The sequence below is a fragment of the Archocentrus centrarchus genome, chromosome 16 (genome assembly GCF_007364275.1).
Source record: "Archocentrus centrarchus isolate MPI-CPG fArcCen1 chromosome 16, fArcCen1, whole genome shotgun sequence".
In the NCBI taxonomy this organism is placed as follows: domain Eukaryota; kingdom Metazoa; phylum Chordata; class Actinopteri; order Cichliformes; family Cichlidae; genus Archocentrus; species Archocentrus centrarchus.
Window position 1 is genome coordinate 21,647,534 of NC_044361.1, and position 72,089 is coordinate 21,719,622.

Consider the following 72,089-nt stretch of genomic DNA (forward strand, 5'->3'; position numbering starts at 1 on the left):
CAAATCTGTCATCTTCTAATTGATTTATAGAAGTGACAGGTATAATAAATGCATATCTAAATGCATTTAATCTACAGAAAAGGAAAGAATGCTTGAATGAAATCTGTAGTTTCAGTTCTTGAATATCTATTAGTATTCAGCAGGATTCATGTGCACTGCTCAGCTTTCATGATCTGTTTAAATTATGACTCATAATATATTTCCTGCCATCCCAGCAGGGGTATTGGCGCAAAATGCTGGCCCTTCAGTCCCACCGCCAGGAACCTTCAGCCCACCGACAGAGGAGCCAACCGGTCAGATGATCAAGAAAATGACATCAAGCGCAGCAGAGAGATAGCAACAAAGAACAGTTGTATGTGTTACTAATAGAGAGTGTGGGATGTACTTCCCTGATTCCCTGTACTGCAATTATAATGTATTATGCTGAGCAACTACTCTCTAACAAAATGTTGATTCAGGTGTTCTGAAGCCACTGTCATGAGGTTATTTTCACTGACTGTGTTGCTGATTGCACAGGCTGCTTAAAATATGTAAGTTGTTTTTAAATAGTATTAAAAGTATTTAAAAAGGTCATTTTTAAATGCATGCAACATGAATACTTCCATGATTCGACCAAGTCTGAACTGTAGATTATATAACAGATTATTGTATCTGTGGAGTGTTACTGCAGGAAACCCCATTAAGAAATCACTGATGATCTCGGTGTAAGACAACATAAACCTCATCTTATCTCCTCTGTCTCCCTGTCATCAGGGGCCTGGGCACGTCCTCCGCGTGAGATGACCGGCTGTTTTTGACCTTAGTGCTAAATCAAGTTCAAAGAGGACCACTGGTGTTTGGCAGATAGTTTTACATGAGGGCAAAGGGAGGACCATTTGTTTGGTCAACCTCTGGCTCCCCCTTTGATTCGCAGCTATCTTTGACCCCTGCCACAGTGACACCACTTAAGGCTCTTCATTCAGTCACAGTGGCCAGTCTGATGAAATATGGGATATAACTGACTTTGCTTTCTGTACAACTTGAGGAAATTGTTTTTTATAACTTAGCATTTCAACACAAATATTAAATCCTTTTTTTTAAAAAAAATATATGATTGCATATTTATAGTAAAAGAGCAGTCCAGTCCAGTTCGATTAGATAAAAGGTTGTATGAAAATCTGTTTCTGAGTGGTTGGAGTCATAAGGAATGAGTTCATGGTGGAAAATTAACTCTTTGGGGTGTAATCAATATAATATTATATAATAATATCAAATTTTATGTTTCTGATTTCAGTGCTTGGCTTAGGATTCATATTAAGAGGGAAAACTACTGCTGGAAAAAAAAATGCAGTGAATCAAATTTGTTTGCCTGCGGTAAGATTTTACACTTTTAAAATATACGAACAAGATGTCATAACTGCATCTGTCGGGTCAAAGCAGCAGTTTGGTCTGGGTTATGTTCTGCTGTCCTGGATCCAAATAGTCTGGTACAAGTGAACATTATCCAAGAGCAAAGAAATACATGTGGCACGCTAACTTTCCACGGACAACGTCTGAACACAACTGGAAACCCATCAGGAAAAACAGCGCTGTGTTTATTTTGCATTACAACTGTATTATCGCATTATAAGAATGAATAATGTATCATGATCAGGCAGCTGTTATTTCAGGAGAAAAATCAAAGCATTAATAAAATAAGATTTTGAACCGGCTGATTTTTTTGTTTCACGACATTTTGTTTCTGTGCTTTTTTAATGAACTAAAGAAAATGTAGCCTTTAAAAGGAAGCGAATTGTAATGTTTGAAGAGAAGAAGTACAAAGCGCAGCACTAGTAAGCCATTCAGACAATGTAACTTCTAAAAGTACGAAGGTTTTTTTTTTTACTATAACCTTGAAAATACGATTCAGAAAGCTGGAGCTTCATCTGTCCTTGGGACCATGTGTTTCAGTGAGTAACTCAAGAGATGTTTAACAAAAAGAAATGCCTGCCAAAGTATCCGATGTGTTGCAGTGAGTCACCTTTTCTCACACACGCACAAGTTTTCTCAGTTGTATTCTTATTTTGGTTCATTTCCCTGACCTTTAACACTTGCCCCAGAGAGATGCAAATGCCCAAAGAACATAATGGCTCCCTTCCTGTGTAAAAACTAGCCCGTAAAGAAAGATAATTAGGGTTGTCATGACAACAGAGTCCAGCAGGCTGATGGAGCAGGGTTCGCTTGCAGAACTTCAAACGCTATCAAAGCTCCACGGGCTGGTACATGAGCTCTGGTTTGAATTAGGGCCTGACTTCCACAGTCTCTTTTCAAATTCAAAATCTATATGGAACAGGGAGAAAAGGGAGAAAAGGGCCCAGCTAGTCCCGGTCCAGACAGACCAAGAGATCTGGATTTCATTAGAGACAATTATCTTATCTGTTTCATCTCAACGCTGCCCCAGGGGTTGGCAGGCAGACCGGTGGGTTCTTTGCAGTTTGAGGAAGCCTGCAGCCAGCCAGAGGCCTGTGGATCAGGTCATTAAAACACTCCTGCCCCTGCTGCTAGTGATAAAATATTTTCATGCTTTTGTAAATAGATTTTCTTCTTTTAACCCCACAGGACACAAAAAAACACAAAGTTTCTTCTCAGGCTCAGGATAAAGTTGTCGTCAATTTTAAGAGGAGTCGGATGAAATACTGTTAGTTTTGCTCTCAGGTGAAGCTGAGCTAGTTTGCCTATACTTCTCTTTCCAGCAAAACTGCTGTTCATTATTACTATGATGAACCGCCTGGCTCCTCCAGTCAACCTGTTAAGATCTGTGCCACAGCATATACCATACACACCTGTCAATGCAGCATGTAAAGTATAAATGTCCTGGTGTTATTCTTCACTGAAAGCTCACTCTAGAAATAAAGTCAGCTGAGAATTAGTTTACACTTCCACGTGCCTCTATTTGATGTAACTCTAAAGCAAGGACACAATTAGTTTAGCACAAGAGAATGAAAATAAAATAAAAAAGGTGCCTTGGCTCTGTCAAAACTACCTTTCTTTCCTAATCAACAGCAAACATGTTTGTGATGTAGTCTACATTTTGTTTTCTACTAAGACAGTGAGTAAATATCATTGATGTAATAAAGAAAAATCCAGTGATGTGAGACCTTAACCAGAGGCTCAGGTGAACACAAAGCTCAGATGTCTGGCACAAGCTACCAATTTACAGCTCCACTGACTGCACTCATAATTATTGTCCTTCCATAGTAAATTGTCTCAGAATATAATAGAGGCCCATAAAATGTGTTTTCTAGGACACATAAAACAAACCAAAACAAACAAACAAAAAAAAAACAGCACCTTAAGCACATGTTTAAAAGCAGCATACGCTGCATAACTGCTTATTTGTGCCATTGACTGAGAATTGGTTTATAGCAGCTAAAGAACTATTGGATTATTTTTTTGGTGATGCTTTTTTTACAAGCTTGTGCCCCACCTCTTAAAATGACTTAAGCGGTGACACAGCATGTCTGCTTTGTTGATAAAACTACTTCAACTGAGACCACAATCTGTGTAAAATGACACATCATGGTTTAACGCAGGATAATATCCCGGATTAACTGGTCACAGAGTGCATCATTCTGGGGGGGACTTTGATGGTTGCCTGAAAAACCTAATGTCATTCTTACATTTCTATAAAAGCTAAACTAGCAATTTATAGTATGTTGATTACTGAATTTTGCAAAGAAGTGGTGATGGGTGCAACTGCTTACCTTTGCCTACCAAGCAAGTTTAGCTGGTTCCTCCTAGATCAGCTAACTTGCTTAAATTTAATGTATGTGATGGTGACCTTCTCTAACTCTAAGCTACAAAGTAAAAAAAAATAAATAAATAAATCCCATGTCTTCAAACAAAATGTCAGTCATGTTTCAGGTTCTGAGATTCTGCACTTGTTCTCTTAGGGAGTGCACAAGGGACAAATCTGGGTAATCTTGTACAGTTTGGCTCAGAAAATAGCTGCTTATTTTTGGACAGGATGCCTCTGGTGGGGGTGGGACGGTGGTGGCAAAGGAGCAGAGAGGGATGTGAGGCCCTTGTAGAACCTGGAACTGTAATTGAGAACCTTCCTCATCAGGGGTTAGGGATCATGGGCAGAGACTTTCCTTCATCACAGCCAAGCCGGGAAATGCAGAGGACAGCATGGGTCAGCTCAACCAACCAGTTGTGTGCTGTTACCATGGCAAACATCCCAAGGGCCAAAGAAAATAGATGACAAGTGCAATAAAATAAGGTGCAATCACAAAGGTCAGTTGCCTCCAATGCTTCTCAAGGCCCCCATGTTCTCCAAAAGTGAAAGAAAAGCCGAGGTACTTAATTACTCAGTAATGTGGTCATTTTCCCTGCTTCCATCTCGAAATCAGGAAACCTCGAGGGACTTGCTCCAGAGACTCCCCGTGAGCGACCACTGAGAGATTCCAGTCCACTTCGACTGCGAGATATTTACTTTCCTGTTCTTTGTACTGGGTGCCCTGCAGATGGAATCTAGCATCCTCTTCAAGGGGAAATTTTATGAGTTATTAACTGTCAACAGTTCATAACCCCCAAGGAGCTATTAAACTTTCTCCCGTGGTCACAGCAGAAATGCCAGTGTTTGATTTGGACTGGAAAGATATTTGAATGTTTTTGCTCTTCTCCACCCTGCGTGCAAGTGCAGCAAAATACTCAAATCAGCTTCAACATCAGATCATTGTGTCAAGATAAAGATAATAATGTGTTTGCTTTGTTTTGAAAGTACAGAAGGCATAATGTGGATTTATTGCCCGTGAGCGCAGTTTATCACAACAGTGAAAACACACTATGGAGACAAATCAAGCCACAACCACTGGAAACAACCCAAATATTTCCTGAGTTGAATCATATTTGATAAATAACAGTATACTAATTAGATTTTCAGAATTTCATTGTCCGTACAGCTGCAGGTGAATAACTCCAGTATTCTCCTCATCTAAGGGCTGGGATTGCTTTTCTATTCTGTTTTTTTTTTTTTTTCTTTTGGTACATTGAGCTATATAATAGTTATATTTGTACTCAAGAAATGGTGTCAGCGGTGTGACTAAATCATTTATCACCAGCCAAAAACAACGAGGATGAATAATTGAGTCCAGATGTAGCTGATTCAAGCTAGATACCAGGGTTCATTTCCTGTCTGTGCTTTGTAAGACAACCTATTACACCTCCCAGGCAGCTGCTGGGTACGCTGGCCCAGCCTGAATGTCAACACTCCTCAGGTGTCAGTGTAAGAATCACACAACACGCAAGAATGCAAGTCTCCTCCGTTTAGATCTTATACTTTAACTCTGTCGTGTGGTTAGGCAGAGGTGGGATGAGTACGTGTACTTAAGTTTACCTGAGTGGTTCCATTTAATGTTACTTGTACTCAGTCACATTTACATTTACACAGTACAATATAATGCACAGAAGCATAAAGAGCTGATGGTGGATTGGTGACGATTAAACTACTCGGTGGCAGATATAGCAACCAAAATCAGTTCCACCCTCTAACTGGTGCTGCCAGATTTATGCACAAGTAACAATAAATTCAGAACACCAACATGAGCCATTCTGTTGTTTAATGATGGCACTTTTGCACCTCTTCTTGTGTGAAAATATAATGCAGGACTTGAACATGTTGCAGTGTTTGTACATTTTTCTAAAGTAACAGATCGCCGCCGCTGTTCTAATTAAAGTCTGTATGAACAAACGTAACGGACACGTGAACATGTGACATGTGAACAAAGACTGTGTGCTTTTCAGACAACAGTATGCTTAGGTGTGCTTCCAGTTACTGTAAAGTGAAAATACAAAGGGTACAAACAGTAACACACACACATACACATAAACTAGCCTGCAGTAGCAGTTCCCCTGTTTATTTTATATGCTAAAAGATCTGGGAGGCCATAATTCTCAGCCTGCCTTAAAAGCATTCTCTTCCGGCCCTTTGGGCCCATGTGGTAATAATTACGTTCTCTGGCTCGGCCATGCAGGTGACTGACACTGAGTGACCACTCCTCAGCACCCATGCATGTGCTAATGAAGCACAGTTTCCTGGTTGTCCTTTTAAATAAGGAGTAAGGTATTCGATTTGCACTTTGTTGCTGTCACTTTGACAGTCACCGGTTATATAATGAGCAATTTTAACAGCATTATTTTCTCCTCCTTTTTTCATAGAAAATCTGGTCGTTCTCAGCTGTACAGTGAAACGAGGTTGCATTTTGCAGGTGGGACCAAACGTGCTGTCTTATTCATGTTCTCACTGAAATCTGTATCCATCCATTTCAGCATGAATTGCGTGCCAGTTTCAAAACAAATAAACACCAGCAGAGGAGGTTTCTATGGACAAAATCAATCTGCGGGGGGGATGTCAGGATTGTTTGGAAGAAAAGGTAAATAGTGAAGTGGAGTGGCCTACAGACTTTAATGCAGTGTTTACACTGTAATTAGTCTTTGCAGAATGAGATTCCTGACGGAGGGCCTGAGACGGCGTGGCATGATAAAATAAACTCTAAACAGTGCTGTTTCAAGACATCCTCCGTGGACCATAAACCAAGACAGTCTTTACAGACTGGGCTACAACCACCACTCTCTAATTTTCAAAATGGGTGGTCTGATTTTTTTTTCTCCATCTGACCATCATCTTCTGTGCTCCCTCCTTTAATACAATGTATCCTCCTCATTTCTTTGCATTTTCCCCTTATTTTTTGCTTCTTCTTTTTTTTTTTTTTTCCTCACTGTTTACCCCTCAACTTCCTGCTTCCCCCCATCCAGAGTGAACTTCACATGGAGCTTCAACTTCCAGCTCTCTGCAGGCCCCTCCGGACTCTGAGCCGATGACACAGTCTTTAGCCATGCATGCAGAAGGGGGTACGACTGGGTCTCATTCAGAACTGTGTCACTGTCCACCTGAGAAAACAGAGAGAGAGATGGAGAGAGAGAGAAAGGGGGAAGCTAGTGAGGACACCAGGAACCAATAGTTGAGGGAGGGCTGGCAGAGTGACAGCCAATGTACAATAACATTAGTCTTCCGCTCTAGCCCAAGTGAGCGCTCCTTCTAGACACATCTATGCCTCCTCTTATTTTTTTTCATTTTTTATTTATTTATTTATTTTTGAAAGAAGCTCCTTCCAATGGAAACAAATTCCTGTCATGCCTCAGTGCTGTTCCCTGTTTAGATTTCTCATTACAAACAGCATTACACGCATGGGCTGGAGCTGGCCAGAGCACAAACCAGGGAGAAGCCGGGGACTTTGGTCCTCAAAAGCATCCAGTGGAGTGGTGAAGGAGCAGTCACATATTGGCCACAAAACCCAGAATCCCAGATTTTGAGTGTAAGGAAAAGAGAAAAGATTTATGATACGCCTCCATCACCAATTGTTACAAACACATCTTGTGTTGACCTCCAAATGCTCTGTAGCTACCTTCCCTTGTTGCAAATCTTCACATAAAATCAAATGCAAATCTTGGGAAATCTCAAAAATTTTCCTTTGATATTAAACTGTCACGAGAGACGCCAGGCCGTCGTTTGATTTTGAAACTTCCCTGTTATGTGGGGATACGATGAACCCCCCAATTTCCATCTAGACGATTTATGATTATGAAGCGAAGCTGCCTCACAGGATACCAGAACTTTATGGAAAGCAGGCCTCCTTCTTTCTCCCCATGCGCTCTCATCTTAATCCAAGCACAGCACCAGAGGACTGGAGCTGCCATGATTCCCCGGGCTGCCTGGGAATTGTTGACTGACACCTGACTGTGTCCATTAGTGTGAAAGACCAGGGATACACCATATACTAAGTACTGCCTGTGCAGAAGTGATGCTGAAAGGGTACACTGTATGACGCTTGTTTTTCACGCTTGTTACTTTTTTGCATTTCTGAAAATTTCTCTCATTTAAGTTTTTATCAAAATATAATGGGTTTTGGCTAAATAATATATAAGTAGAAATGTTTATACCTAAAATTTATATTATCACAGACTGGGGGCGGGGGGGGGGGGGGGGGGGGTGTCCACCACTTTGTAGAGAAAACACACAGTTTCAATGCCTCATGAAATATCCTTTCATGCTAGAGATAGACTTGCAGACAATCTGCTATCAATTTCTTCAGATGCATGAAATTACGCTCTGTGCTGCAGCCAAGATATAAGTGATAACAGTGAACACAGTCTTTTGAAGATATGATGGATGTTCAAAACAGACAGCCTGTTTTCTTTCATGTATATATGGAATAATTTATATGCAGTAATATTTATGTTCTCTTTTTATCTCAGGTATAACACTATATACTATTTTATTTATAGAGCTGTTGAAAATGTGTTGAGTTGGTGCATCTTTTTCTCTTAAGGAGCTGCAATAATCAGTACAGTAGACAGGCAGCTTAATGCTGCTACAAAACAAAGTGGAAAGCATTCTCTCACAATAGCATGAAGAGTTTCTCAGTTAAAACTTTAGGAAACACAGTCTGCTTGAGCCCAAAGAAACACTTACTGTTGGAAAGGTGTTTATTAAATTAGAGAATTGTTTCCAATCAATTTAAATAGGAAGCTTAAAACAAAGGCTGGAAGTACGGAGAAATGGCAAACCTGATTCTGTCTCAAGTTAACAAACTTCACTCACAAGCACGTCTATACAGATGTAATTAACTATGGTGTGTTAATTATTGAGTTTAAGCGCCTTTCTTACTTCAAGACATGGAAGTTGTTTCCCTTTACTGTTGCTCTGAGGCGTTTGTTCTTTTTAAATTTTTGGCAAGTACTGGGTCCTGAGCTCTAAATATACTGCTTTAAGTATGATATATTTTTAGGCCATACCTGTGTTCTCTTTGATCCTAAATATACCTTTTCGAGGGGAATATTTGAAAACCTGTTTTTGCCACTAAGTCAGCAATTGTTTTAAAAATTTTTATTTCTTTTTTTTTTTTTAATCAGATTGGTCTCGTGATTCAGTACGTGCAGTTTTCATGTCCTGGTGACTACTGAAATCAAAGTTAGTTTAGACAAATACACAAATCAATGCACAGAGGCGGTCCAAGACGGCTGCTTCTAAAAGAACATGTGTATTATAATATGCAGGTGAATGCTCTAAGCAGGCAGTAACCTCTAGAGCTGAAAAATGAACAGCCAAAAATTGCAGTTCCTCTAACAGCCACTTGTGGCTGATGAGTGAATTTATTATACTACTAATACTATTGTATTAGTCTTTTATATAGCACTAATTAAATAATTGCCTCTGTGCATTTCACCCATGCAGTTTATAGATGCATAGATAAGGTTGCTAGTGTTAGCTAATAACTTGCAGTCTAACCTGTCCTCTAAATATGGTCCCTACTGGCTCCAAGAAAACAACACAGCAGTGGCTAAAAACATGCTTTAAAATGTGGAGTCGAAAATCCAATGCATGATGTCACAGTGGCTACGTCCATCTTTTATATGCAGTCTTTAGCTCTGAGAAACAAGTACACACAGCTACACTAAGACCAGAGGGGAAACATAGCTGTCAGTAAATACACTGCATAAAGCAAGTTAAACTCAATCAAATAGTACTTTTTAAGACTATGAGAGATTAAATGTACACACACCCATTTCTACAGATGGCTGTTAGTTTGGTAAAATGTAAAAATCAAACCAAGCAGGAAAGCTACTGTGCTTGATTCAGAGCTCATGACTATTCCCTGTGCTTTGTTTCAAAGCAGGAGAAACTCCTTGGTCATTGCGGGTCTGCACTAATTGGCTGTAAATTACAATTGCACAGCTCCATATGAGACTGGTTTTCATTTTCTCATCTAACTCTCAACAAGAAAGCAAATAAACTTATTTCCCAAAATGTCAAACAGTTCCCTTCATCCAAGTCACTGAAAATGAAAATTCATGAATTGCACAAATGCACATGTGTAAACATTTGTGTAATATCTGAGGTTTATGTTCACTTACTAATAAAGTGTCTTGGGAGGAAATTCCCTAAAAGACTACAAGCTGTCCAACTTCATGTCCAGAAGCCTGTCTCAGATCAGGAATGAGAGAAAGTCGAGGCCACCTGTTTCCCCACTCACTTCCACTACACTTCTGGCATAATGCAGGCTTGTTCATGGCGAATTAACACCAGACCATATGAGGTGGCAGTGCCAGCTGAACTTCAAAACATGATCAAGCTTTAGTGTACCATAATTTGTGGCATCCTATGCATCTAAATCACATGATCCCATCGTGTCAAAGGCAATTTCCCACTTTGTCAAAAGAAATGCTCTGTCACGACTTTGACGACCAGCGTGGGCACAGATTCCCGTCTGGTTGGATAACACGTTCTTATATTGCATTAGGAGCGTGTTATGTTCGCTCAACAACATCCCTACGCTGTGCTGTTCTGCTGAAACTGTGATGTAGCACTGTTGATGTGTCACAGTGCTATTTCACCGTCTGGCCTCTACCCAAAACAGTCAAACAACATGAAAATGTGTATTTCATTCCTCATTATGAGTTATGTGTATACAGTGACTCTCCTGGGCACGTTAAGAGCACACTGACTTCTAAAACTTTTTGGAGCTCATATATTGTCCAGAAATGCTTACTTCAAACTGCTCGTGGTCCCTCAGGATACCACAGAGGTTTCACACAGCGAAGATAAACAACTTGTGCCAGACAGAAGCATAATTTAAATGCAAGGCTGCCTCAGTTTGATTTTTCTTCAAGAAGAACAGAGCCCGAATGAATTCCATGCATCAATCTATGCTTTCAGTAACAAACTCTAAAACAACAATGAGGTCATAAACAACATAAATAAGATTGAAAGACTTGTTCAATTTTTTTTTTTTTTTTTTTTGGAAAATCTAAACACTACATTCAACTTGCTTTTTCTGCAGTTTTCACCCACATCATGCAGCCTTTGAGGATTTGTTATCACTGAAGAAAGACGTTTAAATGTGACTGAAAACAAGGAAATCAGATCTTCTGTTACCTTCCACAGTTCATTTCTATAACCACAGACTCTGCTGTGACAACGTGTATGCCAATATTTTTTTAATTGCTTCCTCTGCAGCAATTTTTTCTGTTATAAATGTTTTGGGGTTTTTTTTGAATTAACAAAAAAAAGTATACTAAGAAAAAAGAAAACAAATAAAAGTCAAAGTATAACACATAACAGCAATAAATCCACAGGGCAGCACATAGCAGGTATCGGGCACGTCTTTTTATTTTTAGTGCGTTTGAGGGATGACATTATTTGGAAATTGCACAGATGAGCGAATATGGCAGCAGTAACATTAATGGACCTTGAGGCCCTGCTTTTCCCACTTTCTCCAAAGTGCTACTCAGTTGCACCAACACGTGTCTCGATCCATGCGCAGATGTTTCCCTTGGAGATTAGCCTGTGATATAGTGTGTAGCATGAAGGACAATCAACTCCCTCACACGCAGATGCCCCGGGGACCTTTCCAGGGGCCCTCATTTTTACTCTTTCTGTGTATGGTGATAATGAGAGAGCCCTTAAACCCTACTCGAAAGAATATCTTTAGCCAGAGTAGTTCTCCTTTGGCCTACATTCCTCATGCAATTCAATTGTTATGAATCTACTGGAATGTAATGAAATACAGAAACAAACCCAGGATTGGTAATGCTCTTCAAGTGTTAAATGCATATTTGCTGAATGATTTATTAAATAATTATGTATTTACTATTTAGAAGCTACAAATTGAAGAGCAATTTTTAAAATTCTAACGTAATTTGTGTTGTGTTTCACCCAGTCCATTATTACTCTCTTTCTGTTTCCCTGACTGTGTCTCTAATTAATACATGCATTTGCCACACTGTATGGATCCCAGCGATCACAAGCCACAAATAGCAATATTTTAGAAGATCTGGGCTGGAACTGAAAGGGGTCTCTTGGCATTTGCTTCAAGAAGAAATCTCAAGTTTACAAGCCCTCGGGGTGTCATTTTGCCTGGCGGCACATTCAGGCAACACTTACAAACACGTTCTGTCCAACTAGCTGGAGAGTGGCAGACTTGCTTTACGGTCTCTGGGTTGTACGATGTGAGGGAGGAAGGCACGTAAAAGTGCCTGGTCACAGAAATCAAAGAGAAGAGACGGCATCCCAGGGACACCGAGCCCCACTGATGGGATTCCAACAGACAAGAGAGCCCAGATTTGAGAGTCGCCATCCTCTCAGTGGAGAGGCCACTTCCTTTGGCCACTGTGGTTCCTCAGTATCACCTATCAGAAAGGTCAATCAGTGGCTGAGATAAAGCAGTTACTAAAGCCGGATGGTCTTTGAACACAGCAGGGGGGGAACTCCCTCAGGTCTCTTATCTCATTAAACTTGAAAAGGATATTAATCCTTGAAAGGCTATGATAACAGTATGGATGACACCAGTCACAGAGACTGACAGTAATATATGTGTGCTATCTGTGTTGGGATATCAATGTTTCAACTCAGTGGACTAAGAGAATAAGTTGTGTGGGACGTTTTTGGAAAATGCTGCTTGCAAAAATATGATCTGATGAAAAAAATATATACTTTTATCAAGATACACTGAATACAGATGCTCAGTGAACAAATTAAGCTTCATTTACCTTTTGAAATGCAGTTTAAATGTTTATGATTTAATGCTAAATGACAGCGCACATGCCACCAGAGAAAGAAATGTAGGCCTTACAGACATCACAAACCACAGAGGATCCAGCAGAAATGAGTGTACTGGCCACAATTCTGACATCTCACTTTTTTCTTTTCTTTTTTTCGTCCTTTGTTTTCGAGGTGCACTTTTTTTTTCATGCCAGCACACTTTAACAGCCTCCTCATTTGCTGCCAAACTGCGCTGCCCTGCACCTCGAACATGGTTAGCAGCACATGGAAAGGAAAACACCACTACTGGATGGCAGACTCGTGCAAATCTTGACAGGCACAAAGGAAAGCTGGAAATTTCCCCTTTTTGTGTTGTTTTAGCTCCCTTTCATCCTCGACTTTGGTGGGCGAGGCTTAAAGAATTACACATTTGTCCCACAAATGACTTCCTCATTTATCTCAACTTAGGAGGCAAATGTCACATCAAACTCTAACATAAGCAAATTGGTCACAATTTAAACCAAATCAATTTGTTAGCATCAAACAAATCATTCATTATAGGTTTGTTGTTTTTTTGAATAAAGTAGCCACGTCCACATGAATCCAGACATGCAGGAACTGGCATATTAAATGTCTTATTGCACTCTACAAATACATATTGAAATAAATTATGTGTGTTCTTTGAGATTTGATTCTCAACGGAATCTAAAAGCACATATAATGATGCCAAGTATACTTCACTGTGAGTTAGGTGATCCCTACAAAGATGCCTTAAAATTTTGGTTTTCCATGCACATCTGCTAATGCTAAAAATAAACCCTAACAGCGCACTTCAACTAAGTGTAAAATTACAAATGATTCTTTAACTTGTAAGGTGCTCAAAAAAAAAAAAAAAGGTCCAGTCTTTGGTCAAACTATCAGCAGGTTTTAATGCCTTTTACCTTCCAGCAACATTGGATTTTCACAGAAATCCTGCTGTGGACCCAGATTTTTAAAGCACTTCATTTTAAGATTTGTGACCTGATGAAAAGGCTCTAAAACAACTGGCTGGAGAAAACACAAATGCATGTTTCTCTTTCTTACTCTAGCTGAGCAACACCACCCACAGAATCTGTTCAATCCTGATTGAATGAAGCCACAAAAAGTTTCCACAGCTGTTCTATGTTAAGTGGGAAACTTTGGTTTCGCTGGGTCAGAATGACCAAGCCTGGCAGGTGAATTTAGGGTCATTGCTGAAGCAGTTTAACTCCACTGTCATTTCTGTTTTCCTCTAAAGGTTCTCTGTGCATGTGAGGTAGACTTTAACCTAAATCTCTATTGCAGGAAAATTTGAGTGTATCTCCACCAAAGTAAAGCAGTTACTTGAGAACACGAGTGGGATGTCATGTCATCCGCCTGGCTTTCTTAACAGGCTTTGGCAAGCTCACTCCTGAAAGTACTGACAGTCATATTTTTTTTTCTCATCAGTACTGCTAAAGCAGGCATTGAGTGGGCTCATTATATTCTTTATAATGCCATTATGTGTTTTTCAACATAGCTCTCTGACACCTAGAGCTGAGCCCCGATTAGCAGGTCCATCTCTGTGAGTGTCCCTTTGAGCACCTCAACAAGATTACAGACATCCTGAAGTATGGCCATGTTTCTGGGCAGCACTGCTTGTTAGGTGAGCTTTGATTACACTGTGGAGTATCATCAGAGTATTCTTATATAGTCATTATATATTCTTATATAGTCTTCACGGTGCTCTTGGATTTTTTTCACAGAAATAAACCATCCCGTTCTTTTTGGTACATATAGGCTATGGCTGCCCTTGTTTCACAGCCTCCCTCTCTTATCTTATTTTAGATCCTGACCTTTCAAGTTTGTATGATGAAAAGTGAATGTCACAATCTTTGCATGCTGGGAAATGCATTGCCTTCTGTGCCACATCATCAGGTCTGAATGTAGAGAATCACTCATCAGTATTCACCCCAACATATCATGAGACTCAGTTTGAATTCTAGAGATGACCTACAAATGTTATTCTTAAATGACATTCCAGGGTCTCCTCTCAGCAAGTACAGAGGTGCTGTGAGGGAACATATGGTTATAAAGAAGAAATATTTGGTTATTTTCTGGATAAGGCAGCTTTTTGGAAAAAAACATCAGGATCATTATGTAAGTGATGAGTCAGAGGGCTCAGAGATGAATCAGAAAATATCAAAGATTTGTCATTTGCAAGTGGCAGAGGTTTTGTCTTGTGGCGCTTACTTTTCTTTTTCAACCAAACTGTGCAATGCTCAACACTCCATCTCTGCTGCTATTAAAAAAAAAACAAGAATTGTGTGCACAAGTTTGAATTTATTTTGGATTTTCTCTAATCCACACAGGGTCAAAAGTATACATACAGGCTCAATCTTTAAGTGGTGATGAATGTCCTAAAATTCTAAAATTGACAAATCAACAAAAATCCATTTATTCACAGCATTCAAAATTTGTTTCGGAATGATAAAGCATGTTGACATTAAGCTTCTGGAAAGCCTTCCCAAAGCCCCGACCTCAACCCTATTGAAAATTTGTACACTACGCTTAAAAGCCGGGTCCTTGCCAGGAAATCAACCAATTTAAATGAACTCCACAAATTTTGCCAAGAAGAGTGGTCAAATATCCCGCAAGATTTCTGCCAGAAGCTTGTTGATGGCTACCAAAAGAATCTGGTTGAGGTTCAATTTGCTAAGGAATATTTAAATAAATATTAGTGAGGGTGTTTGTACTGTATATATTAGAACCTATCTATCTATCTATCTATCTATCTATCTATCTATCTATCTATCTATCTATCTATCTATCTATCTATCTATCTATCTATCTATCTATCTATCTATCTATCTATCTATCTATCTATCTGTCTGTCTGTCTGTCTGTCTGTCTATCGATCTATCTATCTGGATTTTACAGGTTCACAGGTTAATCTATCCAGATTGTGTTTATGGGTCACAGTTTTGTTTTTTAGTTTTTTATTAGTCTGCTTTCATTTTTTTCTGCGGCACCTAATCCACTTTTAACATGTTTCACTTGTAAGAAGACACTTTTTATTTTCTCAATAAGGACATTTTTCTTGTACAAAAAAAACATCCTGATTAATGTGGCTCTAGTTGTGGCTTGTATATAAACCCTGGTTTTTGAGGCTTCTCGGCAGTTGAGTGTTTAGAGTGCGTTTTACTCCATGCCATTTTTACTCAAGTGCCTCTGAACATTATTTCATGATTTGGCTGACTTTCTGGAGCTAAATGTGTTTTTGTGTTGCTTTTCAGCCTTAAAATTTATGACTCCACAAAGTCATCATTACCACCACTATCACACATTCTTGTATGTATGTGCACACTCTATCCAAATATATTTATATATATATATTTTTTAATAGCACAGTCGGTGATTAAATACAGGGCTAACTTAGATTTTATTCCATTTAGAGAGAATAGGTAGGCTTTTGTCTTTCTTACTTTCTTACACCTTTAAAAATGCTTGTTTGCTTTTACAACTGGCCCCGTGTGCAGCCGGGGAGGGGCAGCGCAGATGGATTTGGGGTTCGTTATTTTTTCTCCCTTTGTAACAGCTCATTTAAAATCACAAGAGCCTGAAGCCCAAGACAGATGGAATCTACTTAAGAAAGAGTCAGTGTCTAATTTAACTCAAATGCTTCCTAATTTGAAGTAACTCTACACCTTTGTGAAATTGCTCCAGGAGCTCTTATGAAAGTTTCATTTAAAAAAAAAAAAAAAAAGATGTTTGGGTAAAATTTGCTGTTCAGTATCATTAAGGCCGTAGTTCTTAACCTTTTGTCTAGCTGAAGCCACCAAAAACAGGCCTTCCAGCTTGGCCACCGTGTGTCACTTTAAAGTTCCCAGAGTGGCATTTTGCAAAGAGCAACATTAGACTACGAGTGAACTTCTCTGCTCTCATCATTGCGTGTATAGCATATCAGGTCAGCCCCCGTGAACTAAGCTTGCTGTGAAATTGCTTAAGCTTAGTTTGAAAAGTATTCACACAAGTCATATATCACCTGCTCAGAGCTCACCTTATCTTGACTGTTCTAATACTGGAACAAGAAGCCTTTCTTGCTCACATCAAAGAAATGTTTTGAAAGTCCCTTAAGCTCCCTTTTAAAGGTAGATCTCCTGGCAATATAACGCTGGGCTATACTGTAGGACCTACTGTGGGAAAGCAAGCCTGGATAATGATTTAGGAAGCGCATTTGTGATGTTAATTTCAAAATGATGAAGAATCTAAGTGTTTGTTTGTTTTGGGAAAAAAAAAAAAAAAAGATGTGTTTTACTTTCACTTTGTGCAAAAATAATAAGCTGGGAAATAATCAAAAATACAGCAAAGTCAGAGGTAAAGTAACTTTATTTAAAAAAAAAAAGAAAAGAAAAGAAAGGTTTATCACGCAAGGCAACAAAGAGAAGAAATGCAAACTGCTATAAACAGACCACAGGACCCCCACCCACCCACCCACGCACCCCTCCACCTCCACGCCCACTGGCAGCAAAGGAGTTCTCATTACAACCAAATCAAAGGAGCAAGAGAACAAGACTCACATTGTTCTGATTGTGTTTACTTACACTAAAAACATTAAAACTGGACAATTTGAATGTACAGTATAAGACAGACAGTTTTGATTTCACATGAATCCAAACACAGAACCTTTCACTAGTTTTATTTTTAAAAATTTTTTTTTACATTTAGCTGACAGTATAAATGAAACAGGAAGGTTTACTATGCAATACATTTGATTGACCACTTTAAGACAGACTATACATGTCGCAATGGGCACTTCGGGGGAAAATGGGTTCACAAAAAATAACGGAGAAGCACGGTCCCGTCCAGTATTTTTATTTATTTTTTTATTGACATAACATCAAACCTGCATGTTGAGGTAAGCATGCCACAGGGGAATACAGAGGAAGCGATTCCCTTTAAAAAGGACTCCCTTAACCATATCCCCACTCACTTTGTAATTCGCTTTGACAGTAAATCAATTCTCAAGCCTGGCCCCTTGGACTCCTCCAACCCTAGGTCCTCCTCTCTCAACATTCCTGCACACATGAATCACTCCAACTCCTGGCTTCTAGAAGGCATTTCCTGCCCGGCCCTCTCTCTCTCTTTCTCTCTGTCTGACTCCTCTGCTGAAAGCTGGGCAGGAACTCCGCCGAGCTTTGATTTGGACCCAGAGGAGAGAGAGAGGGAGGAGAGCTCAGCTTAACGCAGCACCCTGGCTCTGGGACTGCTCCGAGAGTAAGAGGCATGGAGGCTTGGGATATGTCTGCACACCCAATAAGGGATCTAGTGCTTTATCCTTCAAATTGCAATGTGAGCAGTGGCAAAATCACTTCCAGCACAATCTACCCAAGGGAGTGTCCTCCTTAGGATTTAAGTGTACATTCTTTCTAAGACAGATGTATTATTATTTCAGGTCTGAGACCATTTAACATGGAACATCATCACAGAGTTTCCAGAACAATGCAGTATGTACTGTGAGGACTTACTGACTTACACAATGATGAAGTGGATAGCAGAGAAGTCAAATATTTTATGCAAAAAAAGAAAAATTATACATTGGGAACATAAGGTGGCTCTTTAAAGCTGTACACCTGCTCATGTTTCCCTCTAGAAATCATCTTTTGATGCCAAATCCACAGGATATGTACACACGTTTTGCCAGCTGAGCAGACTCGAAATGACCAAAGCAGCTCTTAAAAACAACAATCTAAATTTTTTTCATATTTACACAAGTGAAACGTACATATTTTACAGAGATCACTGCACAAAGATCACAAATGGAGAGTTTTAAGAGTGTAGGACGAGTGAGGCTGCAGCTGAGTGAAAAGGGGTCATATGTCATGACAGGGAGAGCTGGCCTACTGTGCAATAGCTGCTATATGCACACGTGCACGCGTGTGTGTGTGTGTGTGTATGTGCATGTGTGTATATGTGTTGACTGCAGATGTGCATCTTTGTAAAGACTTCTTTATTTGCGAATGTTGCAAGTGTGTGATCTCATCTTCTTCCCTTCTCAGATCATGGCTCTTATCACCAGTCTCCCTTTGACCTGGTGGAGATAGGTGTTCTGCTCTGACTCTAAGCTCTGATTGGTCAGAGCCTCATCCTCACTATCAACCGGCTCCTCTTTGACCTTGATGACCCCGCAGTGAGTGTCTGGGAGCTCGCTGCTTGAACCACTGCTGCTACTGCTGAGCGTGTGCTTCCGGATAACTCCTCCAGGGGGCAGCCTGTCCTCCTGCATGCTCTCTGCTTCCTCTCTGTGCTGCTCCTCCAGCTCTTCCTCTGATTCCTGCAGGTGCTGGGCTGCGTTGGGCTGACGTAACTGCTCAATGGACTTGGACAACAGCTGCAAAACATATTGCCTCAACATTAATGATGCTATCCTGCAGTCACCGACCTCCAAAAGCAAATCTTTAATTAGAGCAAAGCAAAAATAACTTGAATTTGATGTTTCTGGCATTATAACCAGAATTTTACTTTTTAAAAAGCAAAGGTATCATCCTCACATGCCTATTTGTTGCCATGATAATAATAATAATAAGAAGACATTCAAAAATGTAAGCACAAAAACAAACTCAATTCTCATTTGCAAATCAAACAAATAAAGCAAATTCTTCACAGTCCCCTTAACTGCATAAATAATCTACAAATGAATCATATTAACTTGACTCATATTTGACAGTTAGTCAAGATGCTGTTGATAAATCCCAATTTTAAAATTACAAAAACTGAAATAAAACTTATGATGTGTATTGATCCGGAACTGGAAAAATTCTCAGCATGCGCATTATGCAGGATATTAGAAAACCGAATGCTACATTTGTATTGACAGCAACCACCAGCACGCGTTTAACATAAGGCCAGTTGTTAATGAAATGTTTCTGACTGATGGGTTTAGGAGGGTTGGAGTCAATTAGCCATTATTCCTACCTCTTTATGTGCATAAATAAATATTTTGTAATGGTGATTGGACCATTTAAGTGGATTAGTGTCACTCAGTTGCATCATAAAATAAAGATTAGCATATAAAAGGTCCTGCCAACTGTAAATCATGTTTCTTTTCTTTAAAAAATAGATTATATTCTGCACAATTCTGCTGAAAATCTCCCATTCTCCTCCAGCATCCTCTCTACTGGCATCTGTGAGCACATCATATTACAGGCTCAACCCAGCTGATTTTTTATTTTGTTTAATTTTATTTTATTTTTGCTACCTCTGTTTCATACTCCCATCACAAATTTTCTTTTATCAATCAGAGCAACAATTCTCCATACTTGTGTCTTGCAGCTTTGCTAAACGACAGCTAACAGTGCCATAATATGATTATTTGACCACAGGGGGGCTCCAAAAACAGACAGAAAAGTGTCTCCCGGCTGGTAACAAACAGTACAGCCTACAGAATCCTTATATAAATATCCTTTCCGCTACAAGAATTAGCCTCCTTAGCTTGGCACTAGTAAACAGAGATCCTACCTCTTCCTAAAATCCCTAAGCTCTTCTAAATTTCCATTAGTGCCCCCTACTGTTGCTGGCACTAAAGGACGTTTCAAAGCAACCATAGACAAGCCTCTGCTAGGAAATTAATTAGGGCAATGTTTCAGAGATCCCTCTCAACAAACACAGAGGGCTCATCCCTGATTAGAGGCCATTTATAACCTCCACTTAAAGAGGCTTTATTTGTGATCTCATTGGCCTGAGTGATCAGAGCCAAACCTGTTCATGTGTTTTTAGACAATATGCCACTATTCTTCTACAGCTTTTTTTTTTTTTTCAAACTTAATCATCTTCACAGAGTTATTCATAAAAATCTATAGTAATAAGAAAATAATAATATTTTAAAATGAATTTTGGGTTTCTGGGCGTGTGTTTTTTTTTTTTTTTTTTTCCTGTTACAGAAACTGTTAAACTTGCGCATCTGTACTGTATAACTCAAATCCTTCTTGTAGAGCTCTGTGCTCTTTATTATTTCTAGGTTTAAGCTGTTCTGTGGTTCCCATGGTTCTTGCAGGGCCGAGTGTTGGGACACACCAGTATGAAAGTTCACACAATGCAGCCTTTCACAGTGTCTGCCACCTCGCACACGTCCCTCAGCAGCATAATTAGAGTCAGTGTATTGGGAGGTCACCACAGCCAGCTCACAGAAACATAAATATTGCCACAGAGGAACAAAATGCATTCTGGGCACTTTTTTTTTTTTTCATTTGAACTTAGATGAATTGAATTTCACAGCGTTAGCATGTGAACACCACTGATGCCTTCAGTTATGATAACAGAATTAGTGCAGGGGAAGGATTTCTTCCCCATTTGAAGTCAAGCAGAAGGTCTTGGCCTTGCAGAAATAACACCAGGACTTCAGGGGAGAACAGACTACGGCCCAGGACTGTAGACTTGAGCAGCCACAAATGCTTTTACAAAGGGCTAAAAATAGACCAGGATTTGTGTGCTTAAAATGATTAAATCAGACTCCCTGCAGTAAAACAAGACCCTGTGAGGCCCAAACAGGAATACAAAATGCTGTGAAAAGATATCTGAAAGTCAAAATCCTCCCTTGTGAATATTGATGACTAGCACTATACCTTATTTATATGGACCTGCTGCTGGTATTGTTTCTGTTTCTCCAGGAAGTGCTGGTGTTGCTGCTGGATGACAAGTTGAGCCAGTGTGTTCTGAGGCAGTGGTGCCGACTGGGTTCTGTTCAAGGGTCGATGTTTTGGTAGTTTGGGCCGAGTGCTGGAGGGACGATCCTTCATGGCCAATGGGGACTGAGAATGGGATGACATGGTGCCTTGGCCTTGTCAAAAAAAGAAAAAAAAAAAGAAAAAAGCCTTATTAATGTATCCCAAATTACATTTGAATGAAGTAATAAAATTGTTCAATGTGAAATAACATAATGCTTTTTGAAATCAACTGGCACAATCTTACCAGAGGAGAGGATCTTCTGCTGCCTCATTTGCTCTTTCTGGAGAAGGTGTTGGAGCAGAGCCTGGTGACTGGGGCTCACCTTAGACTCCAGGCCTGTCTGAAGGGGCACGGGGCCCAGCAGGTGTCCGGGCAGCCCATGCTTGATTTCTGTTGATCTGTCTTTCAACCCCATAGCAGCCTGATAGAGCAGAAAAGTTAAAAAGTTGTAAAGTAATAATTAATCTTAGGAGAAAATAAAACAGAAGTGAATCTCTAGAAATTGTTATTATGACCATTTCTTTAACATGTCCACCTCAATAATAAAAAATTTTTTATTCATGAAAATTGTTCCTGTTGCAAATGTAAGAAAAGACAACAGTGAAATTGAACCATTGACGGTTAGAAGCTGGTGTACAGACCTCTGTGGAATGTGCCAGAGAACTAAAAGATGATATATCATCTGTTATGTTATCAGGAGCTGCACTTGAGTGGACTTGGGCTTTTAAAAAGCTGTGATAAATGAGGTAATAGGGAAGGATAAGAGCACGCCTGACACAAGACACTGCAGAACAATATTTATCTAAGGTCGATAAAATCATTTGGGGCCGCAGGTCAGGGACCTGTGAACCCAGGCGGTCACTGATGGCAGGTTTTACAACCTACAGAGCAAGTTGAAAAGCTTACACTGACTAAATGACTACACTGGTGTATGCAGAAAGAGTTCATGTACAAATATGTGCAAAATTTATACTCACACTAATTGGCGAGGATGCAGTTGAAAGTCCCAAGGAAATGTTGGGTAAGGAGGGAGATGTGTATAAGCTCAGCATGGGCACAGAGCCCTCAGGCCGGAACAATCTTGGCTGGGAAGGCCATCTCTACATCAAACATGCAGAAGAAAGCAAGAGAGAGAGACAACATCTAAGAGGAGGCTGCAGATTTAAGAATCCAACTATGCACAATTTCACAAGCCAAACATGAGCACAGGCATGACCGTAATGAACTATGACAAATAATAGCCCTCTTCACTGCAAACAAAAGAGTTTCAGCTTTTATGTGTGGCAGGTAGGAAACAATGATACCAGTCAGGATGGTATGCTGTAATAAAGCCATGCAAACTTCTAAATCTACCACTTTATCCTCAATCCCTCATTCCCCAGTCAGCCCTCTGCCTGTTTCTACTCCCCGGTCCCCACCCTCAAGCTACTCTCTCAGAGAACATCAGCAATGGGGCATACTTCCTGTACCCAGCTGAGCAGCGGACCAGCATGTGGTTTTGGAACAGCCATGTTTATCCTTCCAACCCCTACCAGTACTCAGTGACCTGTATGTGGATATCCGGCCCGTATTTGACCCGAGGGACCCGTTCCCTCTGAAAAAGGATACCTAATGTAACGGTGCACAAACACGCCTTGCTTTTGCAACAGGCATGAGGTCCACGAGCAGCCCCACAATCCACGAGTGACTCACATGAGAGCCTCAGCTAGGGCTGATACAATAGCAATCCTGTGTGTTTATGTTGTTAGCATGTGGGTGTCTTTGGCTACCAGTGCCTGGGATATCAATTAAAATCCACAGTTTGACTGTCTCCCTAAGCCCCAACCTTCAGCCCGATGTCAGGGCGTCTCTCCCTTCTCTGTGTCACTGGAGGTCCCTGGGAGAGTAAACAGTGATGGTTAAGCAAAACACAGCTGCTCTGTTAAGATTGTTCAGAGATGTGTCATATCTGCCACACTTTATAATGGCCTGCTTTGTGAGCTCAGTCTGAGGGGAGCTCCGGTCAGCAACTCAGCCATGAATCTATTGGGAAACGCCTCAGAACAACTCGGTACGGGAAAGTAGCCAGGCCAGTGACAGAAATACAATGACAAGCCAACTGCAGCCTTAAACTACAGATTTGCTTGCTTTGCAAAGCATAAAAGTAATTGTACAGCACATCTGGAAGAAAAAAAAACATTTGATAAAAAAAAAAAAAAAAAACATTTCAATTTCTGCTTTTACACTTGGCATTTTGAGACAGATTGAATTTATTTTCCTACACAGTGCCATCTTTATGAAAGAAAACACAGGCAATCAGCATGTGGGTCAAGCTGTGCCCATTTAATGTCAGTGTAGGAAGCCATTTTCACTGAAGTGTAACAGACAGAAGGACAACTGGCTGTTTTTATAGCTGCAAGCAGACGGGCAGAGAGCCATTTAGTGCCCTGACTTTAAATTATTATTTTGCTATTCAAATGATATGCGTGCAGAAAAGCTTAAGAATTTACCCCGTTGCTTTATTTTTTTGGCACAACAGTTGCAGTGCGCATTATTTATAAACCTACCTCAGTTTTTGTGGTAGTAGGCAGAGAGGAGGGTCCATTTTCAGCCCCCAAGGCACTGGAAGCCCCTATGGGAGAGCTGGGGCCAGAGCCAGGGGCACTATTAGTGGGCGTAGAATCTACAAAACATCAAGGAGTCAGACACAGTATGCATGCTCACACTCTACACACAACACACATGCACCGAGGCTTAGCAAAACAGCTGTAAGCCTCACAACACTTTAATGTGTACGGTCACGGCATGATTACAGTGGGATTTTTTTTTTACATCAAAGTGCAATGACCACCATGTTATCATAATACTGACACATATGCTTTTGTTGATTTTAGATAATATTTTAAGAGCTGATAATAAGCTATAGAAAATTTTCTGCACATGCTTTAACAGAAACAAAGGAATTCAACACGTAGTCAGCTCCGTTACACACCCATTAGCTCCAAAGCCCTCTTTTTGTAAGGAGTCATGATGTTTCCATCTCTCCTCTTTAGCATCGGACTGCTTCTCCTCTCCGCCACCTTCTGCTTCAGTCTGGATCGCACCTTTAGGTTCGGTTCAGAGGCTAAAAATAAAAGACATTTTTCAGTAAGTCTACATCATATGGAGATAAGTTATGTGAGTTTATTAAAACAGGATGCATTTATAAAGCCTTACAGTAAAGAACTGTATCAATGAAAGCAATAAATAACCATAATAGGAACATAAAATTGACCATAAATATTTCCAAAAAAAGCAATGTTGTCATGCACTGACATGTTACAACTTCAGTTTCATAGAATTTCTGAGGAGGTTTCAGATAAATTAAATGAGTCAGGATTGGGCCCATTTCCACCTCATCTGGACTAAATTAGGTTGAGCAACACACAGGCTCTAAGTGAAATAGTCCGCTACCTGCCGCCCTGGTGACCACAGTCTGATACAGTAGCAACAGTTAAACTAACACAAAAACACGGCAGATGTTTGAGGCTCTCCCCACACTCCCCTCTTCCTAATGCAAACCAGAGATACCCAAATACACAATCAGAACACACTACTCAAAAGTCTCACTCACACATAGTCTGGCCTCAAATGACTCAGACTTATTATTAATGCAGTCCACCCCCCCCCCACCCCCCCTCAGCACTGACCACCAGGATCCATTGTGATAGACAATGCTTTCAAACCAGAAAGTTTATAGATTAAAGATGTTGATCAAATGTCGAAATTTTGGCTCCTTTTACGTTATCTGAACACTTTTTAAGTGGGTCAAATTTACTCAGCAGCAACGATCCAGTCCAAGACTGCTATTCTAACAATGCAAATGTAATCTAAACATATAAAAAATAATCACCAAATTTTTAGGGATAAACAGAAAGAATTGGATGTGGTCACAGGTTTCAGATCCCAGAGATTACTTCTTCTTAAAATTTGTGACAAAATTTGGCAACTGAGAATAAATTCTTGCTATGTAAATCAATACCCATAGATAAATAGATTGGAGCTGAACCAAAAAAAAAACAAAAAACAAATAGAGCATTTAAATAAGTACTGAAGGCATGATCAGTGATTGCTTTTGCCAACCCTTGATAAAAAAGTGAAACACTGACCACTAAATTAGAAGAACTATAACTGTGGCACATTTGGCAATGGAAAAAATATGATGCAAACCAGGGCAGGAGGCTGATTCATAGGAATGAATTCATTTTGAATGATGTAACCATCACTTGTATGGATGCAAGCAACACTTTTACGGCCGGTGAACTATGACCCTGTCAGTTATGTCTTATGAAAAACTGCTAACTTCACACACAGATAAATAAACAGGATGGATAAGCAGATTTTTTTTTTTTTTTTTAACTGAAAGCCAGAGTACAAAGAGGTACTGAAGTTATGTAAACCCTCTGTTACACAATAGCCAACCTGTTTCAATTATTTAGCTGTGATCAATAATTAAACAGGACTTTCAAAATGTACATAATACAACTATACATGACATAGGGAACACTGCGGGGAGGAGGAGAGGGAGAAGCGATGGGGGCACAGCTAGGAGAGTGGGCCAAACGCTGCTATTTCTGGCTTTTGTCAAAAGCAGCAAAACCCTCTTCCCTAATACGTGGCACAGACCTCTAATCCTGTGGGTGTGAGGTAGAATGAAAGAGAGCGAGGGAGGAAGAAAGGAGGCAGGAGAGATAAATGGAGAGAAAACGCTGTTGGGAGTCTTATGAATTTGCTTCACGCCCTGCTGCCTTGATTGCTTTCTATTTTTACACGCTGCTGCCACCAAGCTACGCATCCCAATTGGTCGCCACGGGAACGCCAGACAGCAGCTTGTGAACAAACACTTTCTCACTGGTCTCCATGGAAAAAAAAAAAAAAAAATGCCCCGATGCGCAGTGCAACAGGAGGCAATGATGGCAGTGGAAAAGCAGCTCTGAGCACCTGGGTCACTTCTGTTCCAGTGTCTCAGTTAATGAAAACATACATTAATGCCTGCAATATAGCGCAGTCATTAATCAATCTCCTTATGTTATCGTCACTTAATCAGAATTTTACCTCTGCTGTCACTGTGAGCGCTTGCATCCATTTGAGTCTGGAGGTGGACAGATGGCTGTGTGGAAAGCTGAGGTGTGTGTTCTGTACATAAGGAGGCCAACTAGGCATTTTTCTGACATTCTTGTTTTAATTAATGCGGAACAGAAAATAAACAAATAACGCTCATTATATCAGAAACAAACTTTTCAACCAAACTGCAGTCCTTTCCACCTGAGACATTCAGTCTTTTCAGATCAGCAACCTTAATTTCTTTCATGAATGTTTCTGATCCAAAAATCTGATTATATTCTTAACACAGAGAGGTTCCACACAAACTTCACTTTGTTTTTGCTTTGGGCTTTACAGTTTTACCTTTGCAGGATTATTTTTGAAAATCTTTCCTGCACCTGCTGAATGCACACATTTAGTAACTGGGTCAAGACTAGGGAGGGTGTTGCACTTCTTACCGCTAAGCTGCAACTATTCTTGCCACAGACTATCGCGTGCCCTCGGCCTATTCCAGTACCAGGAATTGAAACAAAGAGGATATATACCAAGTAAACAAGTTAATCACGTGAAATTCTTTAAACTACAAAGACTCTAACACTGCTGTCTACTTTTAGGGAAGATTTACCTATTACCAGGACACCTAATGGTAGAGCTCAAAGCACAGCCTTCTTCTCTAACTAATGGTAAGTATATTAAAAGACAATAACCTAACAGGCTTGTACTCATTTACAGTTAAAACATTTCTCTCTAGATTTCGTGCAGACTGCCAGGTGGTATTGTACCTGTGTATAGCAAAGCGTGTGCTTATAACTGACTACATTTCGCCTGGAGTTCATTTCAGGAGTTGGTTCCTTTTTCTAGTGGTGAGGAATTAAATGCAGAAGGCTTACTTGAATGAGAGTAAATACAGCTACTGATCACCAAGTTATGAGCTTGTGAAGCATGTCCATCGCAGACCTCATTGTTAACCTCAGAGCCAAAGAGTAAAAGGTGATGCTGAGCCGCCTGGCCGATTGAAGCCGTGGGGAGTCTAACATCGAGCATTCGAGTCATCTCCACTTTGTTTTGAGAGAGCTATCTTTGCTTAAACAAACAGTCCTGTCGAGGTTCATCCTGCTAGTGCCAGTTCTAAGTCTGCAACACCTGCCAATCAGCTATCAGTGACAGCTGGAGGTTCAGGGAACAACACTACCTTTGTGCATCCCCCTCGCGTGCCAAGCTCTCAGAGGACTTTAATGAAGACAGACAGGAAGTGGGGGAGGAAAGGCCTGAGCAGGAAATGACCACATATAGATCCAGGAATCCAAAGAGTTAGAAGTAGTTTTATCAGTGCAATATAAAGCACCTTGAGGCAACTGTTGGTGTGATTTGGCGCTATACAAACAAAACTGAATTGAAGAGACTCAGACACAGAAACATGGAGACGACTGAACCATAAATGGATGCGTGAATGTGTTTGAGAAGCAGGGAGAATGAAATGTTATTCTTTCCCTTTTATTTGTTTAAATGTGCCTTTTTTTGTACTGACACTAAAATGCAAACGATGCCATAAACAGTCTCTCTGTTATTTTAGATAAATGGTTTTCCACCTAATGCATTCCTTAGTTTGTGTTTTTGTCTAAAGGTATGTCTCAAAAATGTAAATACCTATTTGGAGAAGATATTCCTCCTCGTGTTCACAAAACCATATGACACAGATCACGAAACAAAACAAACAAAATCTCCTCCAGCTTTCATTTACCTTTCTAATATTTGCTTTTGATGTGCATTTGCTTTATTTAAGATATAATTCTTCTTCCTCATCTCCAAATTGTGTACACACACAACATGACAGGCCTGTAGTTACATAACTCAACAAGTATAAGTGTTTTTCAGCGTAATTAAAAGAGAAACAGAAGGGAAAAGAAGAGAATATAATTTGGTGACCTCACTGCCAAACTATGAAGCTTTTAACTTGGCAAGCTCTGCGCAAACCGAGAGCAGCAGGAACTCCTCATATTTTAAACCAACAAACCTGAGCTGCTTTTTTGGTGACAACCTGTGTTTTTTCAAAACACATTTTAAAGCCCATAATTCAGAAGAAATTAATCTGCCATAATTCTTTCATTTACCACCAATCAGCTTCAAAGAGGCCTTTGAACTTGATTTATTATTATAACATATGAATAAATGTGGACCTTATTAAATAATGCAAAAAAAAACAAAAAAAATTTATACTTGTGAAGTGAAACGTGAAAACTGCACTGTCGCCTGTGCTCATCTGTTTCATTTTAAAATAATCCAAAAAGGAATAAAGAAGGTTCAAGTTAACGTTGCCTCACAGCTAAGTTCTGTGTTGAGCCCTGGAAGAATATTGAGGGGGGTGGGTGCAATGAGTCTAATCTTTAGTAAATAGAAAATTACTAGTAGAAGGAAACACTGAAATAGTTCAAACCAGATGTGTATATTTACATATGTATGTACAGCATGCATATTTATTTGTATTTCTATTTCCATGGTGTCTGCATGCGCGAAATAGCAAACCTGTCTTCCTCAAGGGGAAGTCGTCCTTGCTCTCTATAGGTGACGGCAGAGCATACTGGCAAGTGGGCGATGCGCCACCCAGAGGTGGAGAGCTTTGGTCCAGTGATGTGTGGTGAGAGGACCTGTTAATAAAAGAATAAATCAGACTTTAAGAAACCCGATATGATTTCATACTGTAATATATGTTTCTGTGTGATCCAAACATAGTATTTTATCAAGCTCAAAAGCAACGGAAAGAACTTACGTATACCAGAGTTTTGGGTGCTGAATGAAAGAATGATTAGTGCCATTACTGGCAGAGTCTTTTGCTGATTTGTTCAGCAGAAACTCTTGGAGTTTCTGCTTCACTTCTGTACTAGCCACTGCACCTGTGAGACCAACACACAGAACGAAAGGGATTGGGGTTACCCTAGGGCTATGATTCACAACATATAATTGCACACTTGTTACTTTCAGATTTCTGTTTCTGTATCACATTTACTTTAAAACTGCGATTCAGATCTGCTCTCAATCCATTCTCCTCTCTATAACCCTTTTTGACTGGATTTACATGACTCTCCTGCAAAACTATGTAGGAAGATCTCCCCCTAGTGGTCTAAGAACACTACATTAGTCTTGCTGTGATACTGCACAGAGATGTTCTTTCAAATCAAGTGGCTACAGTTGCAGGGTACAGTTTCAAATTGCCTGTCCTGACAAAGTCATAAATCTCATCTATTATTAGGTATAAGGTAAAAACAGAAATGAAACAGTATATCTGGTTCTATTTTCATTGTGCTATTCAAAGACATTTTCTCCTAAACGTTCAGCCTAAATGTCACCTGCCAACTTTATGTCATCAGCTGCATTTACTGGATAAGTACCATCACTATCATTGTTTTATTGTTTTATTGTTCTATTTATCTGATGTTTAAAGCACATTTGAGCTGTGTTGATTTACCTTGTTGCCAGACATCATCCAACAGTTTGAGCAAACACTGAAAAATGCAATAGCCAGAGGGCAATTTATCCACTTTATGAGCAGCGCTTACAGTCAGAATATACTCTGTATGATTTTTTTTTTCTTTTTACATTACCACTTTTGTACCAAATATGACTGAGAGTGCCATTAGTAAATACAAAAAAATTGTCTTGAAGGGACAAGAAAAAGAAAAGTTTGGAGTATCTGCATCTGTTGTCCCTCCAAAATAAAAAAAAAACTTTTACCTCAGCTGCTCACAGCTGATTATCTCCAAACTAACTTTTAGCACAAAAAACACTAAAACATCACCCTGGTTAATGATAACAAGTAAAATGTGTTTATATTAACTTATCTTTGGTGTTTTGTACAGTAAATCCATTAGTGTGGCTGCGCAGTTATTATAACTGATATTAGAAAAGACTGCATCCTAAAAGCATTTACGGAATATACAGTTAAAAGTGTTTATTACAATAAACATTTAGGTTCAGAGCTAATCCTTGCAAAGGCAATTTCTTCCACATTTATAAAAGTTTTTATCCTAGGAATATTGATGGCAACAGAATGGGCGCATAGCCCAAAGGGAATACTGTATTGTTTTATTTTTCAGCAAGTGTAATGCTTTCCTATCGAGCTGTTATATGCATGTTCTGCTTCAGCTGTTCGGTTAAGCTAATGTGTTAAAAAAGAATTGATGGGTGAAAATGTTTCTGAGCCCTTTATTTAAAAAAAAAATGGTAATAGTGACGGTGTCGAGCTCTTACTCTCTCGGGAGCGCTCCTTGCCTCTGAGGCTCAGGCTGGAAATGTGGTGGTCTCGTCGATGCTTCTCCTGCTCCTTCTCCTGCTGGTTCTGCTGCTGCTGCTGCTGCTCCAAACGACGCTCCTTCTCTGCAAGTTCCTGCTGTTGTTTCATGGCCTGGAGCTCCTGCTGAAGCTGAGAAACATGTCGGCATCACATCAGCATGAACACAGCAGTTTTTTTTTTAAATGACAGCGGCTTTGGCTAAATTTTGCATGTTCTATTTTGCAGTGATGGCTAACTTTGTTTTTGACTGTAAAAAACAAAAGTCATGCTGAGCTGTAATGTATTGCTCAACAGTACGCCCTGCTGTGCTGAGTTGTTTCCCCTTTTCTGCACTTTTTTAATGTTGTCCTTAGTTACACAGTTTTCTAGTGATCTGTTATCTGCCACGCTGTGCTGCGTTCTGTTGTTCTGTGTTGTGTTGTGCTGTGCTGTGCTGCGTTCTGTTGTTCTGTGTTGTGTTGTGCTGTGCTGTGCTGTGCTGTGCTGTGCTGTGCTGTGCCACTGTGCCTCCATACAACTGTTCAATGCAAAGCTAACCTTGAGATGCTCCTGGAGCTGAGCCTGGTGCTGACGGGTCAACTTTTCATGCTGCTTCTGGAACTCGCTGATTAGCAACTGCTTCTGGATTTGCTGCTGTTTCTGAATGAGGAGTAGCTCCTGCTGCAGCTGCCTCTCCCACAGTCCTGGGTCCGAGCCTGGCCCCAGCATCCTCAGATCTGTGCGAAGGTCCAAAGGGGATAGGGGCTCCACAGCCAATGGCACGTCTGACTTAATATCCACTGTTGCATAGAAACGAGAGAGCGGAGAGCACAAAAAGAGATTTGTGAGTCCTAATTGCACCCTTACCAACTCAAGTCATACAACCATAGGTGGCCTTGTGCAATTTGTAAAGGATTTTAAAAGTTAAAGAAACATGTTAAGGAAGACAGAAGCAGACTAAACTGAAGACTTAAAGGGAAAGGAAGACAAGGTTCAGAAAGAAGAAGCAAATCTTTCTCTCCCATGATCCTCAGAAACCTGCAATTATAATAGTTTCTATAAACAAACATGGGATCACATCCGTCAGCACAGAGTCTACTGGGAGTAGCTGCATATGGACATTTGGCACAAAATCTTGAAGTGGTCATGTAGAGTGTTTATATAAACCCTGTCTTCCCATTTGATAAATAAATGAAGGGATTCTGTCAGGCAGATATCCCTTCTTAACATAAATAATTTAAGGTGAAGTAGATTGGGAATCTGCATGTTTGCAGATCCATGCTTCTGTGATCTTTCCTTCTCTGGTCTTGAGTGCAGATGCTGCAATGTGCGCATCAGTAAGAGCTGCCTCTATTATAAGTAATTGCCAGATACAAAGTGAGAGGGCATCCCTTTGGTCTCCAAGCTCTATATATAGCCTGTTCCACAGAGAAAATCGATTGCCGGTTAAGAACATAGGAGACAGGGCTACTTCATCTCTCTTTTCCATAGAGGATGTTTAGTGATTGTACAACATTTTCCTTATCATTGCTTTGCTTTTGCTTTAATCCACATTACTGTATCCAGCTTAAGAATGACTTTTTCTTAGGCTCACATCTCTGAACCAATTTTAGATATTAAAAAAAGGTATTCATGTGTGTACTTGGCTTGTGATAAAATAAAAATGTCCAATCGCTAGGAAAGTAGACATGTTAGTCATGCTGATCATGCTGTGACATTCAAGGGAAGATACGCATTGTCCAGACTGTATAATGCCTCTTCCATTTTTAAACCAGAGAAATATTCAAAGCTACTTAAAATTCCAGTGGAGCTGGAGGGAGAGTTATTGAGTGCATTCATTGCCTTAATCTTCTCAAGGGTCACATCTGAGAGAACAAATACCACACCACCTGTTCTTTGAAAGCTGAGAGAAAACTGGCACTTCAAATAAATAATCTTCTGTTGTTTCCTATTATGCAATAATACTTTTTACACTAAAATGTCAGTAAAAAGAAGTTTAAACCTGCCATAAAGAGCCAGTAGCCCTCAATTAGGAAGCAGTAAACCCCCTGTTCACTGATGCCGTGAAGCTCACTGGCGTCCATTTGTTTTGCCGTGTAGCCTGTTTTTCATTGCCACCATTCCATGTGTATGCGGCGGTGATGATTATAAATAGAAACATAAAAGCAAGTGGCGCAATCCTGGTCTGTGACAAACCCCACACCCTAGTATCCACCACCGTAACTTGCCGCTGCCATGGCAACGCTGGCGACGTAATTATGTCTCCCCATTCTGCAGTGATCGAGTCTCACTGCATGTCATCTTCTGCCTACATTGGCAATGTGACATGTTGACTATTATATCAGCTTTTCGGCTCTTATATAAGAAAGGAGTCCCCAGTAGAGAGAGAGAGAGAGAGAGAGAGAGAGAGAGAGAGAAAGCATTACAAAAGCCTCCAACACACAAAAAAAAAAAAACACATGCACACAAATACACACACACACACAAATTTGGAAGAGAATCGTTGGTTAAGTGATAAGTTGTCTTAAAACATTTTCAAAAACAGAAGAGAGCCAGAGGGGACTCCCGTGCTGTAAATTTCCTCGTCTGTGTTCTAAAAACAGCTCCAATCAAAAGACAGAAGAGGGCAACAGCTCAGCAGGCGCAGAGAACAGGCACCTGTAGAACAAACCCTTCCCGCCTGACAGGGAATATTAATCTTGGCTTGTAAGCACTTTACAAAGGACTCTTTTGTAGCGGACACTGTTCCAGGAGCAGCCGTGAACCTGTGAACCATCGAAGGGCTCGGAGAGTCAGACAACATTAGTGCTACTTTTTTCCAAATGGACCTAAATATAGCAACAAAAAACACCTGCTGCCTGGGAGAATTCACCACTGTGATACCTAATTAATCTCATATTTCATTCTGTACCCGTACTGCGACTGGCATTAAGGACCTCCACTTTGATCTACACGTCAAGCTGAGCCTCCATCACAAAATCTCAGACAGTGGTTTAACATGATGGGAGGGGGGGGGGGGGGGGGGGGGGGGGGGGACTTAAGCCACCTTTGATAACCAAGACTGTATGCAATGGCCCTTGAGGAAACCTCAACAGCCTCATGTGCCTGTTCTATTCTTGTCTGGTTTCTGTTCACTGCGTTGGCAAGAATAAAGTTGAATGGAAAGATAACGTTAAAGGAAGAAAGAAAAGCCCTAAAGGCAGGGTGGCACTGTTCCAGCTACACTGAAGCAACTACCTTTATGAAGTATAATTTACAACTAACATTTCTCATGATCATTATTATCGTCTGTGCTCATTGAAATACAGAGTTTACTTAGCCAAAGAACAAATCAGACCTGCATATTGTATCTACTGCCATAAATTTACAGTTATATAGATATATTTAAATAAAATAAACCCTGAAACTACCCAAAGTGAAATATGCTGTTTCTGTATCATAAAAATACAGAACCACCAGTAACTAGGTCTAAATATAAATGCTTTTCTGAGCAAGGCCTTAATATAGACAATGTGCGAAAGACTGTCACAGTTGTGAGCCCGCCTGCTCAATTTAACATAGGCAAAAATAAAAGAGCAGTGTTACATTTATGTAACTTTCAGGTCCTTTTTCTAAACGATCACTCACAAGGAAGGGCATTCCACTTCAGGTTCAGTGGTCCTAATGGAGATCATGGATAATTTTGATGCCTCTTGATTGGTACAAAGCACATACAAGTGTCTCTAGGCAGTGGTAAACAAGAGATTTATGAATGACAGGTCCCAAATTTGTTTTTAGCACAAGGGAGCAACAAGCACCCTGCCCCGTGCCCAAATTCCTCCCTGTGGAGGGGCTGCCGAGGGGGGGATTGGGTGACTCATGGCCTGTGACCACACTCCCACTGCAGCGTCGCACCGCCAGTGTCCCCAAAGTGTTTATTTCTATAACCGATCTGCCTCTCATTAGCCTTGGTGGCGGTTAGGGTGACAATCACAGCCTTAATTTGAGATGTTGGATGGCTGTCTTTTTTTGCCTTAGGCCACATTAGCAGGCCTCCCATTCTAGACAGATAGACACATAACCAGTGACATTACTATTACACATGAGGATACCAAAAAGCATATAAAGATACATACTGCAAAATATTAACACAATAAATCAATATGAAGGGTTTTGTTTGACTTCCAGTGTTAAAGAACACTTTAGCATTTCCTGACAGCTTATAAACTGATTAATAAAGTGGGAATGAAGTTATTAATGTGGTAAACACTACCCTCTGAATATAAATATTGCAGGTATTCATACACTTTAACCAGCTGTTTGCACCTGGAGGTGTATCCTGGTGCCATTGGTGTCACAAAAGGAAAAAAGGATACAAAGCTTCTGTAACACAGAGTACAGACTGTGTTTAGAGCTGAAAAAAAATGTCTGCTGGTAAACCAATTAACAAGCATTAACATAAATGCTTATTTAGGGCTTGTCTGGGGCTTAGTCTAGTTTCAGAGAGGTTTTTAAATAACAATAGCACACATGAGACATGTGCTATGAGGTTTGTCCAGAAAATAATCAGTATTTCATTACAATATATAATATTAATATTGCTGGTTTTAAATAGTTAAACAGCATCTGTAAAAAAGCAACACTTGCATTCAGAATCTGAAGATTCAGTGTCAAATTTGTTTAAGCAAATAAAAAGTATGGAATTCATGTAAACACCACATTACAGGCTGTTACTCTAATGTAACCTGACTTTCACCAATTTTTCCTAATAACTGCTTTTTGACCTGATGACATTAAAATGAATACAAGCCTGCAAACATTACTACAAGTGTAGCTTTAGCTGCAGTTTTCCACTGAACCATAGGAGTATTTACAATAGAATACCATCTTCACTTTAGTGATACTGCTCCTAGGCATTATATATATATATGTGTGCATTTTATTAGTAATTTGCCAATTTGAGCATCAAATAATGAAACACTTTGAATTGCACTTTAACCGTGCATGTTGTGAACATTTAGTGTGAAATAGAGAGGGTTGCTGATCTAAATTCCCTGTCTGACAGTATAAATAGAACCAGATACAGAAGATGTTTGAGGGCAAAAATAAGCTGATGCTTGGGACTGCAATGTGGTGCTGGATCTCTCATTAAGTGCCTTGTTATTTTGAGCAGCTGGCATGTCTAAACCAGGAAACAGGTCTTTATTTTTAAGACTCAGGCTCGTCCTTGCAGCTGAGCCAGAGTTGCGGTCTGCAGGCTATCTGCTAACAAAAAGAAGTGAGCTGCGCCACCACAGGCCTTTCACTGAGAGGAGCCAGGAGTCCAGTTGTCTCACATCCTACCAACATATCAAATCATCTTACAAAACAACAACACTCAACACAACATATACGAAACTGTGATCCAAGCTAAATGTAGAAAGCACAGCAAAGGAGAAGAAACAACTGCTAAGTCCTTCTGTAACACGGGCAGCAGATACTAGAGTCAATTTAATTCCAAACAAATCAATCAGCAAGAGTCAATTGGCGTAATTCGCCCCCCAACCGCAAACCCTCTAACCAGAAGAAAACCATCATTTAGCATAAACAGCATGCATATCAAGATTAACAATGAGAAATATGCATTATGTCCAATGCATTTCTCATTTTTGTAGATCAAACTGTTGCACTTATATTACAGCGTTTCATAATAAGAATCAGTTCATTCTCATAATGAGTCATTTTTATGCAGTGAAACAAAATATCATTCTTTGTATTATTTTGAACCATCTCTTTTGCAGTAAACACTTCAAACACACATGAATAGATGCAGGAAATGGGCAAGGGGACTGGAAATTAGCAGCATTGTTATTGTCTGAAAGGTTCCCATTAATATTTTACATGCAGGGAAAACTAATGATTTTTTTTCCCCCCTTTCTGAAGAGCCCATCTGAGGGCTGTTGATATCACAACATTGATGGTGCTATCACTGATCAAAACAAAAAAGCGACGGTGCCCTCTTTCTTTGCTGGTCCACTAGAATCAGCAGACAAGTACAGTATCATATAATAGGTCAAGAAGTTTTCTTTAGAAAACAGTTCACAACAAACCTATTCAGTCCGCGCAAGGATCGCGTCATCAACAAAAATCTCAACAAACAGAGCATTGTGAAAATGAAACAGCCAATAGTTGAGCTATCCGTGTGTCTAAAGGCTCTATACGTCCTCTACCTACAACTCTTTCATGAGACACAGTAAACTCCCATAAAGACATCTCTGAGTAGCTTTTCTAGACAAATAATGTTAGTCACTGCGGACTGATTTACCATAAAGTGGAAAGAACAAATTAAACAGACAAATGACAGAATCCTCTATAAATATCTGTTCCAAACCGCAGTTATATCAGGAGCATGCCGAGATGGAATGATAACGCACAGACGCCTAATCTTAGCAGGCTAATGCCATAAGCTGAAAATAACTCACCTAAGAATAGCTGACCCACAGAATAAGCAAGGAGCCTGATTTCAGGCGCTCTGTATATCTGTTGTTTGGCTCGCAAGCCGCTAAAGTCAAAGGAAGAAAGCCCTGCTCCTGTAGCCTGATAGTCAAATAACCTGCTCTATTGACAGACGTGGAATGTGTCATCTCTGTGTCATCTGCAGGACTTATTTTTAAATCTCTTCACGTTTATCCCACTGCCTCTTCATGTTTTCAGTTTGCTTGCCTGAATCTTTTGGTATTTTTAAAATGTACATTTTACTGTGTTTTTTGGGGGGGTTTTGGGTTTTTTTGATAGATATTTTTGAAAAAAAAATTCACTTACATGGACTAAAATTATTCAACATCCTGTTCCTCATATTGTGAACTAATTTCAGATGTAGTAACAACTCAGTGGTCATAGCACATTAAATTAAGCACTGGTATGGCTTTGCCATTACTCACGCTTCCCAGAGATCCACACACAACAATGTTTTTTTGTTTTTTTTTAAACTCTAAACTAATTTCTCGAAACAACTTTTACATTTCATCAACAGCCACTTTGAGGGAAAAAAACAAAAAAACAATGCAAATAAGGTGTGACTCATCTTTCGACAATACAGAGAATAGATCTTACTCATACTGATGTCATGTACTCAATTCAGTTCTCAGGTCAGAAATAGAACAATCAATGCCTGTGCTAAACATCCAGCGAGAAACCTCACATGTCCCTTCAGTATTTCTATCACAGTTCTTTCTGTTCCCTGAAAAGTACACGCTGACATAGAAGCTTGAAAAACACAACATCTCTGTCTTGTTCACACTGACTCATTTCAGACAAGTAGAGCATGGGAACAGTGTTAACACATTCTCTCATTTTAGTAGAGCACTTTTTAATACAAAATGTCCTCTAAGTCTAAATAGAGAAACACAGTTTTTAAAGCGGTGCATGTTATCGCGAGCTGAAATACCTCGATTCAAGAAGAAGTGCCCGGTCCTACCACGCTGCTGTGCTGAGAAGCTTTGAGTTCTCTTTTCACACAGAAAAAAAAAAAAAAAAAAAAAAAAAAAAAGAGAGATCGGGTGAGCGCAAAGAGTTGAGAGTATGTGAGAGTGAGAGAGAGGGACAGAGTGAACGTGTGCACGAGAGGCACAGTGGATGTAAGATAGTAGAGAAGTAGGAACAGATTCAGAGATAGAAGAGAAGAGACAGAAGAGACAGAAGAGATCGAAATGCAAAGATGGGGAAAAAAGAAGGATAAAGCATTCCACGCGAGGAGTGGAAACGTCATTCTGTGTGATCACCTGAGTTGTTCACGTTGTGCATCTTGCTCGGGTTGGGGAGCTGCTGGTGTCCAACGCGCCCTTCTGTTGTGGAGAAACTTGACTCGCCCTCGTAAATCGTCTGCAGCATACTCCACTCAGCACTCAGGTCTCATCGCAAGCCTTGTGTTTCCTGACGCCAAGAGCCACCCCTTAGCCACTCCAGGGGAGAGACCACGACAACAGGCAACTCTCTCCCTTCCTCTGTCTCCTCCTCTGAGAAACTACTCTCACTGAAGAGCAGTAACACAAGCAGCATACACGCTCTCTGCAGGGCTGCTACTCTCCCGGGTGCCCTGCTTTAGTCTGGTCCAAATACTAACACAGTGTTTGGAGAAGAATCCAGCTTCTTTTCTTATTTGCCTCTCTCTCTTCCTCTCTCTGTGATTTTTTTTTTCCCTTCCTCTCTCCTCAGCAAAGTGTCTGATCAGAGACTGAGAAAAATGTAAAGCTGAGTTGCTAGGAAAGCCGTGTAGTGTGTACTGAGCACCTCGCAGAGGCAGTAATGCAAGCCGGGGAGGGAGCAAGCTTCATTTGCATGTGAATCAACAACTGCGTGGCCCACAGGTGACAGAAATAGAACAATGGCCAGCCCTGGCTAAAAATAGGTCAGGCTAGGCGCAGGGATTGGAGCAGCATTGATGCGTTTAAAAATACCACACCAAACACAGCTGTCTTCTTCAGCTCCTGCCAGAAGGCATGTCTCCTGACTCCCTCTCTGCAGATGGAGGCTTGATTCCTCTCTCTCTCTTTTCTGATTTGTTGAACCCATCTCTCTCTCTCTCTTCCTCACTCTATTTATGTCTTCATTTTGTCCTCTCAGGTATACGGATGGAATGATCCATTTTTGCTCTGATGTACCTAAAAGAGGGATACAAACTTTACATGTGCATGTTATGGCAAGGGTTTTTCCAAAGCAAATGATCAGCTAATATATGAATCACAAAACCAGCGAAATGGTGTATTAACAATTTTTGGGATAAGGTATTCGAGCAAACACAACGAAACAGTGGCGCTTTCGGGCATAATCTGCATGTGTGACATGAACGCAACAGGATGTGTTGAGACAAGCGAGACACCAAATGAACAGAGTGTTCATTTAAGACGATTGAACATGTGGAGTGTTACCTCATTGCATTAGCTGAGTATATGTGTGGGGTTCAGTGTGTATTCAGGGCAGTGATGCTACTCAGGAAGCATGCTTTCAGCAAACCAAGAAAGCCAACTGTAAGAAGCCATAACAGCATGATCGTAATTACATAAACCTCTCAAACTGTGTCAAGAACACTTTTCCAGGATTGCAAATCCTATTCCCTTGAAATACCCTTGATACTGTTTAATGGTGGCTTCAAGAACAAACAAAACACTACAGTCTACACTTACAATCAAGAGAACTTAAATTCTAAATTCAGGCACAAAGTGGCTATGGATGCATAGTTGGGAATTTTTCATTAATATTAAAAGACAAAAAGCTATATATTCCTACTCTAGCCCATAAAAAGCCAAGTCACATGTTCTAGCTGACCACTGATGCAGGGCTGGGTTTGTGGCCAAGCAGCCTGTGCCTTTAAATTTTTCATCTTCCTTCATAATTTGACCTGTCCCCCAGCCAGGGGCGTGGAGCCAGCATGGCTATTTTTAGGTACCGAGCTCTGACGACTGGGCTACAGAGACACAGAGAAGGAGTTTTACTGTGTTGTTTCAGCTGGACAAACATTTAACCCCTCAATCCTTTTTTTATCAAAGCAAAAACCAAGAAGCCAAGAAGGAAATGGACAGCTTGCAGGCTCACCCCACTCACTAAACAACTCTGAGGCTAGTGTTTGGGCATGTTGGGTGATTTGATCATTAGCACACAGAGACATCAGGAGCTGTGTTCACACTTTATTGCGCAATAAACGTGAGAAACATATAATGAAACTCAGATTAAAAGAAAACCTTATCTTAATTTAATCTGTGTAATAGTACTGAAAATTGCTCCCCTATAAAAATAGTAATAGAACAAAACCATCAATAAATAAATGGCAGAGTGAAAGTTGATAATGTTGGTGATGCCTTACAGATTTAGCAAACTCCAGACTGTGGTGGAATTCATGTCGGATATGTGAGCGATGACAAGCCTTTAAGTTCAAGGTAAAAATGGCTACTAAAGACCCACAGCTCCATCTGTCACGGTATCCGTGACCGGGTAAGCTCTGACCCTGTAGGCTGGCCTTAGTCACAGGCTAAAGCATGAATGACAATTATCATGACAAAGTGATTTCTATTTCAATGTCCTATTTTATTCTATTCTATTTCTTCAGAAAATCCTAAAATTAAAAGTTCTCCAAGTATTTTGCAAAGTTCGTGTGGTTTTCCACTATTACACAATAAAATACTATATTTGATATGTTTGCCATTTGGATGAATCATGTCTAGATCAGTGTTATTTACTGGTTTAGTTCTTCTTCTTTTTTACAGAAAGGAGTACAAATAATATACACAGATTTATGATTCAGTTTTCTAACAAATACAGAAGATAAAAGTCAATTTCTCTTCCCTATTACAGGGGGCAGAGACTCATAATTAGTTCCTGGTATCTTTTTGAAAAAGTTCAGGTCAACCTGCCCTGGTGCTCCTCAGAAAAACAAAACAGAAACATTTCACTGGGACATGTTAGCGGAGATTAACCTACACTTTTTATTTATAACTAGCTTCCTGAGGCTGATGAGGGATTGTGGGATTGGAAATAGCTGTCCAATAGGCAGAGTCCAGTAAACCTGCAATGTGGCAAGCCCATTATAGCTCCTACTGCGTCACTGGCGGCCTTTGTCTACTTTAGTCCTATTAAAGCATTTAAGTGTGAACGTCAGCATCCCTGCTGGAGAGCCACTCTACTCTGCTCTCCGGGGCCTGGGCTCGACTGTCTGTCACCTCCCTCATATCAAACACAAACTCTGTCTCCCTCCCTGTGTGTGTGTGTGTGTGTGTGTGTGTGTGTGTGTGTGTGTGTGTGTGTGTGTGTGTGTGTGTGTGTGTACGTGTGTGTGTGTGTGTACGTGTGTGTGTGTGTACGTGTGTGTACGTGTATGCGTGCATGTTTTGTCACCAGAGCACTAATGTGGAGTGGGGAATTATTAGTGATGAGGGAACAAGTGGGCTAGATCAGTGGAGGGCTCATAGCACTTTCCAAAATTAAATCAAATGACATTATAACCTGTTTTAAAGAGCATGTTATAGAGCTATAGAGTATACATAAACACGTGCATCCATATACACATCATCATTATGCTGTTGTGGCTTTAGACTAAATACAGCTTATTCAATTAAAATGCAGCTTTCATACTATTTGAAAAAAAAACAAAACATGCTCATAACCTTTGTTTATTCCAAATGATCCTACTCATATTGCTACAATTACTGTAGCAGCTCCAAATCACCTCTTGAATTTCTCTGGCTTAATCACCATAGCACTGATGCCTTGTGACACATTGTGCATGATGAAACCCAGCAGGGAGGCAGACTGAAGAAAGACGGGAACAGAACTTAAGTGTTGCGACAGACATGGGAGATGGACAAACCCCACTCATTCTAATTTGATCTGGCTAGGAAATGTCTTGTTCTCCTCAACCCGCGTGTGGGAAGGAATGAGTCAGGCCTATTTTGCTGTTTTCTGTTCTTTGAACTTCAAAGGCACCCATACAGCGGAGTGTTAAATAATCTGATTATACGGTATCCAAGCACTCTTCCATGATCTTAATCAATAAATGTGTTTTTTGGAATTTATTTTCAATAAATTAATTTTACCCACCTCCCTGGCTTCCTCCCTGCAATGGTTCAGATTCTGTCATGTCACCTTGGGAGGACCGTGGCGGATGTTATCATTGTCAAGTGCTTATTTCTCCATTGAGAGGGGATGCTTCTCCCCAGAGAGGAGTTGCATAATAACAGCAACTTCTTATAGGTTACCATGCACCCCAATGGCACCACCCTCTGCCCTGAGCTTCTCTCTCTAGTGGCCATCCCACAGCTCCAAGGGCAGCCCTGGTCCAGGAGGGAAATTACCTCTCTACACCAATTACCTCGCCACCCTCCATATGTCAGCCCCTGATGAGTCACCATTGCTCACTGTGGAAGAGATCCTAGATCAATTTGTAGAGTCACGCCAGTCTTCACATAAGGTGTGCAGCATACTGAGTTGGGCAATTCAGTTCAGAAACTGTACCAGCTAAAAGCCATGGCTGAAGTTTTGTCACTTCAAAGAGCCAATTTCCCTGCTGCCTTGCAGCCAGTCTCATAAAAGCAGCAAGGCACTACAACTGCTGATTTGAAGGTAAAATCCAATTAGCCTGTACATCTGGGTGAGTTATGCGAGCATGTTTCCCCACTAATGATTTTTGTGCTCTTGCTTTTATTGGGTTATTCTGTCTGGCTTCCTGTGGAATTTCCTGTTGGACGTTCAGGGTGATATAGGTTGCACTTAACAGGTTGGATCGAATAACATGAAAAGCATTAAAAGGCAGTCATGTTTAGCAGTTAATGTTGAAACACTGCCGACAAAGATTTGCAGCGCTACTCTAAACACAGCCAGATACAGGCATGCGCTTCTCGCATTTCACGTGACGAGCCTGTCCCCTGAAGAGTATGTTCCATACAACTAAACTGCAATCTCAACTACATCTTCTCCTGGATTATGTTTGTGACATTTCACAAAATGTTTGCAATAAACATTCATGTTTTTGATTTTTCAGGCAGCCAATCATACATTAAGACAGGGTGGAATTACCCATCACCAACCCATAAAATAAAGGAGAAGCTTTTAACCCAAACCGCTTTTCCCTAAACCTAACCATGTAGTTTTGTTGTCTTAACCTAACCAAACAGAAAGTATAATACAAAACTATGTGCAACAAAAAAAAAAAAACAAAACAAACAAACAAAAAAAAACACAATGGCCCTACACCGGAGTCAAACCCTAGTCTCCAAGATGAAAGCCTTGCGGATTATGTCTTCCCCACTTCATCTGCCTCCTTATGTGGACATAGTCGGTCTTTTAAAATGTAAGGTATTTTGTTGATGAGAACACAGTTTAGTTGTATGGGGAGGTACTTCTGTGATGGTGGTGTAATGAAAGGGTAAGTACCAAAAAAAAAAAAAAAAAAAAAGAAGAAAGTCTGAGAAATGTGAACCCTCTATCTGAGATGTGAGAGCAGACTGAATGATAAAAGGCAAAAGCACAATTTCAAAGCATCCGTTTATTGTGAGCTGACATTGAGGCCAGTTTACTTTCAAACTTTGAATAGGTCCTTGATGCCATGCCTTCATCTGCTGCCATAGGCTTTCTAAAAATAGATGTGTACCACAAAGGCACACTGGAAACAGAGGGCTGCTCTCAGTACTTTTACTGATCAATGTGCTCATCTCTGCTGGAAACCATTGATCCACTGTTTGTATCAAATTGACTATGTTGTTGTTGTACAGCTTCCATCCTACATGCACTCATGACAACTCCACTTTATGTTCTCCTTTGTTCCTTTTGCCAAGCACCTTCTCTCATGTTAACACAAACCACTGATCCTTTAAGAATATTGTTACACCAACAAGCTTAGCACTGATTAGATCATTTTTAATGCACTGTTAACTAATGAATATGAAGGAGGACATTTTTTTTTTTTTTTGCCTGAAACCATACTAGGCAGGATCATTGCATCAGAGGCTTCCAGACCTGCATCACTGAAAAGCCTGCAGAAGTTAAATGTGGCATCTGTATCACACAAATACAAGGCCCAAGTGCACACATGTGACTTTGATGGAATACAGCCAAGCTTAGCTGACCTTAGAAAATCCCTCAGGGATTAATAAAAACAAAGAATGTCTGTTCAGAGGCATCCTTCTAATCCACATCCTGCTAGTCAAGCCCGTTTATGAGTGGATAATCATAGCATCATCCCCCAAGTTGCCTTGGAGGTATTATTCCTAATATGATAACAAAATATATTTTTTTGTTATTGCCACCGCTTTTGAGAAAACACATTTTATCAGGCCTGCTCCTCCTCTGGCAAAATATCAGCACTGTTATTTCAGTCACAGAAAAAGTACAGGCACTTTTCACTCACAATTTCTTTTTATGGGACAAATCTCGCTCCTGAGACACGAGCATGTTAAACGTGCTCATCAAGGAATATTCTGATAACATAACAAAATGGATATTGTTAAATAAAACGCATTGCTTGACTGGATTTGTCGATGACATTTAAGGACTCCAACAAAACTTCATTCATGCATTTTAAAGGTCCACCTGAAAAAAGTGCAACAGGAAATCCACTTTACTATGGGAAGGGAGGGCTGACGCTTATTGTCCAAGCCACTTCCACTTACGCCATCACTTCTTTACTTGACCGCAGAACAGCTCCAGTATTCTCCTCCTGTGGTGTCTCAAAGGTCTCAGACACAACAATACCTCTGAAAAATAGCTCTTCCTCTGATTATAAAGGTAGAGCTCTGCATACCAGGAAATGCCCCACAGTGCATAAACCACCTCTGCTGCAATGTTAATGTCCAGGCTGCTTCATATGCATAAGGCTAGAAGCAATCCGCATGTATTTTTAAATGCTTTGCTCAGATGACCCTGCATTTCTGTATCTCATTACAACACATCATATCGTAGTGGTTTACACATTTCCCTAACAAGCAAAAGATCTCAGGTTTGATCCCTGGAGGAGACACAAATCTCTTTGGGGTTGTGTCAGGAAGGGCGTCCGAATCAAACATGCAGAGCTACCCGCTGTTTCACCATGACAAACTGCTAGATTTGTATTCATATATTTATTCCTTCATTTCATGCAGCCAAAGAGAAAGACTCATGTTCATAAGTGCACTGTAAGGACAGTATTCTACCTTGTAATTCCTATGAGAATGTCTAAACAAGTCACACGGGTTTCTATTTCCTCTCTCCCCTGGGAGGCAAAGAAATAGTTCAGGGGTCATCTCACTTGTTTGTCCTACAGTGGCGCACACGCGCGTGTGTGTGTGTGTGTGTGTGTGTGTTGTGTAATATGAGCATTTAGTCTGCATTCTGTTTTATATCTCCTCCCTCTGCTTGTTACATTTATTAAATCTTTGCGTAGCACAATGTGTTGTAGTTTGTGCAATTAATTGGTTTGTAATAAAGATGATATTACATATCTCTTATCCTTTTCTCTGAAATCGGTTCTTCCTGTTTCATTTTTCTTTCGGGTTCATCAATTTGGTTGTGACTGGAAAAGAACCCGTAACTAAGGCTTGCAATTATGGGACATTGTCCAAGTGGGGTAAAACCCCTGGTGGATCCTTCAGCAACAGTGCACCCTGCAGGTTGCTTAAGAACAGAGACAAGAAATGCAAAAACTGAGAACAGTGAGTGATGCAAGGTATATAACTGAACTTCCCAAAGCATTTTACAAGGACAACAAAGACAAATATTCTGACACATAACTGAGAGAACACGCAGAGTCACCACAGAGGTCCTCTGCATATATACAAATCAGGATCCTCTGCAAATACTCATCCACAGACAAGCATACCTGCGTACACTCATGCACACTTCTGCATAGCAGTACCATCATGCTGGCAGTGACCACAATGTTCCTGACCTCTTCCTTTCATCTCGGATCCAGTAACCAAAATGACTTTTCAACCCAGCTGCTTCAATAACACAGGGCCTAACAAGCTCTGGCTGCCTCTTTCATAAAATATGTTAAAAAAAAAAAAAATCCCAGCACAAAACAAAAGCTGTTAAAGCTATGTGACCTCTCTTTGAAGCTGTGTGTAAAAAAAAATATATATATATAATGAAGTGAACGCTGATGTTTTCTTCTGAACTACAAAGTGTGGAGATTCCTACTATTAAAAGAGCAAAATAGACCGGGTAGAAAGAAAAAAAACCTCCGGCATTCATAGCATCATTCTTCTTTTTACTGGTCTGCGTCCTAGCACAATATGCCACTCACTGATGTTATTCTGTCCTTTTTAATATATGAATAAAACTCCCTTTTTCTGTTGCTTTTAAGCCTCCCTTTTTAGAGCAACTCTTCTGATATAACACTACTTGATACTAAAAGGGATCATTTAGGTGTATGCACTAAGGTTGTCAACTTAAAGGGGGTAAAATTTTCTGTTTTGGAACCAGATGGGCTCTTAACCCTTTCACACCTATCTGACCACCAAGACCTTTATGCAGGCTCTGCTCTTAGATAAATAGCCAGTGTGTCCAATCTCTGTGTAATTCCTGGATCCGTTTGTTCAGCACATTTCATGGCAAGTGGGGAGGGGCTGTGACTATGACCTCGTGTAGACCCATAACTTGCAGAATGGGTACCCGCACATGAAAGGAAACAACAACAAGATGTTTAATATGAGATATGGCAGTCCATTCTCGCCCCCATAGGTTGATGAGATGGCAAGGAGTGACAACTACAGGGCATGTGAACTCTGAGGTTTGTTTTTGCCATCGAGGTAAACAGCCTCACCCTGTGACAGTTAAGTGACAATCTGTCCGTGAGGCTGGGCATACCAAGGCACATCTCATTCGTCACATTTACTGATTTCACCTTACAGGTCTGAAAAAGTCCTGTATCGAGTCAGGCCAGGGACACTCTCCATAGCACCTGTCACTGGGCGTACTGACAGACAGACAAGTAAAGAGCAAGAAGAAAAGAACAAAACAAGAACAAATCGGGAAAAAGTCCTAGTTACATGACTTCATCTAAAGAATTAAAATGTCTGTAAGGAGAAAAAAGCAGGACACTGACAAAAAGCACAGCATATTAATCTATCTTAAATACTCGAGGCATGAGCCGTAGATTTCCCAATTTTTCATCTACACAAGAGGCCTCTCAGAGACATGAATGATTCATCTCTCAAACTCCTTTTAGACAAGAAGCAAAAATAAATGGAAGTAGGATCCCCCAGAGAGCCTAGGGGTCTACAGTGGGGTAGGATGAACAACACTGCAAACAGCAGGCTAAACCCACCAAGCTCTGTATCTCAGCTACAACAGGAGCCGTACTCTCCCTCTGGGTTAGAGCTCTTTTACTATAAAGAGAGAAAAAATATTCCTCACACATACTCCACTACTTATTCAGCCTTGGCCCTAGTTCTGCACTGTGAGACTTTTCCACCGTATGAGAGAAATGGGTGTTTTGTTTGACTGAACGAAAGTTATAGTTTATAACTCACTGTATTCCTTATTTGACTGGGGTATTGACTGATTTTAATGTTGTCTATGTATGTAATGAATGGAGATGTTGTTCATAACTTGTAACAGCAAAAAAAATAATAATAATAGAAACAGGACACTGAGTGTGAGTGAGGAAAAACTTGAAAATAGAGTTAAAATGGATTTTGTGGGCTACATTCAGTTTGTCTCCACGATGTCTGGTGTTGTCAGGCACACACTGGAACAGCAGCCAAGAGCAGCAAAATAAATAAAGGTGTGAACAAGACTCTCCATTTCATTTTCGTGACAACACACTAAGATAAAGCCCAGGACTGTCCTCCACATCGTTCTGTTTAACCTCAAAACACATGCAGCACAAAGAGGAGAAACTAATGAAAAACAACTTTTGGGCAATAAAAAGTATAATGTTATATTGCTTACGTTGTCAGGGGAGCAAAAAAATGTGATGGTTGTTCAAACTTCAGATGATGAGACTCTTTAGAGGCTTCAAGTAGGCTAAGAAAACAATGTCATAAGGTGCGGCCACAGCTGCTCATTGTGATTCCTTATTTGACTGACTTCTAACAGCACTGGCATTGTTCCCAATATAATAAGGCTCACAACTGATATTCCCTGTAGACTGATGCCAAGCAACTATTACACCTTCCAGTCATGATACAATTTGTCTTAATCTGGTGTCATCTGTTCAATAACCAAGAGAAATGGTCCTGTTTAAAGTGTTACTTTTGAAATTGCAAAAAATACAAAACTTGAATTCAGGTACCATATAAGCTATTAACTAAATGCTCTTGTTCTTATCTGTACCTTATGTAGATTCAAGTAATAATAATCTGTTGGCAAACCCTGAAAACCTTTTGTTTAATAAAGACTGTGCTGATTTTAACAATCACTGCAGAACAGAGACCAGCACCTTCCTCTGGGCATCAACAACACCCCTCCTCCCATGAAAACTCACTGACCCAAACCCATTTTTTCCAGTCTAAGAGAAATGTCAAGTCCAGGCCTAGAACTCGTCTCTTTGAAGGGAACATAGCAGCCAAATATAGCCCGCTCGCCTCTATGCCTCCTGACATACATCAGGCTCTACAGGGTCTGCTACCAGTGGTTAATTTTGGCACACTGTCATGTAGTCACTTACTATTAAACATCATAACTATACAAAGAAAATTATAAGCGAGCAGTGGAGTGTACACTGTTGCCTGGTAACCTAATGCCATGTTGGGGATTCATCTTGTTATGGAACAGAAAGCACTTACAGCCAAAGCCAATAATAGATCCTGGACCACACAAAAATAGTTTAAGAGTGTCAACAGGCATGGCCATCATGCAGCTGAGAAACATATCATGAGAGGTGTATGGTTAAGAAACGCATGTCACTTGGTGTGTGTTTTTAGGGATTGCTTAAGTGTTTCTGTAACTGCAGCCATTGGTGAAATTACATAATTATGGTTCATCTGTCATTATGAGTGGAATGATGGATGAAATGAGAGCTTATTTCCAAGTGTGAAATGCTGCTAAAGAAGACATTATGCTGACTGCCACTTGCTGTTGGGTAAAAATTACTAATGCTGTTTATAAGACTTTTTTGGATCCAGCAGAATTACATAAATGTCCTTAACTTTTAAAATATGTAAATCAAGACAAACTTGTAAGACATGATTTACAGATTTGTACACATGACAGCATCCCACAGACCAACAACTTACCGCACACAACAGTGCTCCATTGTCATGGCTGGTTTTAATACAGCTTTTATGAACTGGGCATAAACACATTACAATTAGACTACAAATCCTCCCTATATTAAAAAAAAACGGCCACTTTGTTAGGTACGCCTCTTCAAACGCTCTTTAATGCAAACCTCTAATCAGCCAATCACATGCATTTCGGTGCACAGATATGGTCAAGACAACCTGCTTAAGTTCAAAACGACCGTGGGAATGGTCAAGAAAGGTGATTTTGAGAGGATTTGAGTAATTCAGAAAATGCTGATCTACTAGGTTTTTCCCGCACAACCATCTCTAGGGTTTACAGAGAATGATCCGAAAAACAGAAAGTGGATGTTCTCTGGCTGAAGATGCCTCGTTGATGCCTGAGGTCAATGGAGAATGGCCAGACTGCTCAACAGAAACTCAAATAACCACTCGTCACAACCAAGAAATCCAGAAGAGCATCTGTGAACGCAAAACATGTTGCTGCAGCCCATCTTGAGGCAGATGGGCTACAGCAGCAGAAGACCGCATTGTTTAAACACCAAAGCCTATCTGGGTATTGTTGCTGACCATGTACATCCCTCTGTGACCACAGTGTGCTCATCTTATCCAGCAGGATAACACACCACATCCCAAAGCTCAAATCATTTCAAACTGGTTTCTTGAACATAACAATGACTTCACGGTACTCAAATGACCTCCACAGTCACCAGATGTCAGTCCAAGAGAACACCTTTGGGATGTGGTGAAACGGAAGATTTTCATCGCGGATGATCAGCCAATAAATCTGCAGCAACTGTGTGATGCTATCATGTCAATATGGACCAAAATCTCTGAGGAAAGTGTCCAGCACTTGTTGAATCTATGCCACAAAGAATTAAAGCAGTTCTGAAGAGAAAAAAAGCTCCACCCCGGGACCAGCAAGGTGTAACTAACAATCTTGTTTTTGCCAATTTTGCTTTTAGCTTAGGAATTAAATATCTATCTGTATAGTGATTGTTTTGGTTGCACAAATAATGTCATCATAATGTTTATGAATATTTATATCCTTACAAATGTTGAATAATGTTGTTTGGCAGTGTTCAACATTGCCAACCAATAAACAATAAATTAACTCTTATAAAACAAAAAGTCCCGACAACAGTGAACATCCATAGGCTGTGAGCTACAGCTAGGCAGGTTAGTACCGCATACACAGCCTCTTAATAATGATTGCTGCATTATTTCATACATTAAACTTTGTGTTTATTTGTATCCTGCTGTGATATCGTCTTTATGCTCTCTCTATGACACTCAATGCTATCTTTATAAGAAAAAACTGCTTGGTTTTTGTTTATGTGTTGTGGATGTTGGATTGAGTGTGTAATGACCCCAGGAAGAATAGCTAAGGCTGAGACTGATGCTAATGGGGATCCTGATTACACAAACAAACCTGTAAAGGCCATAATCTGTTCACAAAAAATTAATAAATATATAATGACTGTAAGGCTAATACAACGAAGCTGTTAAGGGCTTTTAAAATTAAACTGTGCATGATTTTGAGGGCCATCGTGGACTATTAATGTATTATGACATTTTTGGACAGAACAGTTTGATTTTGGAGGGCATCATTTCATCAGCAGAGGTAGACTGAACATGCCACTAAAATTCACTTAAATGAATAAAAGTAAATGAGAAGCAAAACTCAAAAGCTTGAGACAGTCTTTATACTAGTGACATAATCAGGTGGCTCCAGCATAGATTTAATACTTAAATACCATCATCTACTGAAAAATAGCTGTTTCACAAAGCAAACAGCTTAACTGAATTTCTTCCAACTGTTGCTATGCTCATGACATTTTAATGTATTGCTGGCTGGCATAACAGCACACAGACGCCCATGCACAAAGGTGCACAATTGTGTTTTTCCAACAATTCCTTTGTGCCCAATTGAGGCAGAAGATTAGCTCTATCATTCTGTCATGTCATACTTTCATCCAGCACAAAAACACCACCGCATTCTTTTTCTCTATTAGAACTGCAATTTATGCTGCGTGACATGAAGGCTGCCTTCACACTGTCATGGTCAGCCGAGGATGGCACACAAACACAGGAAATAAATCCACAGTGACAAAGCGTAATTCATCACTTTCATCACTTTAGTTGTGAAAAAAAAAGGGGGGGGAAAAGGAAAAGGCATTGTATTCGCTTCACTTTGACAAACAAGCTCACTCCCACTTCTTATGTCATCTCTGGTAGCAGCTGACAGATTACTCTGCGGCATCAACAGAATATTTTTACTGATACAAATCTGGCAGACGTCAGCTTTAGGACAGCGATAATATTCTACTATAGTTAACATGCATCGCACAGCAGGGAACTCAGGCAACACGCTGCTTCTGTGACTAGTTCTTGCCAAGAGAATAGCTGAACATGGTAACTTATCAAGTCCAGTGAATAATTCGCAGATGCCTGCCAAAATTTGTTCTATCAAAAACATTTTGTCTCATTAACACATTCACTGGTACTATGAAATTATGTGTTAGGCTAAGTGTAAGGTGCTGTTAAAATGACTTTCTCTCCCTGACACAGCTCAGATGGTACCTGCCCCCTCAAGCCATCTGAGCAGTGTAGACATCTGTGAGCATTAACCTGCCAAGAACAAGTCTAATGTAAAAATATCATAAATATTCTGAGATGGAAAAGACAGCTGAAGGGTCATTTTGACTGGCTGTGAAAGGCTTTTATGTCAAGTATGAGCCAAGTTTTTCTCGTGTCACTGTCTAAGTGAAAATGTCGTGTGTACACTGGAGGTTCTGTGCTTCTTGTGTTTTTCCCTTTTACCTTGCTCGGAGAAGATTGAAAGGCTGTTGTCAACATATGACACTTGAAGAAAGGGAACTGCTTACCAAAGCCATCTGCTCAGAGTTTTTCTAGGAGTGACAGGGTGCCCAGCAAAACAAGTGAGAACCAAACAAACTTCATATACAGTACTGTCAGTTAACTTTCATTTAATTACTGGCATCTATTTAAAAAAAAAAAAAAAGCTTCTTACTTTTGAGTCATCATGGATGTTCTCATGTTTTTATCTGCCCGTGATCCAGTTTTGGCTCTTCAGTATCTGTAAAGAAAATATGCAGAAAAGAAGCTGTATATTCAAAGCTGTATTTATCACATACACAGTGCAGCAAGCTGAAAAAGGCTTATACCCACAGAGTTTGAATACTGCACATACACTCACCGGCCACTTCATTAGCTACACCTTGCTAGTACTGGGTTGGACCCCCTTTTTGCTCTTCAGAACTGCCTTAATTCTCTGTGGCATAGATTCAACAAGGTGCTGAAGACATTCCTCAGAGATTTTGGTCCATTTGACATGATAGCATCACACAGTTGTTGCAGATCTGTCAGATGTGCATCCATGATCTGACTCTCATCTTCCACCACATCCCAAAGGTGCTCTCTTGGATTGAACTCTGGTGACTGTGGAGGCCCTCTGAGTACAGTGAAGTCTTTGTTATGTTCAAAAAATCAGCCTGAGATCATCTGAACATTTTGACAGCATTTTTCCCGATCTTTATTTGTCCAGTTTTGGTGAGCCTGAGCAAACCGTAGCCTCAGTTTCCTGTTCTTAGCTGACAGCAGTGGCACACAGTGTGGTCTTCTGCTGCTGAAGCCCATCTGCTTCAAGTTTCGACATGTTGTGCATCTAGAGATGCTCTTCTGCATGCCTTAGTTGTAACACATGGTTATTTGAGTTACTGTTGAACAGTCTGGCCATTCTCCTCTGACCTCGAACATCAACAAGGCATTTTTACAAAGTGAGCTGCTGCTCACTGGATATTTTCTTTTTTTCTGACATTCTTTGTAAACCCTAGAGATGGCACTAACAACCATGCCACTTTAAAGTCACTTAAATCATCTTTCGTCCACATTTTGATGCTCGGTCTGAGGTTCAGCAGGTTGTCTTTTTCACGTCTACATGCTTGTGTGCACTGAGTTTCTTCCATGTGACTGGCTGATAAGATATTTACACTGACAAGCAGTTGAACCGGTGCACCTAATAAGGTGCCCAGAGAGGGTACACGTATACTAAAAAAGAAAACACACAAGATTTCTATTGGAATGAAACATTGTATAAAGAAAATTTTGGCAAAATATACAAAGAAAGCCAAAGAACTGACAAAGCAAAAGTAGCCTGTAGTTCTGCATGAACCTATGACTGCAATGAAAGAGAGAAAATATTCAGAAATATGACATTTAATTCTGAACAAAATTAAATGTGGCATGCATACTTAATATGCAAAAAGTTAGTATATTTACTTAAATTAAGTGCTCAGAAACCATTTTAAGATACTTCACTTGGTATTTTTTTTCTGCACTATTCTACACATTTGCTCTATTCCATTTGTTTTATCCAGTTAAACTACTAAAGTTAGAGCAGATAGGATTTAAGTTATCTCCGCAATGATCAGTTACAACATTAAAACACTGTATACATGTTGAAGCACCAGTAATCAGAGGTGGCAAAAGTACTGACATTCTTTACTTAAGTAGAAGTACAAGTACTTGTGTTAAAAAATACTTTGGTAAAAGTTGAAGTACTGGTTCAATTTCTTTACTTAAGTAAAAGTAAAAAAGTACAGGCTCTGAAATGTACTCAAAGTAAGAAAGTAAAAGTAGCTTATTGGAGGACGTTTCTACCTGCTATTTTTCTGTAAGCTAACTGAACCTCATTATATTGTATATTATTGTAATAATATAAAAGGTATTAGGTACTAAACTGCAGTATTTTCATACAATCGTTGAATAACACAAAGTCAGCATACTTGTTTTGCAGTCCTTACCGTTAAATCTAACCTCTCTTCTTCCTCTCCTGTCCTCTTTCTCCATCTCTGACTGTACTTCTCTCTCTTTTCTCTCCCTGAAATACAGCAGCTCTTCTTTTAGCTAGCAGACACACTGTGTGACAAACTGCACACACTTTGTGTGTTTGCAGATATTTGTTGAGCATTTAGAAACGTTGCATTTACCTGCCACATGTTACTCCCTTTATGCTCGCTCCTCTTCAGTAGCGCTAGCTAAGCTGTTCATGTCCCGCTTACGGACTCGGTCCGGCCCGCTGTAACTCCTGATTATAGCGCTATAAATGAGACATTAATTAAATGGGTTTGTGTATTTAATCCCTGTGTACGTGGTAAGTCCGGTGATGGAGGATACGCCAGTACGATTGTCTCTTTTATGTTATTATTCCTCCATTTAGATCGTTTGATGTTTGACGGAAATGCAGACTTTTCTCAGACGTGTTAAACCTTAAGTAACGAGTCTGTTTGAAAATGTAAGAAGTAGAAAGTACAGATACTTGTGTAAAAATGTAGGGAGTAAAAGTAAAAAGTACTCAGAAAAACAAATACTCAAGTAAAGTACAGATACCTGAAAAATGTACTTAAGTACAGTAACGAAGTATTTGTACTTCGTTACTTCCCACCTCTGCCAGTAATAATGTTCTGATGTTAGTAGCAGTAAAATGAATCATTCTGCATTTTGAGTATATAATCTGAGTAGACCATTTTTACTATTTTTACTTGCAGTGGAGTATTTATTAGTGTTGTCTGTTTTCTCCCTGTTCTGAATACTTCTTTCAACTGTAATATAAAGCAACTCTGAGAATTAATTAACCTGTTTGGGGGGGTCACAAACAGGCTATTTATGGCTCTAATTGGACTTACAGTTTCAGCTCTTAACACCATGAGAATGCCATTCCACTCCTGTAAAATCTAGTCATTAGTCCAGCTAAGTCATGAGTAGTCTACTTTGTCACAAGGAGTGATGCAGTCTGGTTGCCTGACGAGTTCTTTAATAAGGACTTTAAGGCTTCAACCGAGTTCGATGAGATCACGCATTCGCAAGCGAGTCTATTTATAGGCGGCAGCCTGCATTACAATACCCCACATCTTATAACTAATGATAGTCTGCGAAACCAGTGATGATGAGGCCACTTAGTACTTCAGCAAAAAAAAAAGCATTTCCAGTTTCGTGTCTGGGTGAAAAATGTCTCGATTTGCTCTAGCACGGCCGGTTGTGGTCCAACATAACTGGCGGACTCACAATCGATTAGAGAACGACCACCTGTGACCGCGGAACAACTGTTAACCTTTCAAATATTAATGCGCTAACCTCACTGTCTACTAGCAGGCTAGGCAAGTTGATGTTCATCGTTCTTACACAACCGGAAACTAAAACGTAAATATTGCTCAGTACTTTGTTTGTAACGTCTAGACTGTCCTATAAAAGCTCTCATAAACTCCTAAATATTTCACAGCAACATTTTTGTGAAACGTACTAGTTTTATACATTTATTTTTGTCGCTTCGAAAGGCCGCAATGAACTCTTTTACTACCTCGAGGGCACGGTTGAGGGCCTGAAGTACGGGATGAAGATAGCTGTCTGTAGGGGGATGAGGATGCACCGGGATGCAGCTATAAATAGCCTTAACTACTTCGTCAAAAGAGGGCATAAAATCCTAGCCAGGATAGTGGCAGACTGAGCAGTCTGTCTGCTCCACTGTCCTCTGATAATCGCAGTGACGGAGAAACGAGGGCAGCTCCGGTCGCTGACTCGTCAGCAGGTGCATCATAAATCAGCTTCCTTTGTGAAAAATATGTTTTACTGGTGTTATACAGCGTGAGCTTTAGAAGTGGTGTGCTAATAATCTGTGTAACTTTTATTCTGTTTATTTTTATTTTATAGAGCTGTTTATCATCATTATTATTATTAGGTAATCAGTGATTTTAATTAGAAATCAGTTCGCTGGTAATAATAAAACGACTGTGGGACACTTGTACCTGTTGTAAAGAGGCTCTCATATACTTGTTATTGCATAAGATAAAATTCCAAATGTGAGTGTTTTGACAGCTGCATACACTTTGCAGTGACGCACCATCTAAAAATAGTACTTACAGGGTCCAATAACAGTATCATTCAAATGGAAACAGCGCCATCTACTGGTACTTACTCGTTCTAGTTCTATTATTGTTAATAACTGTGACAGGAATGCATTCATGAGTAAATTAAGAATAGATTAACAAATGTTGAGATGCCCAGTTGTCAGACAGGTGTGCATTGCCAGTTATTAAAAAAATAAATAAAAAATGAAAACGCTGCAGCTCTCAGTCACCGTGCTCCTTCCCTTACTTCAAAGTGATGAAGGAACAATGAAGCTGCACCAGCTTTGCATTTCCCTCCCTCTCTTCTGGTTCTACAATTACCACTTGGTTAAAAGGAGATGCTTTTATCTCCGGCTGGACCAGTGCCTCACTGATTATGTGATCAGCAGAAATTATATGCAGATTTGTCATCGTCATAAATCTACAGCTGTCCATGGACTCACATTTTTATTTGTCACTTCAAAGCATTCTTCAGTAGCTCTCCTTAGATTACTGTTCGGCCCCATGGAAAAATGTCTTCCTTTTAAGAGAAGAACAAAGCCCGGATCATCTGTTTTCACCTTTTTTCCCCACATAAATGCTCAAATGTTCAGATGTTCACATGTGTCCAGTTTGGTCTGAGTGATACAATGCTACTTTAATTAATTTGAAGCCTTACATGTGCCTTTTAGGAGACAATGTATCACAGAAACTCGTTAACAATCTGATCTCTGACTCTGTATCAGCTCTCCAAGAGCAGTTGTGGGAAACAAAGAGATGAAATCCCTTCTGTTCCCATCTTGTCACTGTCCTCCAGCAGCTGGGACAGACCCAGTGGGTGACACCACTTTCATCCCAGAATCCCTACTGTCCAGCTGTTTGCTATCTCTCATCCTGACATCTGGACAGACAGGGGTGCAGCCAAACATCAGTGCATCTGAGGCATGATCCTGCAGCCATGTCATCACGTCTGTCTGCGTGTCTGTGCGGGACCCCACAGCTCGCACCTGGACACTAAAATCTGTGTCATTTGTCAGCAAGATGTTGTGAGCTTTGTCTTCACAAATATGCATATATTCAAAAAATCATAATTTATGTATTTGCACTGCTTGAGAGAAATGCAGCACTGTGAAAACTACAACCCCCCCCCTTCCTAATTTCCTTGTTTTTTTGCATATTTGTCACGATTCAGATCATCAAACAAATTTAAATATTAGACAAAGATAACCTGAGTAAAATGCATTTTTAAATGATGGTTTCATTTATTAAGGGGGGAAAAAGCTATCCAAACCTATGTTAAGAAGTAACAGTCCACTTTTATTAAATCATAAATTAACTGTGATTAACCACATTTTTTAGAACTAGCACTAGCCACACCCAAGCCTGACAGACCTGCTGAATCAAGAAATCACTTAGTTATAACCTGTCTGACAAAGTGAAGTAGGCTAAAGACTCCCAAAGTGACATATTCCACTGGTTCTCCCATATCAATGACAAAGAGGTACATGATGATATAGGACTGGTGAATTTTACTAAAACAAAAAAAGTCAACTGGAAATCTACCAGAAATGTCTTCCTCACAAATCCTAATTAAACCTTATGAAAGTTACAATATATCTAGTTGTGTTTAAAAATTCTCCTTTCAAGCCCCAAGAAATGTTTTTACTTTTTATGGTGAGCATTTACTTTACTATAAGAACATATTTAATTATTCTAATATATATTAAAAGCTTTAGGTTATTAGGTTATATTTTTTGTGTCTTATATTCTTCTTTCTCCATCCCTCTCTTTTACAAACACAGCCCACAAGGGGTCCTGTAAAGAAGAAGCATGTAAACACAAAGGTCAGCGGGCAGTTTTTAAAGCATGGTGGAAATTGGGGAGGTATGTGTGTAGGCATCTGTTTTCTTCATTTACGCTTTTACTACATTTCTTCTCCTAATTTGTGGGAACCTACTCTCCATCACAGTCCTGCCAGTGAGAAAGTATTCCTGCTGGGGTTACTTTGGCCTTTAGGAGGGCTTAGAGACAGATCCAGGAGGATTACCCCCAGCAAAGGTGACCAGTCTATATCCAAAATCATCCACATAGCTGTAACAGCTTTTTCAATTGCCCCAATCTGTAAATCCAGTATACTGAAATGTGAGACTACCCTGGAAAGTCAGTGAACATAACCCACATTCTTTCACAAAGCCCTGCCACCTTCCTCACTTACTGGCTGTGCCGTGCTGCTTTTTTATTAGTCTAAACACTATGAACACTCACACCTCTAGGAAGATGCCAGAATAGCGAAAGAGTTTCACTAAATATATATTAACGTGATTTTGTCATGCAGAAGAATTAAGCTTCAAAATCAACACTAGCTGGAGCAATTGTTAGACGTGATGTTATTAATGTTTTACTCTTATAGCACATTATGCTGCATCAAAATGTTTTTGTCTTACATCCGTTTGTTTTTTTTGTACAGCTGAACAGGCTTCACTGTAAACATGAAATTTCAATTGCTACAATATGACTGTACAGTACCAGTGCTAATCTATGGAAGCAGTTCTTCGATTCTCAAAGCGCTATGTACTCTGTGAACTATTGACACTACTAGAAATGCCTACTACTAAGCTCATCTCTGTGACAGAACCATTGAGTCAGTAAGGACACCATAAACAGACATGCCCTTTGGCACTCTTCCTGTCATTCCTGCCAGTCCTGTCTGTGGCATTCTCACTGTACAGAGGAAAATGCTGTTCCACATCATCAGCTGTTGAAACTGTTGCGTTCCGTGAATGATTTAAACGCTCAAAATAAAGACGCCCTTGTTTTCGAGATTAATGATGCATAGACTTCTTTTGTGTAAAAGGATTTCGTTTTCTAATCCTGTCAAAGCTCTCCGATCAGTAACACTTGTACATGTTGCTCTGAATAGTTTTAACTAATGCAAAACAAGGGCAGCCTACAAAAAGTTACTCCCAATCCCCCACCCCCAATAAAAAAAGAAAGAGTGATTGTTTTAAATTGATTGCCATAAGCTAAAGGAGTTCCACTGCTTGTAGTTAAAAGGGGAGCCACTAGATGGCCGTATTTCATCACATTTCGCATTTAAAGCCCACCAGTAATTCATAGTTTTATTATCTCCACATTTCAGATCTAATTTACTTGTTTTCTGTGGCGTAAAATAATTATTTAGCATTTGTGTGTGTGTGTGTGTGTGTTGGTATGGTTACCTTTTTTTTTTTCTTTTTTCAGGAGCGCCCGCCAGCCCGGAGAATACATATTACTGCTGTCAACACTTAAGTCCCAGTGGCATCCATGGAGTTGCTCCAGTGGTAACATGGTTGTCGCACTTGTGCAACTTCAGGATGAGTCACAGTGTGTAAATAGAAATAAAAATATTCAACTGTTCTCCTAAACACATTTCTTCAAAGCAGCGCAGTGTGGATACACTACAGTGTTAATAAGCTTAACGTAGAATATATAGTTTAAAATTGTTCCTTACAAAAAAAATCTACACTTATGAGCCTTGAGAGCAGTGCAATATTCAACAAAGTGCGTCTGTCACAGAGCGCAGTTAGCAACAACCAATCAGCAATTCCCTTACTGTCAGCTAGAGCGTGCTCGGCCTATTGAATTGCGTCTTTGGGGGGAGGTGAAATATGGTGGCGGCAATGTTATGGAGTTTCCGCTACTCCTTTCGCGTCCATGCCATCAGGTTAGGAAGCTAGCGAGTGAGCTAAGCTAGAGTCACGCTAGGCCTCCAGCAGAACCAGCGGCAGAGAAACCGAGATTACAAGCTGCCGTACCGAAGGAGACCGATATTCCTTTATGAACCTGCATGAGAGCAGTTAAAATCCCACAAATATGGTGGTTCTCAAAATTCGAGACCAGGTAAGTAACGGCTGGTATTAGACGTTTGCCTTAAGTTTGAGCTAGTGGCTGGCTAATGTTAGCCTCGATTTCAGCGTCCGCCAGTGGAATGTAATTCGAGTCTTTCGAGCTCGTCTCTGAAACGGAAGCATTTCCCTAAACTAGAATTTGAATTGTCCCCGATGAGGTGAAAGCTCGGTGAAGTGCTGCGTGTACGTTCGGAGCCCCGTTGTTGTTGCTGCTGCTATCGCGGTTGCACTCAGACACACACTTTAGCGGTTGTTGAGTTTGAAAGCAGCTAATGATGTTGTGTTTATTCCCAGCAATTAGTCCAGACCCTGCGTGAAACGCAACCAGCTAGTCCATTTGCGAAGTGACTAGTTGGTATATTGTTAAACAACGCCAAATCATGTTTTGTGTAGTCGCTTACAAGCAATTTCATCGTCGATGACCAATAATTTCCTGTAAGTGGCTGTTATGGTGAGATTATTGCCATGACAGCCAAAGCGATCTGTTGATTGTGACATTACCGTGACAGCTAAACGTTAGTGGTATATTTATGTTCGCAACACTCAGGTAGTGAGGTTTGTTTTAGATGTAAGTGTAGAAAACACTTAGATAATAATAGAGCCTTTATGCACTGATTCGTTTAACTATCTTGTTTGGTGTCACCATAGGGCAGGATAATGGAGTGATGGGATCCGGCCAAAGGTTTAAGCCAGTTTTGTGACTTTTTCTTTATTTTTAAGAGGATTTATAACCCTGTTATAGTTGGGCTCTGTCTGTAATTAGAACCCTTTAGTGTGTGCCCTTATGTAAAAACTCAAAATAAATAAATAAGACAGTTTAGATTAGTTATTAAGCTTTTTACCTAGAACAATTTATACCGTGTTAGTGGCATACAAGCAGGTAAACTGCTGTGTTATGCTTATATTTAATGTATGAGGTCACTGGTAGTGTGACAGTATTAGACATCTCTCTCTTTTTTTTAAAAGCTATTAGACACTTGACACCTACTTCGTGAAAACCAGAATAGCTCCGTGTTATCATTGTAAGAGCTTTGTTTTTCACATGTCTGCTATTCATGTCCCATATGTACGCGCATGTGTCTTTTATGGTCTGTGTGTGCTTGAATGATCTGGGCTCCTGTGAGCCGGTGGAAGTTGCCAAAGAGCTGTCTCCATGGTGATGGTATTAACTAGCTTGGCTTGTATGAAGAGAGGAGGCGCACAGTCCAGCAGTGAGAGAGGAGCACAGAAAATCTCCTGCACCACCACCACCACCACCACTCATGCAGGACACGGAGAACTGAAAACAACAAAATGCAGATCTGTGCTTCCTTTTTTTTTTTTTTAATGTGGGGCAAATTGTGCGTGAAGCACAAGTGTCCGCTTGTTTGGCTGAATTTGTCGCCAGTTAGTCCAACCTTCTTTGTGCCCTGCAGACATTCATGGGCGTTATAATAACTAAACGAGCATATTGTCCTTGTGTTTTTAAAAAGCCCCTGTATGCTGCTTGCTTGCTTTCGAGATGGCGACAGTGGTTGTACAAGTTTGTGATAACCTGATGGTTTCAGTACATGTTACAGGGAATAATGTCGCCCATATCACTGCATATGTCTTGAATGGCTGTTGATTGCTTATCCATGGCAGGGTGACCTTGATAGAGTTTTCATTTCTTGAAGAAAAACAGTGGCACTTACAATGCTCAACCTTTGGGCTATGTGCAGTAACCTCAGTATTACCACTGCCATTGCAAATCCTTTCTCTTGGGTAAAGGTGAACAGAGATGTGAGGTTGTGAATTTCTGAAATACATCAGGAAATAGTACTGAAAAAAAAACAGTTGACTGCAAATATATCTAGATGTGCTTGGTTTAATTTGTAAAGCATGTGGCTTAGGATGCCCCTTATAAACTAGACGTAGTCTTTTGTACGTACATGAGTTTTTACAAACTGCATGCATGCACATTAGCTTAATTGGCTAGCTGGGCAGCCTGGTGGATTAAATGATTGGATGCTAATGAATGCATGTACCCTGTGTACCCCATCATTCTGACTGTACAATGGAAATGATTTTAAGGAAAGGAAAGAGATGGACTTTTTAAATGATAAATAAGGTCCGTGTTTTTGTTTCCTCTCGAATAGTAGGCTTATTTAAGAGATTTTTCAAGCAAACATTTATTTAAGGCAAGTAAAGGTCAGGAGCAGATAATGTGCAGTTTCATTATACGACAAACCAGCTGCCTTCTGTCAGGGTGCTCTTGCACTTTTCATTATGTATTTTGTTTTGGGTATATGTTCTCTTAGTCATTCGAATGTTATGATTTCTCACTTATAGTGTATTGCTTATGAATATAGTTTGTAACTGTGGTTTCAACTGTAAGACCCCACACAAGGGCCTGTCAGAGAAGAGGATTTTTTTTTTTTTTACTTTTAAATGTCAGGAATGCTCTGTTTGGAAGGGATCCCCTCTACTCACTGTTGTCCCTGTCCAACCCAGCCTCTTCCTACAGGGCATGCAGTTGATCAAAGACTCCAGTGTTTCCCATATTCCCTGGTTTCAAAGCAATGCAGTGTTGCAAAATACAAACAATATTTTATTCGTGTTAATTTGTTTTTTGGAGGGGGTTGTATTTATTTCATTTGAGCATTGCAAGCATTTAGTCTGTCTAAAATGGCATGAGTAGCTGACTTTTCTTCAGGGTCATTTTTGAAAAGAAAAAGAAACGAGTGAAGCCAACAGGAGAAAGTGTTACCCACCATGAAGGGGAATATTTGTAATACTGCATTCAAGACACAGTGTGGTGTGGCAAACCATAAATGCTGAGCAACAAATGCAGACTAATATTGAAGTCATTGCTTTAATACACAACACTGACAGTTCTTTTAAGGATGTTGGCGATTAAGTGGCAGACACGTCTGCTAGGTCGAAGTTTACTGTGTTCAGATGTTCTCGGGTGCTTGACTGTCACTCTTTAGAGACGTCGCAAGTGTCATGATGGATTCTTGTCTTACAAAAAGTACATGAAAAAGAGCGATTTCTCAGATAGCTTAGGTTTTGGCATAAAACTGAACCTCTCTTGTGATTATGTTGGATGTGGTGAATTAGAGCAGCTGTGTACTTTCTTCCTTTTTTTTTTTTTCTATTTTTGATTTCTGGCAGAGTGAAAGTAAGCAGCACACTTTTCTTTTTGAACACAAGGCTGGAACTTCATTTTTGAATGCATGTATCCCTGGTAGCATGGCATGTTTTCATACCAACAGACAGTAAATGCAGAACAGTGTTAGAAAGTGGCTGCTCAGCATCAGCCATGACAGTCTGAAATGTGGAGTCATCATTTTGTTATTTGTTTTCATCTCACAAAGAAAAGTGTTCTTTTACATTCCTTCCATGGAAGGCTGACACAGTGTTGCATGTCGACAAAGAAAAGTATTGAAATCATGATGATAATTACAATTTTTTTTGTGTGTGTACATTTTCTTTCTTTTACAGCCTCCTTTGCTGAAAGCTATTTTCAACGTGGATCCTGATGAAGTGCGTTCACTTATATTCAAAAAAGAGGATGTGAACGCACAGGTAAGCCCAACAGTCACCCAAATCTACATCTGTTTCCTTGTATTATTGTTATATTTGGAAAAACACCAAACCTCTAATGTGCAATTGTCCTTGAAAGTCCTCATGCAGCTCTTTCATTCAGTTACTGTAGCATACAAAACGGCACTGCACGATCTGGTTCAGCTTTTTTTTTTTTTTTTTTTTTTTACTGCATTCCTCCTCAACATTACATATTCAGGTGGTGGTGTTTGTTTCAAAATAAGCCTGGTTTCTACTTGGTTGTGTTTCACTTAAAGGCTTTTTTCCTCAGTTTAAGCCCCACTGTGGTGTGTTTGTCAATATTTGTTTTTGCTAACACTACAGTGTTGCAAATGAAAATGAAAATATGTTTTTGTATTGTCACAACAGACCACTGCTCGTATAATGAAGAGACAGATTGCGGTGTTTACTGCAAGTTGTTCTGTTTTTGTGTAATCACTGCAGTGTCTTTCTCTTCATTTAATTTAGGACAACGAGAAGCGAACTCCATTGCATGCTGCTGCCTATCTCGGAGATGCAGAAATTATAGAGCTGTTAATTCTTTCAGGTATGTTTTCTTCTTAGTATTGATACAAAGAACACAAAAAAGTGATTTAAGACACAAATATTAGTCGAATTTTGGGTTGTCCAAATGAGTGTTTCACCAGTATTTGGAGAGATTATCTAGGTAATGGACTGAGTTAACTGCTTTTAATCACAGAAAGAAAAAAAAGTTATGCTCTTAAAATGTGAGATGTTAAAAATATTACATACACCCATTATGATCCTCCTAATTGATGCACACTACAGGGATCTAGCCAGGAGAAGTTTATAGTCCAGCAGGATCGGACAACTGCTTGCTAGTGCTAAAAGCTTCACCTGCTTGCTAATTGTTGTAATAGCGAACAGTTTCGAAAGCGGTTCGGTGACATTCTTAGCTCGGTGCAACAGTACGTCAGCCCAGCGCAGCGCCAGGCGATCAACCGCTGTCTAGAACTCTGCATCCATGATCTTCATGCTGTTGCTGGAAGTTATGGCATACTTGTTTCTCTTTCTTTCTGAGCTAAAGGTAGTGGTGAATGATTAATGCAAATATGTCTAAGTGCATAATGGTGCCTTTAAAAACTTAGTGGAATGCAAGTGATCATGTGTCTGCATTCAGTATGGTGAAATATTTCAAATGTGTCTAAACTCCTTTCAGCCTTTTCCTCACTTTCCTAATTAAGCCTTTCTTAAAAAAAAAGTTCAATCCATTCTTTTCAAAGCGTCGCACCATATGAACTGAAAGCATAAGAGTTTAAATAGTCTTTCTCTTCACTTGCAGGTGCAAGAGTAAATGCCAAAGATAACAAGTGGCTCACTCCTCTGCACCGGGCTGTGGCCTCCTGCAGTGAGGTATGTGAATTTTCCTCTGGATTCTGTTATGCACACTACATGCCACAGGTTTGCATATTCAAACAATTCAAAATGTAAACCTACGTGTTGTGTTTTCTCGCAGGAGGCTGTCCAGGTGTTGCTGAAGCATTCGGCTGATGTAAATGCCCGAGACAAAAACTGGCAGACGCCACTTCACATCGCTGCAGCTAATAAGGCCGTCCGCTGTGCTGAAGCCCTCGTCCCACTGCTCAGCAATGTGAATGTGTCAGACAGAGCAGGCCGCACTGCGCTGCACCATGCAGCCTTCAGTGGTCATCTGGAGGTAAAATACAACTGCAGGCGTTGTTAGCCACAGCTGCACTCAAGGAAGCACTTTAACATCTTTGGTGTTGATGTGATTGCACCTTAACGAATTGAAATGGCAGCTGAACATTTGGGATCAGTTGCCTCAAGAAGCGAAAGATTAATGTAGAGGGTTGATGCTGTATTGTAGCTGTGAAGTGTATGACACCCTTAAGTAATACTCATATTGATTGATTTAAAAAAAAATAAATAAATAAAATTTCTTGATGTGGTAAATATTCTGTGTACCACATGAACAGTGTGTACATTGTTTGAGGTAGGGGTGATGTTAGGGGTGTTTACCCAGCTGTTATTGTAAGTTCTGTTCCAAAGAAGTGTTTCTGCTTGCCTCATGAATGACTAGATGCAGTGGGCATTATGCCATGCACTGCAGAATAATGGCCACATATTTGCCCATTTAACAAGTGTTAGGTGAAACAAGCAACATCCACATATAGGTCTGCTGAATTTTAGTAGCGTGAGACTAACTGACCGTTTGTTCTGGTATTGAGTTGCACAGATCCGATCCAGTCATCCAAACACATCATAACATCGGGGCACACTCTTAAGTTAGAGAGGGCAGCTTTTCAATATATAATGAGCCAGATACATTGATTTGAAAGAATACAAAACACAGTTTCAGACAAGGCTTCTGACAGAGTGGGCTCTCTACACTCAGTCATAAATTGTGGTTATGACTGAGTGCGTATATAACACGCTCAAGGGTGCTATATACGCAGAAAGTGCTTGACATATCATGTGTCTGGATGCAAATGACCCATTGCGGTCTCATACATGCATGCAAATAAGCTATCTGAAAAGTTGCTCATCAAGAGTTCGTGCAAATATAGTATATACAAGCTATTCAGAGCACCTTCTAGGTATACAGTAATGTTCCAGTCCAACTCATCAAATATGAACAGTGTGTAACAAGTGTAGTCCATGTGAATCTTAGGAACAGTACCCCGCCACACTACAGCTTATTTGGAAATGGAAACTTTCACGTTTAATGTTATTTTATTTGTTTTATTGGCATACCTGAACTGAGTGTGTGCCAAAAGGTGACAAGGTTTCTCAACTCATGTTTGCTCAGCAAGTTAAAAAATAACTTTAGAGCTCCCTGTAGGGATTTGTATTATATTAAATGGAAGATAGGTGTATGCATGTATGTGATATTAACAAGTCAATTGATCCAAGAGCCCTAAGATTAAGGCATTAAACTCATATAATTATTGTATACACCCTGCATACAGTATATGTAAGTGGCCACAGTTAGGTAGGTAGGTTCATGTTGCAGCTTCCCTGATATTTTGTCTCATTGTTCCTTTTTTTTTTTCCCTGTTATGCTGCTTTTAGATGGTGAGGCTCTTGCTCTCCAGAGGGGCCAACATCAACGCTTTTGACAAGAAGGACCGCCGTGCAATCCACTGGGCCGCCTACATGGGTATATTTTTTTTTTTTAAAAAAACCAAAAAAAAACAGAATCAGTCATGGAGATTTTTTACATGTTAACTTCAGAAATACCTTTCTTCTTGAGGTCAATATAAGCTTAGATTGGAAGGGGGGGGGGGGGGGGGGGGGGGTGTAACCCCTTTGGTCATGATACAGGAATTGGTGGGGAAAAAATTCATCTTCTGCCTACATAATCTTTTTAGGTAGGAGATGTCAGAAAATGAATATTACAGTGCAATATATAACTAGAAAGTGATGTACACAATCATGTACGCAGTGACTGAAGGTTAATGAAAACAAGCTATTAAGATGTTTTTAAGTATTGGCATTAGAATAGATGTTATATAAGCAAAAAGATTTCTAATATCTTTGTGTAAGCATTATTTATGTAATTAAACCTCTTTTTGTCTTCAGGGCACATAGAAGTGGTGAAGCTGCTGGTGTCACATGGAGCTGAGGTGGCCTGCAAAGATAAGAAATCTTACACCCCCCTACACACGGCAGCCTCTAGTGGAATGATCAGCATTGTCAAATACCTCCTGGACTTGGGGGTGGATGTAGGTTCCACCCACAAGCTTTTTGCCATCGCACAGTAGGCGCTGCTATACTGTATGAGCTGAACAGGAGAGATGTGTTTCAATGAAGGCCCTATGTTGTGTATTATAATATTACTCTCATTGTACACTCTGTCTAATAAATAAAGGCATTCTATTCTAACAGTTCTGTATGTGATGCAATTTGTCCTTACTGTTTTAATTACCCTTTTCTTCCCTGGCTTTCTAGATCAATGAGCCCAATGCATATGGCAACACCCCCCTCCACGTGGCCTGCTACAACGGGCAAGATGTGGTCGTGAACGAGCTCATAGAATGTGGAGCCAACGTTAACCAGGTGAATGAGAAAGGCTTTGCACCTCTGCATTTCACCGCCGCCTCACGTCACGGAGCGCTCTGCCTGGAGCTCCTGGTGTGCAACGGGGCAGATGTGAACATCAAGGTGAGGGAAGCGGATTTGTTTGCCATTAAACTTTATAGTAAAAAAGGCATAACAATAGCCTAAGTTGTGGGACAATACATTTTTGTTTCAATTCAGAGTAAAGATGGGAAGACTCCACTCCACATGACAGCAATCCATGGGAGGTTTTCAAGGTCTCAAGCAATCATAGAGAATGGTGAGCTGTTCTGAAAAATCTGCTTCACAGAGTTTTCTCATGATCGACGCAAAAGCAAAAACTGCTTTTTAGTGTAACAGCAGCTAAGTGATTTCTTTCTTTCTTTGTTTTTTTCCCCTGAAGGTGCGGAAATTGACTGTGAAGATAAGAATGGAAACACACCACTACACATTGCAGCTCGATACGGACATGAACTCCTCATCAACACTCTCGTTACCAACAGAGCTGACACAGCTAAGTACGTGACCTTTCTGCTGCTTTTTCAGTGAAGTCTTATCAATTTATATCGCAGAGCCTTTCCAAGGCAGACATGTGATGTTTGTTCTGTAAGTCATACAAATGGTTAAGTGCTTTTATTAGTCATTTTCTATCCCCACTTTAGCGACACTGTTGTGTCCTATTTGTATGATACAAGATGAAGCTTTTTCTCTCTCTCTCTCTCCCTCTCTCTCTTTATTTAGACGAGGAATTCACGGCATGTTCCCTCTGCATTTAGCTGCTCTCAGTGGCTTCTCTGACTGCTGCAGAAAGCTCCTGTCTTCAGGTGAACAGCACTCACCTTTACTCAAGCTTACACTGCCTTTAGTGCAAAATGACACAAGACTCACATTTAAATGGTCTGGAAATTCCTGACAGAATAAAGTCCAACAATACATCCTCTGTGCTGTAAAATATAATATAAGTAGAATGCATCTTCTTCATAATCCTTTACCCTGTGCAGGATTTGATATTGATACACCTGATGACTTTGGGAGGACCTGTTTACATGCTGCAGCTGCTGGAGGGTAAGTACGGGACAATTGAATATCGTGTTTAATATTGTCTGTAATCGTTAAGAGTTTAACAAAAAAAATGAAAGAATTTTTAACTTAGAGGTTGCTCCTGTCTATTTGTCTAACCCCCTCAGAAACCTGGAATGTCTCAATCTTCTCCTCAACTGTGGGGCTGACTTTAACAGAAAGGACAGCTTTGGCAGGTTTGTAGTGTTTAATGATGGATTTGGATCAGGAGTCAAATTTGAACAGGGAACTGAGCTATGTTTGCTTTTCCAGGACCCCTCTGCACTATGCTGCTGCCAATTGTAACTACCAGTGCCTGTTTACTCTGGTGGGCTCTGGGGCCAGCGTCAACGACCTAGACGAGCGGGGCTGCACTCCTCTCCACTACGCCGCTGCCTCTGACACAGATGGAAAGTCAGTCAATCCTTTTTATTAAAAATGGTGGATGTTGTGTGGGAGGTGTCTCATGTTTGTGGGTTTTCATAGATAGAAGTAAAAATGATGACCTGCGTTATCATTTATGCTGAGTAACAATTTATGACTAGAAGCCAGTATGTTGTTTCCTTGACAACAACTTCTTTATGTCTACAGGTGCCTGGAATATTTACTGAGAAATGATGCAAATCCAGGGATCCGGGACAATCAGGGCTACAATGCTGTGCACTACGCCTCGGCGTACGGACATCGCCTTTGTCTGGAGCTGGTAAGAACTTCATTTCAGAGTACATGGCACTTAACCACCTGTAATCTTCCTGTTTTCATATTTACATTTTGTGGAATTCTGTTTAATTCATTGTCCATTTTTTTCATGCATTCTTCAACAGATTGCAAGTGAAACACCCCTAGATGTGGTAAGTTGATTTTTACTTTCCTATATTGGACATTTTTTAAGGCTCTTTTAGTGCTGTTGATTTGATTGTGGTCCAAAGAGTTGTTGACCCACCCTGTCATATAAGTTATTGGCATTATACGGGTCAATGAGTGAATCACTCAGGAAGGGCTCTCAAGACTGTGTTTAGGTGGCTGATAGTTGGTGTCTGGCCTCCTTTACACCTCCTTAAGTCGTCTGTGTTCTCTGGACCACAGTGTTGTTCTGCCTGCTTCTCCCCAGTTAATGTCTGAGCTTCTATTTTATGTCTCTTTGCTGACTTAATGAAAGTCCGGTTTGGATAGTATTCTACTATTGTGTGTGTTCCTTTTCTAGCCCTTCTCCCTTTCAGGGAATTTTTTCTGCCTAGTTGTGTGAGGTTCTGATAGCCCCAAGGTTTTGTTACAGTGGGTGGTGGTCTGTGTATGTGGGTTTGCAGTAAACATCAGTGTTCCAGCTACCATCCTCCTCAGTGAGCGCTTCACAGTCACATAATGTTAACCTGTTTTTTTTTCTTGGTATCCTCCCTGGTGAACTTGATGTTCCGTCCACTGTGTTGAATGATTGGTGAAATTTCTTGGGCTTGTAGAAGTGAAGAAGCCTCTCACAAGAAAGGTGAAATTTCTCCATGAACCTAAAAAGAAATTTCAACTCAAGTGTTTAAGACTACCATGACCTGGGTGACGGAGGTCTTGATTATATTTTCCACACCTGCAGATCTGCATGAGCCCAAGTAATGTAAATTTTGTCATCAAACACTGAGCGCAAGGGTCTCTACAGATGTTTGCTTGCTTGACCATTTTTCGTGACCACGCAGACTCATCTGCAGACTTTTGGTTACGATGCATCAACTGTGCGTGAGCCCCAAGCAGCGCACTTAAAGGGAAACTTCAAAGAAATATAACAGGAATGACTTCTCAGCCATTGGGTCTCCAGCTCTCCATGTCTTTGTCTGCAGCAGAGTATAATCAAAACTTGAGAATCTACATACATATTTTTATGTATATAAAATATGTCAGCGCTGTAGTAGTAGTAGTAGTGAGGTGCAAATAGGAAAGTAAGTAATATCTGAAACAGGTTCTAATTTGTGTCTTTGTTTATTCAGCTAATGGAAACTTCAGGGACAGACATCCTGAACGATGCCGATGTCAGAGCCCCCGTCAGCCCCCTGCATCTTGCTGTGAGTAATTTGAAACACTTGCTTTTAACCTTCTGGTGAATAATACATGTCAATATCTTCAGTTTTAACTTTCTGATGGAAATTCACCTTTCAGGCGTACCATGGTCACCATCAAGCTATGGAAGTTCTGGTGCAGTCTCTGCTGGATCTAGATGTGAGAAACAGCCAAGGGCGCACACCCCTGGACCTGGCTGCCTTCAAAGGGCATGTGGAGTGTGTGGATGTCCTAATCAACCAGGGAGCCTCCATCTTGGTGAAAGATTACACCTTGAAGCGAACCCCTATACATGCTGCAGGTATGGTGAACCTGGTGGTGCAAACTTATGAAATTTCCCTTTCTCAGAAAAATGAGACCCAAATAAAACATGACGAGTAATACGGCTTATCCTTTCCTGCAGCTACCAATGGTCACTCAGAATGTTTGCGTTTGCTCATTGGAAATGCTGATCTTCAGAGTGCAGTAGACATTCAAGATGGGAATGGACAGTAAGCTAAATGAATATCTTTTTATACATTTTTCCATTCTCGTTGTAAAGTAATTGCTAACATTACTGTCTAATATCTCTTAGAACTCCTCTGATGCTGGCAGTCTTGAGTGGACATACAGATTGTGTGTATTCTCTGCTGAATAAAGGAGCCAGTGTAGAAGCCAAAGACAAGTGGGGCAGGACAGCCCTGCATAGAGGGGTAAGTAAATGTCATTATTCTTACAGTGTACTTTGCTGGACATAACTTTGTCAGACGTTTGTATTTTGCTGCCACTACCAAACTTCACGTGTATTTCTCAGCCTTTGTGTAATGCAATGATATGAATGTGTGACTTTATAAAAGGAGTTTTTGTGTTATCTTTTTTAACCTAAAAGAAATGGTAGTAAAAAATTGTTTACTTTTGCTTTTTTTATTCAAAATGCATCATCAAAACTGCTATTTTTATCTATTATCTATTTTTTCTAGTCTTGCTTTTAGAAGTATTGCAAAGGTCAGACCAATATTTCCCAATAACTTAACACCCTAATTTTCTCCTGATTTAGATTATTGCAACTCATTGTATGCATGTGTAAATGATGCAGCAGTATCCACAGTATCTACAGTTAGTACAAAACAGCAGCCAGACTGCTCAAAAACACTTGACACAGGGAACATATCACTCCAGTCCTTGCAGAATTACGTTTAAATCACTACATGGTATGTCTCCACTTTATATCTCAGAACTCTTAACACCTTACACCACTCCCAGACCACTCTGATCAGATAATCAATTACTGTTAAATATTCCACAGTCCAGGCTTAAAACAAAGGGGGGGGGGGG

General features: G+C 40.1%; 2 protein-coding genes across 3 annotated transcripts in view; one reads left to right on the forward strand and one right to left on the reverse strand.

The window, feature by feature from the left end:
• Positions 1-17,264: 17,264 nt before the first annotated feature.
• hdac9b (histone deacetylase 9b) lies at positions 17,265-39,254 on the reverse strand. Of its 2 annotated transcripts, none has more exons than XM_030749329.1 (11): positions 38,348-39,254; positions 31,167-31,408; positions 30,587-30,758; positions 29,109-29,241; positions 28,865-28,986; positions 24,252-24,383; positions 23,827-23,942; positions 22,258-22,380; positions 21,524-21,701; positions 21,178-21,392; positions 17,265-18,947 (listed from the first exon to the last, which is right to left on the reverse strand). In XM_030749329.1, the coding sequence occupies exons 1-11, from the start codon at positions 38,454-38,456 to the stop codon at positions 18,612-18,614; spliced, it is 1,878 nt and encodes a 625-aa protein (XP_030605189.1). In that variant the 5' UTR covers positions 38,457-39,254; the 3' UTR covers positions 17,265-18,611. The 2 variants fall into 2 exon arrangements, with proteins under 2 accessions (XP_030605189.1, XP_030605190.1); XM_030749330.1 differs by having other exon boundaries at positions 29,109-29,232; positions 38,348-39,226.
• Positions 39,255-59,791: 20,537 nt separating this feature from the next.
• The window catches only part of ankrd28b (ankyrin repeat domain 28b), a 17,486-nt gene continuing 5,188 nt past the window's right edge, over positions 59,792-72,089 (forward strand). Inside the window, exons 1-20 of the mRNA XM_030749496.1 lie at positions 59,792-60,057; positions 63,531-63,614; positions 64,101-64,179; positions 64,936-65,006; positions 65,110-65,310; positions 66,687-66,774; positions 67,197-67,339; positions 67,566-67,778; positions 67,875-67,953; positions 68,077-68,191; positions 68,415-68,497; positions 68,675-68,738; positions 68,861-68,929; positions 69,006-69,146; positions 69,324-69,435; positions 69,557-69,583; positions 70,706-70,780; positions 70,875-71,076; positions 71,179-71,266; positions 71,350-71,467. Coding sequence (XP_030605356.1) covers positions 60,031-60,057; positions 63,531-63,614; positions 64,101-64,179; positions 64,936-65,006; positions 65,110-65,310; positions 66,687-66,774; positions 67,197-67,339; positions 67,566-67,778; positions 67,875-67,953; positions 68,077-68,191; positions 68,415-68,497; positions 68,675-68,738; positions 68,861-68,929; positions 69,006-69,146; positions 69,324-69,435; positions 69,557-69,583; positions 70,706-70,780; positions 70,875-71,076; positions 71,179-71,266; positions 71,350-71,467 — 2,079 coding nt within the window. The 5' untranslated portion in view covers positions 59,792-60,030. The remainder of the gene's footprint in view (positions 60,058-63,530; positions 63,615-64,100; positions 64,180-64,935; positions 65,007-65,109; positions 65,311-66,686; positions 66,775-67,196; positions 67,340-67,565; positions 67,779-67,874; positions 67,954-68,076; positions 68,192-68,414; positions 68,498-68,674; positions 68,739-68,860; positions 68,930-69,005; positions 69,147-69,323; positions 69,436-69,556; positions 69,584-70,705; positions 70,781-70,874; positions 71,077-71,178; positions 71,267-71,349; positions 71,468-72,089) is intronic.

Bases quoted from the DNA above. Each gene is read 5' to 3' on its own strand.
- hdac9b (XM_030749329.1), bottom strand. From the start codon at position 38,456: ATGCTGCAGACGATTTACGAGGGCGAGTCAAGTTTCTCCACAACAGAA. The intron at 28,987-29,108 runs GTAAGTTCTTTC...TTTTATTAACAG, and splicing joins CACCCAAAACTCTGGTATAC to GTCCTCTCACCACACATCAC. The intron at 18,948-21,177 runs GTATAGTGCTAG...TATGTTTTGCAG, and splicing joins AGCAGGTCCATATAAATAAG to CTGTTGTCCAAGTCCATTGA.